This window comes from Colius striatus, chromosome 3, assembly GCF_028858725.1.
Source record: "Colius striatus isolate bColStr4 chromosome 3, bColStr4.1.hap1, whole genome shotgun sequence".
Lineage (NCBI taxonomy): Eukaryota > Metazoa > Chordata > Aves > Coliiformes > Coliidae > Colius > Colius striatus.
In genome coordinates, this window is record NC_084761.1 from 70,088,443 (window position 1) to 70,160,531 (window position 72,089).

Here is a 72,089-nt window from a genome sequence, read left to right on the forward strand (position 1 = left end):
GGTAATGGGATGAAGCTGGAACACAACAAGTTCCATTTCAACATAAGAAAAAACTATTTTACTGTGAAGGTGAGGGAGCCCTGGCACAGGCTGCCCAGAGGGGTTGTGGAGTCTCCTCCCTTGGAGGTCTTCAAGACCCACCTGAACACATTCCTGTCTGACCTGATCTAGGTTGACCTGCTTCTGCATGGCGGTTGGACTAGATGATTGCTAAAGGTCCCTTCCAACCCCTACCATACTATGATTCTACGATTCTATGATCATCTCCCAGAGTAAATCTCTTCCAGTTTAAGACTGTCTCCAAATTATCAAATCCAAAATGTGAGACAACGATTTTTTTGTATCAGAAACGCACCTGTCTATCACTGGGTGTTGATATTCACTTGGAAGAAAATGGTATCCTACTGCATAAAAAGCTCTACTATGCTTACAGTGGGGGATTAAACCTTTCTCTCCTCCAACCAATAAACGTAATGAATACAAGTAGGCATTTGATGAAAGCCAGCCATTAAGAATTAAATAAAACCTGTTCATATTTAGGAAATCTAGATTAACTCTGTGGGTGGAAATAAATTTATCATACATTCAAACCAGTTGTAGCCAATTTCCAAACATGTGTTTCTGCCTTGAGAACATAACTTTTTAAAACTGTTTTGATTTTAAATAAATTTTAAATGGTTTTCCTTTTAGAAAAACAACTGATTTCTATAGGCTGTGCAAACACTTCATGACAGATAAAAGTCAGCGTCTTTCTTCACAGAGGTACTTTCTCACATGTAACACTGGCCATTGTTTTTATGAAAATAAATCTGACATCAGCTCAAAGGTGAAATTCTTTTTACTGGTTGGTGGAAGCATCCATGTGAGGACCCTATACTCTGCAATCAGAAGATCATATTTCAGATAAAGAATGACTTAGCATTTCTTCTTTCATCACTCTGAGCCAAATTCATGGTCATCTTCAGAGAAATTAAGGGTTACTGAATTTGGGTTACTCTCAAAAGGAGTATACGACTGAATAAGTCTATCAGAAATGTTGGGGCTTTTTGATGTGTCTTTTGGCACTCTCAGAAGGAGTTAGTTCTAAGTGGCATTTTAGACATGATAACATTAACCAGTGAAGGTTGTTCGTGCTGAGTTTTCCAGTCTGCATCAGTGCAAAGGAGGTCAGAACCAGACTAACAGAAACATAGTTCCTTCAGAAGCAACATGGTCTCTTTTTGGAAGGCATTGGCCTATGTTGTACAAGAAGTAAACCCAAGATGCTTTGGCATTTGGCATCTGAAGTAGATCTGAAAATAGTAACACATTAACAGATCAAGTTTTTGAGCATCTCAGTAGTCTCTGCAACTTGACCTGTACTCCCAAGCCTATTTCTATGCCCACTGGGATGGAGCTGTACCTATGCTACAGACAATCAGAAGCTAGGAACAAGTCGACTGGCAGGCTGATATGTGTATGCCCTTTAGCTGTCTGGCTGCTGCCAAAGTGATTACCTGTTCCCTAGAGGGATAGTGAACTGAGTTTTTCTTCTTGGTCTATCTGCCAGTTTCCACAAACATGATTATCTGTGCTATTTCTAGCCCTTCTGGTGGGATTGAAATTGGCCAATGAATTAAAAAGATCATAAGGACTGTGGGACTTACAGATGGACAAACAATGGGATGGCACAGTTTGTTTCCTTAGGACAACAGGCTAAAGGTACATAAGTGTGGAAATCTCTCCCAAGAGGTTGAGTTATTTTGTTTATTTCCTGGTTTGAATTGAGCATGGAAGAAACAGCAAGTCAGCACATATTAGACCACTTCCAGTCCTGCCTCACAGTGAGATCAAGCTGTGAGCAGTAGGATTTCTCAGACCAATTAGGTTTTGGTTAGAAGTTCCCCATTCTCAGTTGGCACAAAAGAGACATGGAATTATTTTGGATTTGAAAATATTGTTGATGCTCGATTTGGATTCCTTCTGAATCCAGTTGCTTCATTTATGAAACTTATTTTGTCCATGTGTAGACACAAGTACAGAGAAGATTATCTCAGAATTGAGAGAGATGCAGTCCTAGTGCCTTGGTGACAGGGCTGGAGGGACTGAATTTAGTAACTATAAAGGAGTATTTTGTACTGAAGCCCTCACTCATATGTTCTGGTCTCCAGTGGTTTTCCAATGTTGCCATGCAGCCAGAGAGTGTTGTGCTACTCCTTGGCCTGCCTTGTCCTCCTGGGGAACACAGCACTGGGGACTCATCTGGGAGGACCCATGTCCACTGCTCAGTCACTGTCCTTCAATGGTGCAGCCCAAACAATGGCAAAGGGGCAGTAATTTCCTTTGCTGTAGCACCAAGCTAGCAGCCATACTGTGAGCTGGATCAATAAAGGTAAGAAAAAGATAATGTTGAACTCTGATGGGACTGAAGAGACATTTTTTTTTCTTCTTCCAAGCCTGAACATTTGGGAACAGAGACGTTTCTCCTCCTGGCTCTGTCTTTTTAGGCTGGTTTGTTTCTCTGTTAAACGACCTCCTTGACGATGTGTCTTGTTCACCCTCCAGCTGAGGCTATTCTCTTCTGTTTTTTTCAGAAGAACCATCTCATAAGGAGAGATGCTTTTCCTGGAAAAATACTAGGAAAAAAAGAATGGAGGGAAAAATGGGTTTGGAAATATCTGAGAAAGTGAAAATGACTTTTTTTTTTTTTCCCTGGGACTCCCAGCATTGTCTCCCTTGGAAGAAGAGGGCAGAAGCATTTGGAAAAATGGATCTGCTTTGTCACATGTACTGTCATCTCTGTGTGCCATTTTGTAAAGGCCAAAGTCCCTGTCCCCATGAAGCATTCTTCATTCTACCCAAAGAGGCAGCAAGTGCGATGCTACGTGCATGTTGGTTCCTTTTTCACTGTTCAGATATCCCTGTTGCATATTGCAGTGGAAACACTACTTTGTTTTCCAGTCACAAGGATGATTTGAACTCAAACACATTCCTAATGCACCGCTATCACATGGGCCAATGAAAATAACGAACGTTGGACATGAGGAAGGTACAGGATGTGGTTGCGCTAACAGAGCTGGTGTGCAGGTGGCAAGCCCTCTCAGCAGAGGAGCCAAGGGTCAGGAAACATGTGGAGCTAAAGGGACGGAAGAGAAAGTAGTGAGCCTGGACTCAGTTTTCCTGATGACATGCCTATCCAAGAGGAAGGCTAGAGGCTACAGAAAATGACTTTCACTGACTGCACCAGGCGAGTGTAGTTAAACCTGCCCACTTATCCGTGCTCTCCTGGCTGGCCGGGGTCACACTTTGTAGGTTAAATGGATTAAGGAAGGGAAGAAGAATGCAAAGTCCTTTTAACAGCTTTTAATGGGGACCTGTCATTTTTTTTTCCTTACTAGCTAGAAACCATAGGCTTATATTTTCTCACCTACTTCCTTTAATAACTGGATAATATCATATATCAGTAGGTGTGTTATTCTCCTAGCATATTTTGACATCCATACCTTGGATTTGCCTGAAATATTTTTGCACCAGTTCAATCAAAATATTTTCACAGGTTCACATGAAAAAAAATGTCTAGTGACAGAAATGATGACAAGAAGGTAGCAAATCTGCAGTTAAACTGTGTGAATAAAGTGAATGGCTTTGTGGATGAGTCAGAAGGAAAGGAATGAGGAGACAGAGAAGATTATTCAACACAGTGACTGTTCATAAATCTGTGGATGTCAGAAAGATTCGTTCTTCACTGGCTCCAGCTGCTACATTTTCTGGGTTAAAAAAAAAAGAGTTATTTTTAAGAATTTAGATATGGCAATTCTATGCATAAATTCTCACCCTTTATAAAACAAATATTCCTGTATTTCTAAGTAATCTAAAATGAAATGAGTCTTGTTGGCGGGTATCAGTGACCCTGAGCTCAATGTCTTCCTTCCTTGAACTGCTCACTTACCTTTTTCTTGGCACACGACTGTCAGCAGATGTCAAAGAATAAGGAGGTGCATGGTGCTAAAATTTCTGTGACGGCATAGTATTTCCTACAATAAAGGGTCTAATTTCAGGAGAATATGGAGAATTCCTGCTGACTCTCATCCTGTGGCATTTTATGGTCACTAGTCCAAAACCAAATAATCTGAGGTCCACAACATTCCTATAAGATTTTCACCCTAAATTGTTACTTACATCACTTGTTTCTAAGAGCAACAGTTCTGGCCTCAGATGAAAGTCCTTCCTACCAATTTAGTCCTGGAGACTTGCCATCCCTGCCTACTTTTGCACCTGTGGAGCTTGCACCATGTCATTCTTGGACTCTCAATTGCTGTCTCGTCTCTTCTCCATTGTCCAGCATTACTCTGCTAGTCTCAGCTGGAAATGCTACCACCGAATTATAACCTCTGCAGAGAAAGCAACGCCCCAGAGGACAACCTGGCAGCACTCCACCACATGGCCTCCTGTGGACTGGTTTTCCTCTTCTGTGATGTTTCATATCCAGAGCTCGCCTGGAAAATGTGATCTCAATGATGGGAAAGAATGGAGCTGGGCACTCTACCAAGCTGCTCCCTCAGCTGCAGGATGGGTCTGTAGTAAATCCTCCCGTCTCTCACAAGGGCCTGGGCTTTCCTTAGAGCTTCCTTTGCCTTGTTAGCCTTAATCAGCTCCCTCTGATTCGGAGGAGTTCTCATTGCTTGCTATGAGTGTTACGAGGAAGAGAATGGTTACCTTGTTTGCTCCCACAGCTGAAATGATGGGAATGGTAATTACTTTCTTACAAGCACTGAATCAGCAATTCAGTGAAATGAAATTATTTCAAAATGTTTATCAGCCATGTTTACCGTGTAGTAAATAAATGCTATGCTAGTAGATTTCTTGCTAGCTTCTTGACCTCCCACAAAGTACAGATATGTATGCACATACATGTATATGTGTACGTTATAGCCCCCATATATATGACTGTGCAGTTACTGTTTGTCTTTTTTTCAATAACCTCAACACAGTCCTCAGGTTGCTACTATATATAAAATCCTAAAATCCTCCTGGAAAATGTGCAGGCTCTGATTCTTTCACCAGCTATTCACCATCTCAGTCTAACTTCAGCCAGGATCAAGCTGATAGTAAATATTTCTCTTCTAGTGGAATTTGCACTTAAATAATGAAAAATGGTGTCCCAGTGGGCTCTCTGTGTTGCCTGAAGTTTTCAAAGGTCGGACTACATGTCCTAATATTTCCTTTTGTCATTAACGATGATTCTATGAATTTTGGGCATGGCTTCTTCTGGTGTCCCCCTCCAGAAAACAAAATGGAATGTATTTTTTAACCTTTGGTTGCTGACAGTCTTTGGTGAGATAAACCCAATGGGGAACACAGCCAGTGTCTGGTCACTTCCTTTCCCTTCCTGTTGATGCTTTTCTTTTGTGAGCCACACTGCTGCACTAAGTGTTCAGAAGATCCATTTAGGCACAGCAGAAAACAAGGACAAGGCAGTATGATATTTTCTATATCATTTCTACTTGGATGAGAGGTGTAAAAAAAGTAATCAGGTGATTTAAAAAAAATCAGTCAGCTTGTTCACCAAGGCAAGATATGTAAAAAACAGAGGTTTGGGCTAGGGTTTCTGTTTTTGAGGTGGAAATTCTGGTTGCAAGAATTAAGATAGTCTGCATCCCTAGATTGCTGAAAGGTGATTTACTCCTCTGTTGTAGAAGAATTTGATAAGCAAATAAGCTGAGACATTCTCCCTAATCCTTTTCAAACCTGATTAGTTTATGTCCTGGAAGAGGAATCTGAACAGAGTATGAACTAGCTGAACTAGTAGAACAGTAAACCAAAAAGAGAGTTGTTTAACATCATTATGAATATGTGGGATCTGAATAAAACTGAGAAGACTATCTAATATCTACTTCTATCGTAAACCAGAATTAAATTTCATCCCTGACAGAGATCTGTTAGACCTGATCTTAAATACCTCAATTGATGCCAGTCCCTGGACAACCTTATCCAGTGTTTAACTGCCCTGGAAGTCAGAAAATGTTCCACATTATCTGAGATAACTCTCCCATCCAGCAAATTAGACTCGCTGTTTCCTCTCTTACCCTTGGTGACTATGAGGATAAATGATCAAGGACCTCCAACCTTTCCCCAGTGGAAGGCTGTTATCACACCTGTCTGTCTGATCTCTTCTTCTACATTGAACAGTCTCAAATCTTTCAGCTTTTCCGTGTAGGTTGGGTTTTCACAGTTTCTGACAGCCTTTTCCTCTCTTTTGAACTGCCCCTAGTTTTAATTTCTAATCATGTCCTATGAAGTGCTTGTAGTTTTTTTCCAGTTGGTGTGAGCTGTAAATTTTAAGCTGGTTTCCTAGGAAAATGAGACTTAATCACATTTTATGTCTCTATGTTTATTTTTTCTACCTTCTTGACTCATAATCTTTTAACCCTTCTGCCAGTTTCAAGCAAACTGAACAGTGGTCAAATATCTCTAAGATATTAAGTCCATAAATATTTCATTTGAAAAGTGGTAAGCTGTAGGAGAGATGTCTCATTAGAGCCCTCACCAGTGAAAAGTTACAACACGAGAAAATCCTGAGCAGACACCAAGGCACCTCCATGGCATAAAGGTGCTACAAACAACCCAAATCCCTTCAGTTTCAGATTGTTCCTTACGTGATATGGGAGATACAAACCTCCTGGGAGCTGGAGTGTATTGCTTTTACTCGTAGCACAATGACTTGTAAGATTACATTGGATAGCCTGGCTCTGTCAGATACATTCATAACTTTTCCCTATTTTATAACAAACCAGCAACATACATTGTTGTCAGACTGTTTCAAAGCAGTTAGACTTCTGCCACTGGGGAAATTCACCAGTATAAGGCCTGGCATCAGGCTAGCAGCAAGCCTTAGGCACCATACTATAGCAGATGGCCATTTCAGGTTTCCCTGGCAGCACTGTTCTACATCAAACAAAATCCTTCAGTATTTGCAGGTGTGAGTGCCAGAATCTAGGTGCCTCCAACAGGACCCTCTTTGTGAACAATGTGATGTTTACTTCTTTGTTCTCCTTCTCCATTACTGAATATTAAGAGAATCATGATAAAAACACTGTGATGTGAATGAAGTGACTGAGGATGCTGCTTTCTATTACTGCAGCATGAAGGTGAGCGTACTCTTGGGAGACATAAATCTCTTCAAGGGAGAGGAGAGAGCCACACAACCTCAATAATCTGTTCAAAAAAAAGATTTTGTCCTCCAGTAGCTTTTTCAACCTAGTCTTTGAGACTTTTTTCACAGACTATCAACTTTGATTCCCCTCTAAAAAAAAAAAAAAAGGAAAAAGGGAAGACAAAAAAACCCATTGCAAGTCACTTAATTCTGTGTAAAAACCTGTAGCTTGTCCCTGTCAGCAGCTGCCCATCCATTAGCCTGACTGACCACACATCCAGGGGCTTAGATGCTGAATTACCCTCTGCTTCCTGCTCAGAAAGTGATGCTTCAGAGCTGCTTCCTGCTGCAAGTGGGACAGAAATTTCCAGACTTCAGCTACATAGACAAGGTAAAGGCATTTATCTTTTCCCACCAAAGCCCTTGCACCACAAAGGGTTTGGTGGAGAAAATCAGCTTAGTGGGGAAAAAATGAAGAGCTCCTTGAATGGAGGGTGCATAGGACCCTGTTGTCCACGAGCAGTTATACAGAGTTTTAGGATGTGACAGAGGCAAGGAAACAGTGCAAGAAGGTGTGTCCATAAAATTCCTCATGCCTCCAACCATACTCAGGTGCCTAGGAGTGGAGAGACATAGCCAAGGCACATTGGACTAGTCTAGGCCTTGACAGCAATGAACCTGCTCCTCCAGTTTTATTATCAGATTCCAGCCAAGCTAGAAAAAAAATGCTTTGGGAGTGTCACACAGGCCCAACTCATGCCTCCTCTTTATAGCTGGACATAAACAAATACAAATGACATATTGACAGACTTCCACAAAATCTCAATATTTGTAGCGTACTCTGAAAAGAGTCATTCAGACCCCTACCGTTAGGCAGCTTTGTCTGAAAATGAGTGGTTTTATGCTTTCTCGTTCCTACTTCCATGCCTGTTCTCACCTGGGACGGATATTCATTTTTAGCTGGAAGGACAGACTTTGTCCTTTGCAATGCTACCAGCAGATTCACTGATGTCCACACGGACCATGCTAAATTTATTTCTGGTTTTGAAGGCGGTTGATGTAAAAAGGGGCATAATTCAATGTTAAATTAATTCCTTCTCATTTTATTTTTGCAGTGGCATCTTGAATGTCCTTCCACATCTGCCTTAGCAAGGTTTATTTGTCTACTAAGGAAGCACGCCTGATGAGGACCACACTAAGGCCATACTGCCTGGCTTCAGTGGTTGTTACAAGGATGCAGGCTGTTGGAACTGTGCAATCTGCAGTGTAGACAGAGGTGAGGGTGGCTCTCACCCTTGCATTAGACACTGAGGTGCTTACAGGCCCAGCTTTGGCACAGACGTGTGACTACAAACTGGCCCCACTGCAGACTGTCCTGTCCCTGATGTATTCTGCATGGGACATTGACCAGTTAGTTGCAAACTCCTTGAGCTACTTGAGCACAGAAGCACATACTCACTCGGTGTTCCCGGTGCCAGCCCTTATCTCCCTCAGGTTGTTATTTGAATAATTAAGCAAACAAAAGGCAGCCTGACTGCTGCAGTTGCTCTGGCTGGGCTGGGCCTGGCTGCCCAGGAGGTGCTGACAGAGCCGGGGAGCCCAGGAGAGTCGTGACCGTTCCAGGAGGAGAGGGGAGGGTAGGGGGTTGTTCACTTCCTCTGCTGCTTCTTTGTGTCTTGTATTTAATGAGCTTTTGGGAACCAGAGAAGCAGATGCATAAACAAAAGCTTGCTGGCCCTGTTTGGCCAAGGCGAATCTTCATGCCCCCTCCTGTCACACAAACCATTTCCAGGGACCATCCATGGACAGAGTTTCCACTGCAGCTGAAAGAGGCTGCAGAGAAGGAGGAAAATAACCCCAGGGGCTGGGAACACACTGATTTCAGGATGGGAGCTGCCCTCCAAAGGGCTCTGGGGATGCTGCGTGAGCGGGGAATCCATCTAACGAAACACTGAGTGATGGCAGAGGCCTGATTGCACCCTGTCTGTGAGATATCAGTTCTGCAAATCTCCAGGTGTGGTTCCACAGTGAGCCAAGATCCCACTGTGTGGCAGGAAGGCTTAAAGTTCCTGGAGCTTCTTCCAGCCACTGTTTCTTTGCTGGCATTATCTGGCCAAAGCAGGGGCAGACTTTTCTGAACTAAGCCAGTTTTGAAATGACAGTGTTGCCTGTTATTTAAGACAAGTGATGCTGCTGAAAAAGAGGATGGGGTAGCTTTAGAAGTTCATTGTATGTTGTTTTGGGAATTCCAGGAAGTTTCTCACTTTGAAACTGTCTCTGAGGAGGAAGGAAATCCCATCCCATACTCACTCAGTAGCATGAGTGTATTTGTCTTCTCTCACTAGCATCCCATGGATCAGCACTGATAGTCTCTGGTGCAAGCTGGGCTATGCTAGACACTCTAAAAGTCTAAAGGATGATACAAAGGCTGTGCATAGATTGCAGCCTAAAAGGCTGGATAAGGAAGCTGCCATCACCTGAATCACTGGGGTTTTGGTTTTGTAACCAGATATCTACCACAGTAGCAATGTACTTAGTCTTTCACCTGGACTTTAGTTGATTGTCTTCTGTGCTTAGATCAATTTTTCTCTCCAAGATTTCCTATGGCATCATCCAGTGATAATACACTTGATAAGCCCCATCAAATCTCAAAAGAGAAAGAGTAGCAAAGCACATATGATACCATGCATCTTGTGACAGTAAAGTCATCTCACATCTTTTCTAGCTCTCACTTTTCCCAGACACCTACCATTTCCAGTGATTCTTGGGTATAGTTTTTCTTGCTCTTACTAGAAGATTAGTCACACCAACATTGTGTATATAAGTAATTCAGATGAAAAGTTCTTTATCTGTAGAATGACTCCCCAGAGTAAAGTTATTCTGTGCTTAAATGTTTACGGGGTTGGGACCCCATTCAAGTATCTAGAGTGTAAAAAAGCTATCTTCTAGTTTGCTCATTGATATCACAAATGCCCCTTGTACTATAGGAATGGCAATTCATACAGTCAAACAGTAGTTCCTGCAGCATTATTCTAGTTAACAAGATTATATTGACAATGAGGCAAAGTACTGAAGGATTGTGTCCCATTTAGGAAGCGTAAACTGTAAAGACTGAGATTTCACTGAGATCACTCAGGAGATAAAAACTTTGTGCTTTTGAAATGAGCACTTACCTAAGGATGCCAAATGTTCACAATGTGCAAGTTCCTCACCACTGGCTGCCCAATTTGATGTGTGTACTGGGTTCTTGTGTTTCAGCCCCCACTTCCCTTCCCAAAGACACTCTGGGTGAGAAGGAGGCAGGAGAGAGTCTATGATGGCAAATGCCAAAGGGCCTGAGAAGGTCTAACATTCATCTATGTTTGCTCAGATATGCTTAGAGCTAACTATGGGTATTTGTTCCCATAAAGCTCAGGCACCAAAATAATTTTCAACAATGCAACCAACCATACCACTCCACATCGCTCACTTCACAGCAATGACTGCATGAAAACAGAGTCTAAGTGGTATTGCTGTAGTAGCAGTAGTTGCACATTATCTGACTAAACTCCAGAAAAATCGCTTCTTAAAATCAACATAGTGATATATTTTCTGCAAATTGTATTTTTTGGAAGCTCATGTAGGAGTGCACTGAAGGGAGCTACCAGTGACTTTGCCATGTTCTACGGATCTTGTAATAATTTAATGTAAATATTTTTTACTTACCCCTATAATTTCATTTGTTTTGTTGACTAGTTAAACTGCTGTAAAGGCAAACAGTTCTTGCAAGCCATCCATGTGCTATAAAAATTTGGTAGTCAAACCCAGCATCACCACAGAAAAAGTTATCAAAACTGGCTCTTTAGCAGTAACTACCCTTGGTTCTCACTAGGTAATTATCACTGCCACATAACCTCTATGTGCCATCTAGTCTTGGCAAAAGTCAGTTTTTTAGTAATCACTGCAAGAGTTCCCAAAATCACTTAGAAATACTGATGACCTGACCTGCAGTATGATGGAGATGGGGGTATAATAAGAACTACCAATTTTCTGGTTTAAGAGCTCATAAGAATGGCAAGAACACCTTTTATTTGCATGCTGCTAACTTACTGCCTCTTGAACCACATGCATCTTCTTTGATTTTTCATGGATTTTATTGGATCTCTGGGAAAAATCAGTACAGAAATTTGGCTTCTCCCACTCCCTGCATCTTTCTGTAAGTAACTGGGGTGTAATTTCAAAGGAAATTACATTAATCCCACAGTACAGTAAAACAGCTGGAATTGCATAGTATGCAAAATAAAATCACTGCTTCATTAACTTAGTCATTTGTGGACAAGCAGACAAGCAGATTTCCAGGGAAAAATAACAATGTAGCATGTAGAGGTCCATATATGTATGTGCATGCATAGTTATATACATAGCTGTGTGTTTCTCTCTACCTGATTATTTACCTGTTTACCTACTTATCTATCTGTGCAGATGTATTTATTTCCCCCAGAGGCCTTGTGGTTATGTGTACCGATAAAACAAGACAACCTTGTGTTTGTTTTCCCCAAAGGCCTACTTCATGAACTGCTCTTTCAACAGTCACTGGTTAATAATTTTTATTAAAAGGTATAGCTCCAGTTAGGGGGGTCATTTTTGGCAAAAATGTGAGGGGAATGATTACTGCCATTGCACAGCATCCCCCAGAGAGAGGGATGGGGCTGTTAGGGGATGGCAAGATGCAGTGGTTTTGTCTGAGCCAGGTTTTGGTAGTGGGGGTCTACAGAGGTGGCTTCTTTAAACAAAAAGCTGCCAGAAGCTTCCACTGTAGCTGATAGGGCTAATGCCAGTCAATTCTAAGATGGACCCCGCTGCTGACCCAGGCCTGGCCAATTAATGACTGAGGTAATGCCTCTGTGAATAAAGTATTTGAGAAGGGGAAGAAGTTGCTGCGTTGGTGCTAAACTGCAGCAACAGCAGAAAGGAGTGAGAATGTGAGAACATCTCTGACACAAAAGTCAGTGGAGAAGGAAGGGGAGGAGGTGCCCAGGCACTGGAAGGTAGATGCCGCTGTGACCTGTGGTGAAGGCAGCTGTGCCCCTGCAGCCCATGGAGGACCATGGGGGAGTAGAGATCCACTCACAGCCCATGGAGGACCCCACACTGAAGCAGGTGGATGCCTGAAGGAGGCTGTGACTCTGTGGGAAGCTCACCCTGGAACGAGTTCCTGGCAGGACGTGGGAACCTGTAGGGAGAGAGGAGCCCACTCCAGAGCAGGTTTGCTGTCAGGACTTGTGATCCTCTGAGGGACCCACACTGGAGCAGTCAGTACCTGAAGAACTGTTCTCCAGGTGGGTGATCCATGTTGGGGCAGGGTGTGAGGAGCTGCTCCCATGGGAATGACCCATGCTGGAGCAGTACATGGAGGACTGTCTTTCATGGGAGGGGCCCCACAGTGTAGCAGTGGGGAATGTGAGGAGGTCCCCCCTGAGAAGAAGTAGCAGCAAATTCCATCTGTAATAAACTGACTGTAACCCCCATCCCCCGCACAGCTGGGGGGAAAGGAGGGAGAGTACTGGGAAGGGTAGAGGGAGGTGTTTTAATATTCAGTTTTACTTCTCATTTTCCCTACTCTGTTTTAATTGTTTATTAATAAAATCAAACCTTTTCTCCCTGAGTCTTTTTTGCTGGTGACAGTAATTGCTGAGTAATCCCCCTGTCCTTATCTTGACTTGCAAACCTCTTGCTATGTTTCTCTCACCCCTGTCCAGTTTAAGAGGAGGAGTGACAGAATGATTTGGTGGGCATCTGGCACACAGCTTGGGCTAAACCACCACACAAGGGTAATTCTCGCAGATGTCTGTCAGATCTGTGATGTAGCCAGACGGGCTGGTAGGTGTATGCGATGTGGCTTGCGGGGTTCCCAAGTTGTGAACTCAGCATTGATACCAGCTGACACTTCAAATCGCTTCGGACGAAGTCGCTGATAGTAGGAAGACTGCTGCGTCTCACTGCACGTGCTCCACAGGGTTGATCTCTGGGGTCATTTCTGTTGAGCTCACGCCGAAGCACTAGGCGAGGTGGAATTTCAGCGCTGGCAGCCGCTGTGCCTCAGTCCTCCCCCTCCGCAGCCGGACAGGGACGAGTGCTCCCTGAGCCCCCCAAACCACAGCATCCCGCAGAGCCCTGCGGCGGCGGCGGGGCTGCTGCGGGGGGCGGAGCCTCAGCGACCAGCCCCTCCCCCAGGCACAAGAGGGGCGGTGCTGCTCGCCGGGGTCCCGCATCCTCGCCGTGCGGTGCAGCGCTGTACGGATCGCCTCGGCTCAGCTCCGCTCGGCTCCGCTCAGCTCGGCTCTGCGCAGCTCGACTCGGCTCGGCTCGGCTGCCGGCCCGACGGCGCCGTCGGACAGAGGGTTCGCTTCACGCCCCGCAGCGCCCGGCGGCCGCGGGATGGAGCACGGTGTGGCGCGGCTGCTGGCGGTCCTGCTGTGCCTGGCTCCCGGTAAGCCCTGGGTTCGGTCTGTCACGGAGCCACCGGCGTCCGGCATCCCCACGGGGCCTCGAGAAGAGGGGGCGCGGACACGATCGGGTGCCGGGAACTCCACGGGTGCGTGTTTCCCGTGGGGTCGTCAGGGTTGGCAGAGAGGGTGAGGCAGTGCGAGTTCCCGGGTTGGACGGGGTACCTAGTGCTACAGGCTTCCATTCCTCTCCCTCTCCCTCTCCCTCTCCCTTTCCTCTCCTCTCCTCCTGCCCCCTCCTATCAGACTGGCTAGTGCTGGCCCCTTAGAGAGGGTTGCGTGCTACGGCATGGTGTCCTGCTCGCTTGGCTCCAGTATCAGCTGTCGCTTCCGAGAGCAGAACGTCCCTGGAGCCAAATGCGGGAAACCCGTCATCAATGAATAACCCACTCTTGATGCCAGTGATTAAAGTGCAGGGAAATACTAGGGAAATAGGGAAGGTCCCAGCCTGGCCACACTTTCTGGTTGCCCACTGTAGCTGGCCAAGATGGCCCAGTTGGGGCTGCTGGCTTGCCCCAGTAAGGCAGGATTCCTGACGATGATCAGAGCAGCCAAGGTGGACTGAAAATCTCTCCCTGTGACACTCACAAATGTTGCACAAGTTGGGCTGTTGCCTCAGAGCAAGCACTGGCACCCCAATTCCAGGCTGCACAAGCACAAGTGCAAGCTCTTACAAAAATAAAGTCTGGTAGAAATAGATTTTTGCTTAACTGCTTAGAGGGAAAGAAGTAACCTCAGAAAATCACAGGATAAAATAAATTTACGGGATCTTGAATTAGTGCAATCTGTAGAATAGTTTTTCCACATAATTCATTGATCAGCAGTCTCAAAGTACATACGTATATTAGATATATTATAAGAAAAGTTGGTAATCCCTTTCCCCTGGGAATGAGATCATCAGATGAAGGTTCACTTCGTTTCAATGTCCCACATCCTCTTATTAGACCTTGAAGTTGGCAACGCAAGAAAACAGGAACTCCACCCTGGCTAGCTGAATTGTAGTGCTCTGCAGCTAGCTCCTGACCATCTGCCTTTGCTTCCTGTTATGACAGAGTTTTTGAACTTTCTGGGATGTGTGAAAAGTCATTATTTACCCTTCACTGTTAAGTAGGTGATGTGAAAGCGTCCACTTAAAACATGCTGCATATTCCTGTATGTAATGCTTTTCCGATTGAGTAGCATTTACTTTCGTGATTGGGTTGATTTGAGGGTTTTTGTACATGTTTTCACAGGTTTATTTATTTCTCTGGATCAGCCAACCCTTAGCATCCAAAAAGATGTCCTCACAATAACTGCCAATGACACCCTGAATATTACTTGCAGGTAAGGGAAAATCTGTCTGGCATGATTTTGATGGGGTAATTTGTGAGTGAGTTTTGTACAGAATCACAGGTGTTTTGGTCACTCTCCCATCATTGGACCTCCTTCCTTTAGCACCTCTCACCTAGCTTTTCCCTGACAGACTTTGAAATGATCTTAGAGGGGTGCAGCAATGGAGAGCTGGGGAGAGCAGGGCGGCCAGGAGGAGGAAGCAGCAGACAGCTCCTGGTGGAGCCCACTGGTGAGCCATGCTCTTCATGCTCCCTTTTGAGTACTGTGTCGCTTAGATTCAACAGGATGTAAATCTCTAGTGTCTTCCTAGTGGATATTAACAATAGGTGGATTTTTGTGAATTTATCCTATGTGGCTTGATGCTTCATGTGATGGAGTGAAGCCCACTCCTCTCCGTAGCCAGAGACTAGCTGTGCTGGGGTTCACCACCTTCACATCGGTGCTGGTGCTTGCACGTGCTCACACTCCTCTAATGTTTATTTCCCAGTGGTCAGAGACCCCTGGAGTGGTCCTGGCCAAGCAACCAGAGCACTGCTGAGAAGCGTATCTCTGTGACAGACTGCAGTGATGGCCCCTATTGCAAGACACTCACTCTCCTCAAAGTCATTGGCAATGACACAGGAGACTACAGGTGCCTCTACAGGGACAGCCAGGCAGCTACAACCATTTACATCTACGTTCAAGGTGAGTGCTTATATAGCTCTTAGGTGGCTCTTGCCCTAGCCTCAAGAAAGAAAAGGATATGAAGTATATCAAAACAGTTTGGACATTAAAATGTGTCAATCTTAGAATTTTTAACCCTATGAAGCTGTTAATTTTCATGTTGAGTAGTTACATGTCAGTATGCTAGTTGTCATCAATGTAGAAGTTGTTTTTCCTGTGATTTTGAACTGACCTGGCATATGCAGTACTTGGTCTGCTACTCTCCTCCACCCAAAACTTAGCACATATACTTCCTCGGCTGCCCTCTGAGCCTGTCCTCATGAATGCAGAGCTGTTCCTGACCTCAGAAGGAGCTTCATATTAGGGAGGATTACAAAGATCATGTATTTGTTAAAAACGACAGATCCAATGCCTTTTACATTTTGTACTGATACCATTAAAAAAAAAACCAACAAACCACCAAAAAGCCCACCAACCCCAAAACTTAAACTTATATACGTTTGCTGACTGTGATGGTAGAAATGATTTAATCTGTAAGAGTCAAGCTTTCAAACTGAGGCTGTCAGTTGTACTGGGAGCAACACAGCTGAGCATCACAGACGCTGTAAAGTTATACCTTCAGCTTAAGTAGGCATATTCATTGAGGCATCTGCCTTTTTGCACTTATGACTTTGTACTTGTTTTCTTATGAGCCCCATTTCCTTTTTATTGTTAATTTACAGTTACCATTTTGAAAAGTAAGATGTTATTGTGTACATGCATTAGCTTGTTTTAGAAAACCATGTCCTTACCTTTTCCTTTTCTTTTTTTTTTGTCCGACCAAAAAGGGTGCTGCCATTGGGGGAGCCAGTGTAGCTTGTCACTACTTTTAACTGATATTTCCTGTAATACTTATGCAAGGAAAATCACACTAGGATAAATCAGATTTTTGTTGGCAGAAAGACTGCAGTGGCAGGAAGCTATTCTCCAAAGTGTGCACTACTCCTGATAACTGTTTTGAGAATAATGATATTGTAAACTTGGAGAAGGGGAGAGGGGGAATGGTGATGTCTCTCAAAATATATACCCCCTATTTAGTCTCATTTTTTAAGTGTTTTACCACATAGAGAAGAGAAAACTGATTTGAGAAGAAATAGGGAAATAACTCAGTTAGAAAGGTTTTCTCTGCCATCACGTGACAAATAATATCCATTTACAATATTTTCCTAGATTACAGATCTCCATTTGTGACTTCAGTTAGTGATCAGCTGGGCATTGTATACATCACTAAGAATAAAACTGTGGTAGTGCCATGCCTTGGAACTGTATCAAATCTCAACGTATCTCTACATGCGGTAAGGAAAAAGACCATTAGTATTTTAAGAGTTAATTGATACCATTGGGATGTAAATATGTTGTTTGAAGTATAAATGCATTTCTTTAAAACTTCTTTCCATCCTTGGGAAATTTGCAGGCTGTGATGACAAGGTGGGTGCTGTAACTGTACTTGTCCATGATCCTGGGCTCTCGAGGTGCAGAGTGATTGCCTGTGACAGGGAGATTGCCTGAGTTAGGATGTGAAAACTGGGACCCTGTGCTTATGCTAAATGTTGGACTTGAAAATTCAGGGTTATCTGATTTTTGAAATCTGACTATGTATTTTATCCCTATTTCAAACAGAAATATCCAGAAAAGATATTTGTTCCTGATGGCAAATCAATTTCATGGAATAATAAAATAGGCTTCACTATACCCAGTCATCTAATCAACTATGCTGGCATGGTCTTCTGCGAAGCTAAAATAGATGATGAAAGCTACCAGTCTGTGATATACATAGTGGCAGTTGTAGGTAAGCCAAAGTTGTTGTGGTTTTTTTCTCTACAGACAATGTTACTTTGCTCGCTATAACATACTGAACCAATTACATTTGGTTGTACTCTAGGTTATTCAATACTGACAGTGCAGCTAATGCAAAGTGGATGTTGTGATATATATTACTTTTAAATTAAATGTATTGTGTTCTTTCTGGTTCATCACTGGGATAAGTGCTTCTATTTTTAGTGTTTTACATAGATGCCAGGGTTTGTTTTGTTTTGGTTTTTTTTCTGACAATGGAAGCCTTTTTCCTAAAATCACTCTATTCTATGTATATATCTATTCTATGATTCTGTACTTTATCCGTTTATCCAGGATCTAAGTCATAGCTGAAGGGAACTAGAGGCAGGCATCTATCGGCAGCAGATGAAAGGGAATTGCTCAGAGAGGTACCAAGGGACTTGGGGATTTGAGGGTTGCACTAGGAGCCAAGTTGTCTTGTCTCCTCCGGACTTATGTCCCGACTCTCACAGGGGTTTATGATCTGGTATATTTTATCCGTTGTTCATCAAAACCTAGAAATAACATCATGATTTTGTAGAGGCTTGAGCCTGAGCTGAAACTGCTGCTGTTTCTCCTTTTGGTGAGGACATAGTGACCACTTCAAGTGACCAGATGGCACCAAGGCCGTCTCACTTTGCTTGCCGGGAAGGCATAGCAGCCTCCACCCTTCACTCTGTGAAGCAAACTCTTGCTTCTCCACCAGATTCATGAGTTCTCACTCTGATTCGGAGCAGATCCTGATTTCTTGCAGAATCTCTGCATTCAGAATATTCTGTTTTGGAATATTTTAAATGTTTTATTGCACAAAATAAACTGTGGATAATTTTGCCAATGCCAGACTGTTATTTTTTAAAAGTTCCTACTTACTGCTGGGAAGGGGGATATACCTCCTTTAGTTTGAGGTCTTACAAGGGTGAGAAAGTGTGTAAGGCAGAGGAACTGTGTGGGTCACGGTGCCTTGCCTGCTGCCACCACAGGAGTGGCTCTGGTCAAGTGCATACATCCTGTTGCATGGCTGTCCAATGCAGCTCTCAGATGGGAAATGCTCAGGGCAGACATATCTCTTCCCTCCAGGCTCCTTTGTATGCCCATCCTCATGCTGCACTGCAACCTCTTTGTAACTGGAGTTTTGGTGGGAGTTTCAGTGGATCTTCCTGGGAAATTTGGTGCTGAGTGCTGTAAATAAATATCTTCTTATCCCCCTGTTTTGTGTGTGCCTCTTTCTTCCTCTAGGCTACCGAATTTATGACCTGACAATGAACCCGCACTACCAAGTAGAGCTGGCAGTGGGAGAAAAACTTGTTCTCAATTGCACTGTAAGGACGGAGCTGAATGTAGGAATTGATTTTAAATGGGACTACCCTTCCATCAAGGTAAATATGTAAGAGCTCAAAGGTGACAACATCACAAGAAAATTTGATTTAAGTGTAATGTCACTCCCCCCATTTATAATGTTGACAAAGGAGATGGTAATAGACAAAGAAATTCATAGTATATACAAGTGTGCAAAGGGTGACAGGAGGAATCACAATAAAATTCTCAAACACTTCTGTCTTTTGCCTGTTATAGGAGAAACGTGCCATCATAAGGGATTTAAAAACTACTGTGGGAGAAGTGAAGAAATTTGTAAGCACCCTTACCATTGACAGTGTGTCCTTAAGTGACAAAGGTCGATACACTTGCGCAGCGTCCAGCGGTCGTATGAACATGAAGAACAGCAGTTACTTCATTATCCATGGTATGACATCTTCCACTTCAGTATTGTTGGTTCTGTGAGATTTGGGATTGATTACAGGGATGCAGAAGGAATCTCGGTGGTGAATCAGGTGACAGAAATGAAATCGTTATAAGTTTTTAACTTATAATAAGTATATGTAAATGTAAATCATTTAAAAGTATTCTGAGACTGCATTGGTTCAAATACATATTTGAGAAGAGGCTGAGAGTATCTAACTTTATCACTTTGTAGTTTTTAATACTATTTGAATACTAATATTTCCTGGAATTAGCAGATTGAGACAGTTTTATATGCATATATACAATATGCAGATCTGACACTAGGTCTTACAGTTGGCCTGCTGTCCCAAGTCTTGTCTCTGCTTTAGAGAACTCCTTGGTGGGAGAACTAGTCCATTCCTCTGTGTAGGGGATTGAACAGGGTTTTTATGGTGGATCTGTCTCTCTAGACTCCAGTTTAGAGCCAATTGTGTTTTATAAGCACTGGACCCCTGTTTGTCATCTGGTAAGTGCTAATCCAAATGGAGAGCACTTACACTTTTGTCCATTAGTTCATTTTATTTTGTTTTTTTTTCAGAAAGTCCTTTTATTCATCTGGAAAGGATGGAGAATGTGATTGAGACCAGGTTAGGTGATACAGTCAAAATTCCTGTCAAGTTTAAAGGATATCCTCCACCAGAGGCTAAGTGGTAAGAATTAGGACATAATGTGTTTGAAAAACGGAGCAGTTCTTAGTCAAGGTAAACCTCTAAAATATTCAAAGTGCTCTATATTTTCTTTAGGTATAAAAATGGAAAAGCCATCAATGCAAATCACACAGTTAAACTTGGCTACACGCTAGTGATCACTGAAGCAACTGAGAAGGACGCAGGGAATTACACTGTTGTCCTTACAAACCCTACCAACAAGATGCAGAAGAGACATACATTTACCCTGCTTGTGAATGGTAAGTGGTGTACAAAAAGGATACCTTTCTTTCATGGGTGAATGTGGTGTATTACAATTCTTAGGATTAAATCCATCCATTCATTTACATATGGAGAGTTAAGTGGGGAAGGTGGCCAGGCGGAGAGAACTTCAACCTCAGCCCTGAGATTTCAGAGGTGGCCTGTATCTCCTGGCTCCAGGATGTGCTGATTGAGAGACTGCAGACTCTGAGTGGTGGTGTTGTGATGCTTTGTGTGGTTTTGCATGTTGGGTTTTTTTCCTGTGTATTATTTCTTTGCCTCTGTGTCCTGCTCTTTTCCTGCCCTCTTGCTGGCCCTGCTGCCAGAGTCCTCCCCCACCCCACTCCATCCTGACCCTGTCCCGCCTCGCCCATCCTTCCTGTCTCACGCAGGCTGTCCCTCCTCTTCTGCCCTAGCCATGCAACTCTCCTTCTGCTCCTCCTCTCTGCTCACCAGGAAACAGCCTAGCCACTATGCTTTGAAGACAGCAGGTCTTGGAAAGGGCAGAAAGGCTACAATGAAGTGGGATCAGGACTAGGGATTAATATGCATTTAATGGTTGGGCATGGTGGTGGGAGCCCAAGGACTGCATTTTAAACAAAGGGGTAATAAAGTGTCATCAACAGTTATAATTACCTAACAAGCGGATGTCAGGAGGATGGGGTAGCACTTTTTTTCTGTAGTATCCAGTGACAGGACAAGGGATGATGGACAGAAGCTGGAACACAAAAAGTTCCACTGAAACATATGGAAAAACTTCTTTACTGTAAAGGTGAGGAAACACTGGAACAGGCTGCCCAGGGTGGTTGTGGGGTCTCCTTCTCTGGATGTTTTCAGAACCCTTCTGGATGTGTTCCTGTGTGATCTGATCAAGGTGGACTTGCTTTAGCAGAGAGGTTGGACTAGCTGATCTCTAGAGGTCCCTTCCAACCCCTACCATCCTGTGATTCTGAGATTCTAAGGCAGTTTTATAGGAGATCCTAAGCATTGCATCTTAAGGGCCTGATCCTCAAGGTGTGGGATGAGTTCGCCTCTTCCCAATGTGTCCTCAGAGATGCTCTGTGTTGCTCTCAGACTAGGGCATGGTGTGAATCAGTTGCCCTAGGTCTCGTGTGCATACAGCACCACTGGGGAGCTGCCAGGGAGGTGTAACCTTCTTTTTTCTCCTCCAGTGCCCCCACAGATTGGTGAGAATGCGCTGCTGGCACCTGTCGACTCCTACAAGTATGGCTCAACTCAGGCACTCACCTGCACCATCTATGCCGTCCCACCACCTGCCACTGTCCTCTGGCACTGGCAGCTGGAGGAGGAGTGCACCTTCAGCCCCCAGTGAGTGCTGAGCTTATGTAGCTCCTCAGGGATGTTTGGGTTGGGTGTGGGCTTTTTGGGTGCATCCCTAGTACAGGGTCATTAACTTGTGCAAAACTTATGGCCAACGAAGAAAATATTATTGTGTTTAATAGGCAGATGGCTCTTCATCAGGCTGGGTCATCGTGGTTGGCAGAGGCAAGGGCCACCCAGAGTGAGGAGCCGGTAGCGCCTGCGTCGTGTTGCCGCTGTGCTTCCTTGAAGGGCATCTCGCACGGGGTTTCAAACACAGTTGTTTGTGTGCCCTCCCCTCAGATCTCCCTGTGGGCTGCAGGCCTTAAACTCCATCCCAAACAGAGGAAATTTGTTGTTTATGCTAATTACGGATCCTTGCGGATTTTTTCTTACACTCAAGTGCTGAATGTGACGGTGCTCTTTATCTATGTGAAAGTGCATCTTGGAGGAAGTGCACTGATTGATGTTGGGGAATGATAGAGAGTGCCTGACTGAGATTCACGCAGCTTCCCTTATCTGGGTCTGCCATAAGCCCAGATTTCCTTTAAAAAAAAGAAAAAAAAAGCCAGGAAAAAAAAAGCGTGCATTCTTCTTTCCTGTTGTTGTTTTTAAAATGATTTCCACTAGTTTCTTCCTTTGGTGCCTGGTTGCTTCCTACACAATGGCTACTGTCCTCAAGAAATTCATGTAGGGAGTTCAGCGATTTCTATGTTTCTCTGTCTTTCTTTGAACTAAATTAACTTGAATCATCCATTTATGAATGGAGGTTTGTTCCCAGAATAGTTGCATCCCTCCAAGCATCCTGATTGAGCTGACACAGGATGATTAATTAGGAAATTCACCTTTAGGCTTGGGGATTCTTTATTTTACAGAGCACAAAGGTCTCAGAAGGTTATGAGGGTGCAATTTACTAGAAACATTTCCAAAAATACAGGTCGTGGCCAGTGATACATCTGGTTTATAGATAAATATATCGTATTATAAAGAGAACACAAAACCACTCTCTTGAAGGGTGAATGTTGGTCATATCTAATGACTGTGTCTCTACTTACATCTCAGGAAAGTTCGCTCAGGAGCCAATCCATACTCATGCAGGAAATGGAAAGTGATCTCAGAGAGAAAGGGTGGGAATCTGGTTGAAATTAAGAACCGAGTTGTTACCATTGCCGGGAAAACAAAGGTGAGCAAATTCTCTTTTCTGTTCCTTGCGGTTGATTACCCCTGCTCAGCAGTCCACATATCTGGAAATATATTGCTAGACATGAGGCTCTTTTCATCTATCATTAAACTTGGGGATCTATTTTCAGCCAGTTGTGCCAGCTCCTGCTGAAGCCAATAGGAAGAGATACACAATTTCAAGTCTTTTAGACACTAACCTAAAGTGAGCCTTCACTGAGGAATATGACTAACTTAGATTTCAGCACTTACCTTTTAGTGTTCTGAAGTTAGGTGAGTTAACCTTGCCGATTAACTGTAATAGGGAAAAGCTGGAGAGAATGAAGAGTAGGAAATGTTGTGGGTGCGGTATTTATCAACACGTATACCAAAGTCTGCCTTCTGGCAGGCCGCTTCTTCTTGTTTTGTTTTGCCTCATTGTTACACACTTAAGAGCAAAAATTTGAATGTCAGGAGAGGACTGTGATCCTGCCATGCCATGGATTTGTGCTTTGGAGGGCTTTCTGGTTATGCAGATCCCTGCAGAGCACTTTGTGGAGCTGTTGGGGTGGTCAGGGTCACCTACATACTTTAGCACTGATGTGATATGAAATGACTTGATTGTTCTTTTGTAGACTGTGAGCACCCTCCTGATTCAAGCAGCAAATGTATCTGCCTTGTATAGATGTGTGGCTACAAACAGAGCTGGGTCAAGTGAGAGAGTTATTTCCTTTCATGTGACCAGTGAGTATACCCTGTTAAGGACAACCAGGTTAACCAATGTTCTTTTGTCTGTTTTACTAATGATAGGTGCTTCAATGCCACTGTTGTTTGATTCCTGGCCTTTATAAAATCCTTGGATCCTATAGGATGTTTTGTTTTCCTAAGCTTTTCCTAAGGTAGCCTTCAAAGTCACCACTTAACTTCAGTAAAGTGATTAGTTCTGCTGGCATCAGGGGAGTGGTAGTCCCATATAAATGGTTGCAAATGGACTTAAAAGTGCCTTAAAAGTGGTTGCTCTTGGGCTTTTGCAGTCACTTAAAAGAGCTACAGAGAAGTTATGGTAGTGCCACAAAATGAGTAAAGATGTCTTATAAAAGCAAAGACTAACATTTTCAAAACCAGTAGCAAGGAGCTTCTGCCTTCCTGAAAAACAGTCCCCATATTCACATGCTAAAATATTATTTTAATCCAAGTCAGAAAAAGAACTTTAAGATAATACTAGAACCACCTTAGACTGCTGTAAGTTTTTACAGGAAAAGGAACTGTATTCATTACACAGGCTTTCCTTTGATCCATTTTAAATGTTTTGCTTTTAACAAGATTGCTTTTAATGATTGCTTTTAATACTCTTTAGATGATTGATTGATTAATTGATTTTGTCCGTGTTTTGTTTTCCTATTTACAATTGGATAGGCCTAAATTTGAAAAATGACTTGATTTCAAGTTAATGTTATGTGCAACCCGATAGACATTTCCTTTTTTTTTTTTTTTTAACTTGTAGGAGGTCTTGAAATTAATCTCCAGCCTCGGAATCAACTCACAGAGAAGGATAACATATCCTTGCAGTGCACGGCAGACAAATTCACCTTTGAGAAGCTCTCATGGTACAAACTGACTGCTCACACTTCTCAGGCTCCTTTTGGAGGGCTGCCCATGCCTGTTTGCAAGAACCTCAATGCTCTCCGGAAGCTGAATGCGACGGTTTCAAATACTAATGGTGAAAATGTCACCTTAGAGCTTATCCTCCGTAACATCTCCCTCCAGGATGGAGGGGACTATGTTTGCATTGCTCAGGACAAAAAAGCTAAAACACAGCACTGTCTGGTGAAGCACCTCACTGTTCAAGGTACACATCTCTTAAATGTGAACCAAAGCAGGTGGCTGCATATGAAAATAACTGGAGTGGTCTCAGTTTTGGATATCTTCAGGCCTTGCATGTACTGGCTTAATAGTACACTCAGTTTGTTAAATAGATTTAGACCATATGTTGAAACATACAGGTCTGAGGCTTGTCTGGGCTGCAGGGACTTAGCATTTCATAAATACCAGGGAGAAAACAGTGACTGAGCCATTGTGCTGTGAAAGAATAGGAGACTGGCTTTTGCACAAATAATGGCATATATTTAGCTCAGTAATTTCTCAGTTTTACTTTTCAAAACAGATTGGTTTTCTTTTCCCTCTAGCTGTATGTGCATGTGTCTATTTGTAGCATTAATGTTACTGCCTTGTGTCACTGAGTCCTGAGTTTGAAGTGATGTCTATAATTGAAAACTATCATGAAGTGATGCTGGTATTCAGCATTGCAAGCTGATAACCAGTCAGCTTTGCTTTGGGACCTAGATGCCTAGGCTGGTTAGGGAATGGCTACACATGTTCATGGGGTGTCCTGAATGGATGTTTGATGGACCAGAGATATCAGACTTCTCGTAATGACCCTGGAAAGAGAAATGTAATGGCAGCAATTTCTCACCGATTCCCTCTTCCCTCAGCAGCCTGAGCAGTTGCAAGTTAAACCATCTAAATCAGGTTATATCAATGCTGTTCAAATTTTCTTGACTATTACCATTTTTTTTTTTCCATAAACATTGTGGCTATGGGTGTTATAAAAAGATTTGAGACTGTTACTGGGCCATCAAATGCTGCTACTGCAAAAATGGATGTTTTCTTTAATGGTCAGTAATTTTGCCTTATTTTCTAATCAACAGAGCCCATGGCACCCACACTCATAGGAAATCTAGAAAACCAAACAACAAACATTGGTGAAACCATAGAAGTGTCGTGCACAGCAAATGGCATTCCTCCTCCAAACATCATGTGGTTTAAAAATAACGAAACCCTTGTTGAAGATTCAGGTGAGGATCGCTCCTTTGCTGTGAATTTTCTGTCACTTAAGGACTTTCTTTCATCAGACTCTGCTGATTTTCACTATTAAGAGTTTCATTTTTTTGATTTTTAACACAAAATGGCATAAGAATAGCAGAACTAAGAATAATGATTTTTTCCAGGTATTGTTTTGAAAGATGGAAACAAAACACTAACCATACGTCGAGTGAGGAAAGAAGATGGAGGGCTATACAGCTGCCTTGCCTGCAATGTCCTCGGATGCAGAAAAGCAGTGGCTTTTTTTTCAGTGGAAGGTTAGTGTTAGCTTCTTTCCAGATTGTGCATGAAAATGCTAAAAGGAAAATCTACTGTTTATCCTGATCAGAGATCTGACAATATACCAAGCGATCTGCAAAAAGTCCTGACTGTTCCTATCCAGCTCAAATGAGGTGCTGTCATAGCCACTATAATCCCAACTGTTGAGGTTAATGCCTTCTTCTCTATAGTGTTTAGTGCTTTTCAACCAAAGCTGAATCTATCTTGCTTGTGGTTGCAAAGAAGGCTCCGCCAGTCTATACTACGTGCAAACAACAGAGCCTACCTACACCTGCATATATCCTGGGCCATCTCTATTGTCTTGTTAACCTAATTTTCATACTATTTTTTTTAACAGTTGTAGCTTTTTAAACTATGTCATTGCTGTCACAGGATCTAAGATAAACAGCGTGCAGCCTTTATGCAGTCTGTTGTGACTGCTGTCCCATTTCAGTGATAGGAACAGGCAGTATTTTTGTGTTTAGGGTACTCCAGCCTTAGTCCACTAAGCTCTGAAAGTAGGACTTATGATACTCATCTCTCACTTGTTCTGGTCCTATTGGTGTCACACCAAAATACAGTTTGCAGTGATAAACAGTAAATCCTAGCAGGTTAGTGTGCAGTCTGAGTAGCTAGAACCACGATGGATTTTCCACCAAGAGTTGCAAAGAAACGCCTCCAACTAAAAGCTCCTTGCCCTTGATATTATTAGCACATTTGCAAAATTTAGTCACTGAATTGTTCACAAACATCTGTCTTACAAGTCAGGGTGGTTGTCAGATGTGTTGCATTACAGTAATTAAAGCAATATCCTCTTATTCCTATATAGATCCCATTAGGATGTTAAGATGTTGGACAATGTGTTTACATGGGGTGGAAATTATCTGCAGCTGACATCAATGTAGATTTCAACTGATGTGGTGGTAAATATGGGTGGGGAACGTCTGTAAAAGTTGGAAATCTGTGTAAGACATACTGTTTCACTCCAAGAAATTGATAGTGCATCTCACTGGGGTCATGCAATGGAGAGTGCTGTCGTGTAGGAAAATCTGTGTTGTGCAGAGGATGAAATACAGGAGCATGATGTGGCAAATACGAGCTGAAGAAGAGAGCTGGTCCTGCACTGCAGTTAATGTTCAAGTGGTATCTGCTGGAGACTATTTTACTGGAAAAAGGATGTTGTAACTAAGACCTTATTTCGATGTTGTCATGTAGAACTGCATTTTTCCGTGCCCTAGATGAAGCATGTGAAGAGACAAGAGAGGAATTGTTCTCTGGGTCATTCTCACAGCACTTTGTTTACTGTATGATGGTGTTGTTTCAGTTTCTGAAGAAAGAGACATTAATTTTGAGTATTCTAAAACAATGATTTCTTTTTAACATGTGAGGTTTTACTTTCTGCTATTAGCTGAAGGTCCAGATACTGTCCTTGGAACAAAGCTGAGGCTAAGAAATTGGGCAATGGGTAAACCAGCAAGAAACTAAGCACAATATTCCAACATAAAACCCCAAGCTCTTTGTTTTGTTTTGCTTTAGTTTCCTTGCTCCATGTTGCACTTTTAAAATGAACCTTCAGAACAAGGACCTCCATTCTCTACTTTAATGAATGAACAAAACCAATGCGCTTCCAACTATCACTCAGATATTCATTTATTTCTTCTCAGGCGCTGAAGAGAAAACAAATCTGGAGCTCATTATCCTCGTTGGCACTGCAGTGATTGCCATGTTCTTCTGGTTGCTTCTTGTAATCATCCTCCGGACCGTTAAGCGGGTAATGAAAAAATTCTCATACTGTCCTATCAGTGCTGGTCTTGCATGAAAAATGAGAGCTGACTTGAGGCCCTTCGTGTTGTTTCTTTCCATTGTTCTTAAATCAACAGACACATTTTTTCTCTCCATGCCCTAACGTTCTTGCCTGGAACCAGGGGCACAGAAATTTGTTTATAATTGAATGGGCACTTGCGAGAAAGAAAATGTTTCAGCTGCTTTTGTTTGTAAAAAACCAAAAAGGTGCAAGCAATTAAGGATGATGACACTCACGATGACATGGTGTAGGGAAATGGTCGGCTAGCATTTCTGGGAACTATTTGAAACACTGCAAAGTGAGAAAATGGCAGTTCGGTTGCACACCGCTGATGCATCTACAACTAATACCATTTTCCAGGCCAATGGAGGGGACATGAAGACTGGCTACTTGTCAATCATCATGGATCCTGATGAAGTCCCCATAGACGAGCACTGCGAACGGCTCCCATATGATGCCAGCAAGTGGGAGTTTCCCAGAGACCGGCTAAAGCTAGGTGTGTCTGCACTGCATGAGCCACTTAGTGATACTGCAGCCAGCCCTGTGCTGGGCGTGTTTTAGGTCCTGGTTTGCCACGGGACTACCTTCATGCCATCCCTGGGTGGGCTCTGTGGTTCTATAGAATATAATGCATTCTCTTCTTATTGTCAGCCCTCTGTTAGTTTCTGATACGTAAACTCAGTTTGGAGTCATTGTTTATTCTGCATCTTTTGCCCACAGTGCCAGGCAAATAAATCAAAGCATGTTTGTTTTCTCACTTCAAGGTAAACCTCTCGGGCGTGGAGCTTTTGGCCAGGTCATAGAAGCAGATGCGTTTGGGATTGACAAAACTGCTACCTGCAAAACAGTGGCAGTCAAAATGCTTAAAGGTAAAAATGATGACTAAAACTTCACCTTGAATACACAATATAGGGATCATTGCCAATACTATAACCATTAGACAGAAAAAAAATTCAAAGTATTTGTACCAAAGGTGTATACAAATTTAGCCTATAGTTAGCGCCATGAAGAAATGATTAGGGAAAATACATGTCTTTCTCATGTTGATAATCGGAGCAATGTGACTGTGATTTCTTACCCATTGCTTTATAGATCTGCTCAGATTCAGAATATAAATTTGCTCCTTCAAGCAGTTTGCATATGTCCATTTTTCATAGAGTCATAGAATTGTTATGTTTGGAAAAGACCTTTAAGAGCATCAAGTCCAGCCACTAACCCAACATTTCCAGGCCATTGACTAAACAAAACCACATCCCTCAGCACCTCATCTATGCATCTTTTGAATATCTCTAGGGATGGTGACTCCACCACCTCCCTGGGCAGCCTGTTCCAGTGCTTAACAACCCTCTTGGTGAACAAGTTCTTCCTAATGTCCAATCTAAACCTCCCCTGGTGCAACTTGAGCCCGTTTCTTCATGTTCTGTCATTTGTTACTGGAGAGAAGAGATTGATCCCCACCTCAGACAGTGGCTTAGGCACTCTCCAAAATGAGTTGTAGTTTTGAATAGCTCTTTACTCACTTTAAATCATTTTATAGTGTCTTTCATTCACCACAGAAAAGCTGCAGCTCCCAGATACATTGCTCCTGAAGAAAATGTATCTCGGGCGGCAGCATAATGAGTTTGTTAGCAGCTGGGGGCTGCATCCCACCCTGTGCTGTGCTGGAGGAAGGGTGGGAAGGCTAGAGGGGTTTCTCACAGTGAGCACTTGCAAGCGCAGGCAAGACCTGTTGTGGACTTGTTGCAATGGGATGAGCCTGCAGTGATGACAATAAAAATTGGTAAAGCTCTGTCTCTCCAGCTTCCTAGTACTCAGGCAGCCTGCAGAGAGCTGTCTCCTCTGCCCCTCTCTCCCCATTGCTTCAGCTTTTTCCTCTTCCCCTTCTGCCCCTGTGGGATGGGGATGCCAGTCACGGCACCAGGCTTTTCTTGATGCTTCAGGGTCAGGCATGTTTGGCCCTGGACCTGTCTCCCTTTGGACTCTTAGCGTGGACCCCAGCGATGACCATGGGTCAATGTTTCTAGCTCTTTCTGGCTGGGAGAGTCACATGGCAGAGTACAAACTGTTCAAAAGGTCTGTAGGGAAAAAAAGATGTTTGCTAATCTGGATTGTTTATGTCCCTGATCTGATGTTCTGCCCTTGGCAAACTTTGGAACACATTTAAAAGCAGAGGAAAACTAGCCCTGTCATGCGTGTACCTAGCTTTCAGCAGTGTCCTGCAGCATAGCTGACCCAGGCTCCCAATCAACAAGACTTCCCACTAGATGGGCTGGAAAAACAATGGAAGAAAATGTAGAGGAGGGAAAAAGCTTTCTGTCTATGATGCTCCTGATCTCTGTTGTTTTACCTCTGCAGAGGGTGCAACCCATAGTGAGCACAGAGCACTTATGTCAGAGCTGAAGATACTCATTCATATTGGCCATCATCTAAATGTGGTCAATTTACTTGGAGCCTGCACAAAGCCAGGAGGTGAGTAACTGCTCAGTGGGTGGGAAGTTGCTCATGAAAACACTATTTCTGTCATTTCTGCTGCATAGAAAATGAAGTTGTAAAATTAATGGGTTGGAAAAAGTAGTCATCATCTTCTTCTAAAAAAAAAATCTGCTAGGAGTGAACAGGTCCAGAGGTGGAATAAGGGCTCAGAAGCCCTTTGTTCTACATCCAGCTCCATCTCTTGGTTTTCTATCACTTTGCTTTTCTGTGCCTCAGATCCACTTCTATAGTGTACACCCCAACTGTAACAGATGTTGGGAATGAGTTTAGTACCAAGTTTAACAAGTTTGTCTTATTCTTCTCACCGGCTATATTGCAACTGCAAGTTGTTGCTTGTCTCACTGGCTTTGGATGGGCTGTGGGGGCCTCTATGTGTGTGTGTAGGAGGGGAGATTGCAGCTCGGAGTCCAGATCTGGGTGGATAAACCTTTTACTTTATAATCAGAGACAGATGGGTGGGTTTTTTTTGTTTTTTACAAATCCAGCAGCACACGCTAATTTGGAAGAAATTCAGTGTGAAGTAACTCAATAATAGTTTTTCAGGGAAGCAGACTTGCTGGCTTACTGTGGGATCAGAATTTAATTTTTAAAGTTCCATGAGAGAAGTGCAGTAGTTGAGAGAAACATAACCATAGATATTTCCATCTTTGTTTATTCCATAACGAAGTAGAAATGGCCAGTATCTGGAATGTAGGATGGAAATTATTGTTGTAGCGCATGCCTATATGAAACCATTTGGGCATGAAATACCACATTTGGACTGTACATTAAGGTGTCTATGTCTGAAACCTCTTTTAAGGCTTTAGGACTTAAAATACCTGCACAAAAATGCACAGATAATCATGTGTGCAGTTTATTGCAGATGAATGGTTAACTGTACTGAAGTTCATTCAAATATGTATATCTCATCCTTACAATGTCAATTACCATAGGCAGTTATTGACACTTAAAGTATAAGCGCACCACGATACATTTTCACGTGTGAGATCAGGCGTGCAATTTTTCAAAAGCATGTGCAATTTTTCCTTCTTTATATAGCAGAAAAAGAATTGTTTCCCTGCTTTGATTAGATTTTTGTTTTTACTGGCATTTTTAAAAACCTCTGGGTAGGAGAATGCCTTTTGACGTGGATGTATTTCTAGCCACAAATTATGCTGTGAGATAAAGTGAGATATAAATGGTCTTTCTAAGGAATTGCTTCATGTGTTGTACAGGCCCACTCATGGTGATTGTGGAATATTGTAAGTTTGGAAACCTGTCAGCTTACCTACGGACCAAGAGGAGTGAGTTTGTGCCATACAAGGTAAGGAGTCAAGGTTAACGGCACAACGTTTGGTTTGGTGGTTTTTTTCCACACTCAGTGTTTCTGTTTCTAGTGCAGACTGAAGTGGCAGTCCTTGGGGACACTGAATATCTAATACTTCTCATGGGAATGAGAGATGGCAAAGACATCAGAGGTCATCTAGTCTTTCCCCTGGCCCCCGCCATGTGGCTGTTCTGTTATTGTTAGCTTAAAATGTGCAAAGGAACTGGCCTTCCACTATTTCCCTTGGCAGATTATTCTACACTTGGCCATATCTGTCAGGAAGTTTTTTCTGATTATCAGCCTGAATTTTTTCCTTTCTTAGTTGAGCTCCAAGACCACCTTAAATAACTGCTCTCCCTGCTTAGTGTATATATCCACTATATATATCTGTAGATATCTTGTATCACATGATTATCTTTTCCACTGTCTCCTTGGCTTATTGCTAAACCAGGTTGTACTTTTATTTTGCTGTTAATCATCTTATATAATTAGTGTATCTCACGACTTTATGTTCAGCTTTTCACCTCCCAAGTCCTTGGCAAAGGGGAGCTCCATCAACACTCCCTCTTTGCACTGTGGTCTGAAAGGATGGAGAGGATGGAAAATGGCATTTTCAAGCTCATTTTTGGATACCTCTGAGAGGAGCTCTGATTTCTGGAGAGGATTAGGAGGATCTCTTGCCTCCAAGGAGCAGATTGCTGGTTGAAGGGCATGGCCACTGAGCATCATGCTCAGGACCCTGCATTTTTTCACCCACAGCTGAAGGAGCTGAGGCTTCTGGGCTGTCCTCTGTCACATTGGTAGACCTGAGTTTTCCTGCAGCTGCCAAGTTTACATCCGAATTTCTTCAAACTGCCTTTTGTTTCTCCAGGGGGTTTATTTTTCTTTATCCTTGGAGTCATTGTTTACTATTTTATATTGGCAAAGGCAACTCACAGCATCCTCTTGTGGGATAAAAGGGATAAACAAATATCCAAGAGGCTTTGAAGGCAGAGGCAGAGTTTCACGAGGGTTCTGACCCGTGTCTAAACAAGTGGCATGGATGGGAATCAGCAGTGGAAAAAACCAGCCCTACTGGGGAAAAAAAAGTCCCTAAACCGAAGCAGGAGAAAATAAAAATGTAATAGAGGGAGTCTTTGGTGATGGCATCCTCCCTAGAGGCATTCAGTGCCTGAGGGGAAGAAGGAAATAAATCAGATTTTGAAGTCTGGTAGGGTTTTGGCCAAAGTAGAGGTTTAACAGAAGAGCCTTTGCAGCAGCGGGAGGTAAAGCCGTAGCAGGATGGAGAAGGTTGAGTGCCTGGAGAGGGGGTTCAGCAGCATCCACCTGTGCTTCAAAAGTGGTAGGCAGCAGGATTGAGCAGGCCAGCACCTCAGTGTGCATTTATTCCCCAGCATGTGGAGATGTTTCAGGGAAGTGACTGGGAGGACACAGGAGCATGCTAATGCCATGCTGTGGAACATGAGGTTTGCCGGTGCCGTCACCACTCCAGCCTGGTGGCCCAGCAGAGCCTGGAGCGGAGCGGCTGGTTATGCCACTGCTGGGCTGTCTTACCTGATTTCAGTGGTGCATGTGGCACAGACTGTAGGGAGTGTCACTGCCTCTCCCCAGGAAGCTTCTGTCATGCTTTCTTATTCTGATTTCTCCCACTCTCCCTTTACATTTCCAGACAAAAAGCACCAGATTTCGTCAGGGGAAGGAGAACTACATTGGTGAAGTCTCCGCAGACTTGAAGCGACGGTTGGACAGCATCACGAGCAGCCAGAGCTCAGCAAGCTCTGGCTTTGTAGAGGAGCGGTCCCTGAGCGATGTGGAAGAGGAGGATGGTAGGATATGTCCTCTCTTGGTGTTGATGGGGGCTGAGGGATATTGGGGACCTTGTGATTCCCAAAGCTCCCTCAAAGCTGTGTGTGGGGTATTTCCTAAATGACCAAAGTTCCCAAGCTATGGATTATTTCATTCAGCATCCCAAACCTCTTAGCTCAATCCCAGGTAATGTCCTGTCTGAAAAAGGTGCATTTTTAGTGCACTGCCTTTGGAGATCTGTCTATTTAATGTCCCAGTATCTTCAGAGAAAATCACAGAGCATAAACTTGAAGAGAGGGATGTACCAGGATGCTAACTGAATTTCCTCAATGTTTGCTCAGAAGTTAAACATTGTGAAATGTCATCTGCTTCATTGCTTATTAGCAGAGAGGTTGATTTGCCTTCCCACTGTACAAGTGTTCTGTCAGGAACAGAAAACCTGAATTATCCACTCATTCAAAGCCACCCTTGGATACACATACCCTCTGCAGTGGCGTCGCTACACCTTAAATCACTACTACCTTAAGTTAGAAAGGCTTCTTGCCGAACTTAAGTCATTCTCACCATGGCATATTCTTGCCCTGTTAGGACTAGGTAGGGCCTCCCTCTCATTGGTTTCCAACTTCATCTACTGACATCACATCAAGCCTTTCCTGTCTTAGAAACTTGTGAGCTGAGCTTTGGTTGTTTTTCTTTTTGAATTGTTTTGCAAATCTTTCCACTGGTGGGAACTCTGGAAATAAGCAAGGAGGCTTGGGGTATAACCCACCATCTCAAAGTTTATTTTACTCAGTATTAGTTTGGTGTAAAGCGGGTTGTTAGTGATAACCAGTGACAAAAAAGGGCTCAGTTTGCTCTTCCAGTTCAATGTGGCATAAGGTTAAGATGGACTTTTACCTGTGAAGTGGTTATGGGTGGAATCTCTGACAAAGGGCGTGTTTGATTGTGGTCTGATTCTTTGCAGCTGGTCCTGAAGACCTTTGCAAGAACCCTTTGACCATGGAGGACCTCATCTGTTACAGTTTCCAGGTGGCGAGGGGAATGGAGTTCTTGGCTTCACGCAAAGTAAGGAACTTCTCAGGAAGAGTGGCATGTTATTTATTTGACTGTAGGAAATAGTGCTGTAGGTCTATAGAAGGAAACAGCATGTTCATCTGTGGACTAGCAGTCATCTGCAATATATATATATTTTTTTTTCCCTAAGATATGCCCTAATCATTAATACTACAGAGTGAAACAGCCCATGCATTTATTGACATAAATGTTACTGATCTGTGTGAGGTTGATGGGTCACTGATTCATAGAAGGATGATTAAGTAGTTGTAGGAGGGGAGGTGACTTATGAGGACTATTAAAGGAAATAGAGACAAATCCATGCTAACAGGACCTAAACTGGAGTAAGGGAGTTTGGGGAGACTGCCTGAAACTTATGCAAGTGGGATTGGAAGGGCAGTGTGAGGAGATGTGATGCTCAACTATGAAACTCCATGGAAATATCCTTGGAGAGTCTCTTGCCAAAAACTCCCTGGCAGTCACTAGGGCCTCACCTGCATTTTTGCCTTCTGTGATTTTCTGTGATTTGATCCTAGATACATACAGCACATGTTTCAAAGGATGCAAATTCCAGCAAAGCAAAGAATTTGCAGTTGTATGGAAACAAAAAGTAATTAGAAATGGCAAAGGAAGTAGAAGTGGGGAATACAACACTGCTATAGAGTGCAAGCAAGTGTTTAAGAGCAGACTTCAGTCTTCTCTAAAACCACACATTTGTTTATGTTTCATAAGTCCTGGTTGGTGTGTATATGCAAAAACATGTCTTTCCAGGATCTGCAGTTGTAGTCCATGTTAGATACAAATCTGCAGCCACTTTCAGAGCCTGGCTTTTGCACTCAAGCTAATGAGGCTTGCGTTTGGAAGCCTTTGGCCTGTTAGCTAAACGGTTGTTCTGCATAGGTAAAGACACGGACTTTTTTCTCTGTAGTCGAGATTAGTTTGTGTTGGAATTGAATCAACATTTTAGTGTGGTATGTTTTTCAGAGAGAGAGTGGAGAACACAAATTTGAGTGAACCTAAGTAAATCTAAAGGCAATCAGATCTGAACCTGTTTTGTGTCAGCTTCTTAGGATAATTAATTAGCTGACTTCAAAGGCCCTCTCTGCGTAGTGGATAAACAGATGTATGTTTGGACTTGGGAACACAAGTCTCCCTGAACCAAATCAGTTGTGACCATCAAAAAGCACTTAAAATCAGTAACTGTTGATTCTGAGGTTTCTTTTTCTCGAAAGGTTTTAAGAATTATCTGGCCTTTGAGGGCAGGAGAGCACATATGTGAAATAGATCAGCCCCATGGACAGAGCCATGACGACAGGCAGCATATAAAGTTGTTTACTTCTCTTTGCAGTGCATCCACAGGGACCTGGCTGCTCGTAATATCCTCTTGTCAGACAATAACGTGGTCAAAATCTGTGATTTTGGCTTGGCTCGAGACATCTACAAAGACCCAGATTACGTCAGGAAAGGAGATGTAAGTTTCAGATTCTCTGTTTGAGAGAGAATTAAGAAGAAGTCGGGATTCCTGGGTTTGTGGAAACTTAATGTTTTGCTAAACTGCAATATCTTTTTGTTTATGGAAATGCTTTCAGGCCAGACTACCCCTAAAATGGATGGCACCAGAAACCATTTTTGATAGAGTATATACTATTCAGAGTGATGTATGGTCCTTTGGAGTTCTACTATGGGAAATATTTTCACTAGGTGAGTCACTTTACTGAGCCATCTTAAATTTTGAACAATAGAGTCTTAAGAAAACAGTCAAAGTGTTCTTGGATCCTCTTTAGCAATTTTTTAATTTTTACTTCTTGAAAATTTCCTGTTTATTTTCTCCATCAAAATCAAATACTCAAATTTCCTTAAAAATGCAAATGTCAGAACATGGGCTTGAAATGCTTCTTCATACAGTTTTGGTATGTGATGATATGCCTCATTTACTCAATCATTTTCCATCACAAACATAAGTTGTTTGCACATACAAACATTCTCAATTACCTTATTAACTCAGGCCATATGGAATTATCTGTTTGAAGATTAATCCCAGAATTTAAGAGTCTAATGCATTAAATTACTGTTGTGCTCATTTTAGGCGCGTCACCATACCCTGGAGTGAAAATTGATGAGGAGTTTTGCAGAAGGCTGAAAGAAGGAACAAGAATGAGAGCACCAGACTATACAACACCAGAAGTGTGAGAGAAACTGTTATTCTGGCACTCCACGTTTACCCCACAATAATAACAGGTGCTGGAGCAAGCAGTAGGTGCTGGTATTTTAATGGGCTTTGTCTTTCTAGGTACCAAACAATGCTGGATTGCTGGCACGGAGATCCTAAGCAGAGACCAACCTTTTCCGAGCTGGTGGAGCACCTAGGGAATTTACTACAAGCCAACGTCCGTCAGGTACGTAAAATGTGTTCTCTGGTTTGCTAAAACCACCAGCTGAACGCCTGCTCTCTTGCCAGCCACTGCAAAGCCCTGTAGTTGCATAGTGTCCGCTGAAGCTGTTGGCTTCTTCCACCACTCTTGCTACTGACTGGCAGTTGGGGCACCTTGCAGAGAAAAATTACTTGGGAAAGCGGGGAAAGAACACAGAGGTCTATTGTGGTAACCAAAAACTGCCTTGTCCTGCTGGTAAGGGCTCCCCATGACACCACCACTGTGATTATTTAGCTGTCTTGCTGGAGAGTAGTTGGCACAAGCTCGGTTCCCTGTTCTATTGATGATTTCTCTGCATACTGCAATAGCATTTTGGCAGGTAGCTCCTGTTGGTCTCACTATGCCAAAGTGAGTATCTTAGTGTGTGTGACAATGAGAGGTGCAATGCTTTTAATGTAAAATGAGGATACAGGCATTTTGCTGTCTGTCAGCAGCTCCATGCAGATAAGTAACTTGTCCTATGTGCAGGCATCATGGTAAGAGAGCCCACTGTGTCCAGGAGAGGTACCTGGGCCTCTCTCCCAGGTTGTCCAGCTTGGGGCTCCCTCACGTACTACAGAAGGGCACAAAGCCGGGACAATAGATGTGAACACACCGGATGAAGGAGAATGGATTTGGCCACATGCTCTCCTATTACACAAGTTCTCACTTTCTGATCTATTGTTAAGGATGAGAATTACCTGCCCTCCCAAACTGTCCAGTCTTCTGTGCATATCAAAATTCAGAAAGGATAGTGTTTCTTCACCACTCTAAAAAACAGCATGAATCTTAGGTATCACAGAGTCACAGACTAGCTGAAGTTAGAAGGGGCCTCTGGAAGTCATTTGGTTTAAACCCCTTGCACAATCAGGGCCACCTAGGGCCACCCATGTCCCAGAGCCATGTCCAGGTGATTTGAGTGTCTCCAAGGATGGAGATTCCACAACCTTCCTGAGCAACCAGTGCCAGTGCTGAGACACCCTCACAGTCAAAAAGGATCTCCTTGTAAATTCACAGAATCACAGAATCTTAAGGATTGGAAGGGACTTCAAAAGATCATCCAGCCCAATGCCCCTGCCAGAGCAGGACCATTCAGAACATACCTTGAGAATATTTGCCCATAAACTAATATGATTGGATTGCTAATGATTTAGACCCTCTTGACATGTAACTATAGTGTACCGTGACTATAAAAGACAAACATGATTTACTGTCTGATCCTTAATAACTAATTATGCATGTGTCATATTGTAATCCAGAAGGGACAAATGCAAAAAAAAAAAAGGGAGAAAAAGTGCAATCTACTAAAGGATTTCTTGGGGGTCTATAAGTGGATGTGCCTTACCAAAGGATGCATAATCCATTAATTCTCTTCGTACTTTACAGCAGAAATTCAAACTAGTGGAAGGGAAAAAAAGTTATCCTTGTTTTCTGTCCTTGTTGTTTACATCAAATTAGATGCCAAAGTATTAAAAGAAAAATCCTTTTTTTGCTATCTCTATTTCATTCTTTTTTTCATTTACTATATTTTACTTATAGTCTGATTAATATGCTGTAGTCTAATTCAGTCTCTATTTCAGTGTAAGGTATTTTTTTCCTCAGGTTCATGTTCTTTGTGTCATTGGGATTCAAACATTACTGAAAACTACGTTTTTTATTTCAAAGACATTAAAAAAAGTTCATTTTATACATTCTATTGCTTTTTGTCATATAAAGCTCTCATTTTTTTAAATCTAAAACTACTTGGCGGTGGCTCGTATTAAAATAAGTTTTCCTTTTTTTTAACATTACTGCTTCTGCAAAGGTGTTATAATGTTCCACCAGGGTAGCACTATTGGACTGATGAGTTCTCACGTACATGTGTGTGTAGCTGTTTATGTCTATGTGTCTCTGCAGCCTATTTAATTTTTGTATTTTTTCACTGCATTCTACAGGATGGTAAAGACTACGTTGTCCTTCCTTTGTCAGTGTCGCTGAATATGGAAGAGGATTCAGGTCTCTCTCTCCCAACTTCACCTGCTTCCTGTAGGGAGGAAGAGGAAGTCTGTGATCCTAAATTCCATTATGACAACACAGCAGGAATTAGGTATTTTATATGATGGACATCCTACTGGGGCCTCTGGGCAGGTTTTGTTCATGTTGGGGGCAGGGAAAATGAAAGGAAGAGATTTCAGCTGCCTGGTCCATATTTAACCTCCTCCGTAGGGATACAAAGGAACTGCAGAGTATTTTGAGGGCAAAATCTAGTTTCTTAGCTCCACAAAGGCTAGTAATTTGTTTTTTTCTTACCCTTTCAAGACTTTGTATTCTCATTTAAAAAACCTGCAAGTGTATTTGTTATTTAATTTTTAATAACCAGAACAAATGCAAAGTTTTACCAATTCAATTCAGTTGTGTTCACACTCTTATATTGCAGTTCCTTAAAATATTAATGGTAATAGAGCTGTCATTAATAAGCCCTCTAGCATTTCCTTTCCTAAAGTGAAATGTTGATAAATAGGACATGAATTGATAGCCAAGGAGAATGCAACTAAATAGCGTTGTCACTGGTTTTTGCCCACTACTTGCTTCTGGTGGGCTGCTCGAGCATCCATGATAGACAAATAGTGATAGAGGCTGTTTGGTATCGTGGCAGAGGTAACTTCTCCAGTAAGGAGGTTGTACTAATACACTTAGGCAGGGCTTATATTGGCCTTTGTGAGGACCTCAGACACAGGATGTAAGGGACGAAAGGTATTTTCTCATCCAGTTCTGCAAAAGGCTGGGAGCCCTGGGTTGTTTGCTGCAAAGTCAGAAGAAAGAGAAGGATTCTAGAAGGAAAGAGAAGGAAAGAGGAGACTGATACAACCATCAGGACAGAGATGAACTCTATGGGCAGATTTCATGTGGTTTCCACACAGTGGAGTCCTCCCCCTCACTGCTGATATTACACCCACCAAAGAAAGTTCCTAATGATTTTGGGTACTGCAGGATGACATTTTTGTGTGGTGTTGAGAAGCACTAGGTAGGCACAGTGCATTTCACACTTCACTTGAATTTATGGTCCTAGAGCTGAACTCTCAACTTCATGTTTTAGTAGTGGGGCAGTACAAAATACAAATATTTGAAACATAGAAAAGCATGATTTAACACTGAAAACATCACATTTATTTTCCACTTCTAATCCTTCCTATATGGCTTTTCCCAGTCCCTTCTTCCTGTTATGAATAGAAGTAAAATCTGTCAACCTTTTAAAGAGATTTTGAACCTCTTTTCTGTTACAGTATGACAGTTGTAAAAGCCTTTGTGGAAACCATGCTAGGAGAGGCAGTTTGGGGAGCTTAAAACATACTTAGAGGCTTTATTCTTCTGTTCTGGTAGCTGAAATGATTTTGTAGGCATGAATCTCACTATACAGTGGGAAAGACTGATCTGTTCAGTAGTGTCTGTTTCAGTCTTCACAAAAGTAATCTTCACACTACTGTAAGAAGAGGCTGACAATCTCTAAATCAAAGATGGAGGAGAAAGAGCGCAGGGAGAACACAGAGAATATTAAATACTATTTAGATTGCTGAGGTGAATTAAAATCAGCAGGATCTCCTAACACCTGTCATATTTGACTTAGGAAGTAAATATGCAATTTCTGAATCTTGAAAGACTGTCATTAAGAGCAGTCAGGTGAGGTAAAGATTTAAGGAAGTGTAAAGATAATGCCTGTTTTTAGAAAGAACAGAAAAGGAGTAACCCTTAAATCATGTTATCTTGAATCCTAGCAATGATCCCAGAATAAACAACCAGATAAGTAACGGTAAATGCCTGCAGGAGGATGAAGTAACTAAAAATGGCCAGCATGAATTTGTCAAAAACAAACCAAATCAAACCAAGTTTCATTTTTTGGGAAGAATAATTGGTCTGTTGGATAGCATGGAAGATGGATTTTGATTTTCTGTGGGGCATTTTTGGCCCTTTTTTAACCATACTGTGTGTTACAAAATGGAAACATATGTCAGGATGTCAGCTGAGCCCTTGCCACCACGAAACAGGAGTCGGATTCCATCTGTGACATCTATCTGCACACTGTTTCTGGGCCTGTTTGTACAGTATTTTGGCTTAAGCAGGATGATCTCATCCTTTGTAGCCCACGTAGGCTGACTCTTGTCTGGGCTGAACAGATGCAGGACTCCTACAGCTGGGAGGTTACTCAGATCAAGAGGCTGGGATTCCCAGACCTCACCAGCCTGATGACTGTACCTGTGGCCGTGCAATTCTGTGCTTGTGTGGACAATTAAATGTAAAGACATGGAGAGCTTTCAGACTAAGAAGGCAAGTTATGGAATGAACTTTTCATCATTCAAGGTCAGGTTGTTCAGGAGGATAAGTGGACTAGATTTTTCATTAGATGTTTTCAGTCCTGGCAGGATAAGGTGAGAAGCAGATTAGATGTCATTGCAGAGTGAAAGGAGCAGAAGACATGGTCAATGCAGGGATCATGAAAGAACTGGGTTTTGTTAAGTTTAAGAAGAGAAAATGGAGAAAGCTCAAAGCTGGGAAATGAGATGAATGATGCTATTAATTGCCTCCAGCTTTGCACGTCAAATGGATGCAGATTTCTCTTATAACTCCATGGATTCTTCTTCATTAGCTGTTAAGAACATAAATTTGGCCTGTTTCACTGGGACAACACCCATTTTATTCCATATCCACTCCGACAGAAAGCTGAGGGTAGCTGTTTTGTTTGCTGTATTATTATCTCCATGAAAAGCAATTTTATTTTTTTGTCCAATATTTTTTATGGATATCATCCTTACCAGAGGGCTTCTTTTGGAGAAGAGCCTTCAAGAAAGATGTAGCACTCCCTGTCCTGATCCCCACGGTTTCAGGGCGGCAGTCTGCTGAGTCTGCTGTTGTTGTCCTGGGTCCAGCCAGGGGTCTTAGAAGTGCTGTCCAAAGGAAGAGACACACGTCTGTGCTCCAGGCTCCTCTGTTTATTATACTTCTAAGCAAAACTTGCAGGAAGTGAAGCCCTCCAGTGTAACTGAGGAAAGGAGCTGTTTTCTCAAAGCCATTTCTTAGAATTTGCTCAGAGATCAAGGTTGTTAGGAGCAGAAGGTCAGAAACATGCCATGTTCTAGGCTGTTTGTCCTTTTCAATAAATAGATATTTTGAGGTTTGCATAATATGTTTTGACAAAAGGATTAACTTCTCTGTACAGAGATAAAAGGATTCTGATATCATTGTACTGTTTGCAGCCAAGCTGTGGATAGTGGACACAAAACTTGTTTTGTTTTGTTTTCAGTCAGTACCGACAAGGTAGCAAAAGAAAAAGCCGCCCTGTGAGTGTGAAAACATTTGAAGATGTCCCATTGGTAACCACTGTAAAAGTTGTTCAGGAGGTGAGTTTATTTGTTGCTTGTGTGTCTTTTTCTTCTTTTGATGTCTTTTTTTAATGGATTGGGGTTATTTATCTTGTTTTATTTAATGCATTTCTAACACCCTTGCAGGAAAACCAAACAGATAGTGGGATGGTTCTTGCATCTGAAGAGCTGAAGACATTGGAAGAGAGCGATAAACAAGTGAAAATACCCTTTAGGTAAGGCTCAGGTGGCATGTAGGATTACCTTTTGCTTGAAGTATGTCAGAAGATTGTTTGGTTTGTAATTTCTTTTTAGAAGATAAAACCTTTTATTGCTATATTTTTAAGAACACAAAGAAAAATTGTACAGTGGATGCTTGGTCATCCCCATCTGGCACCAGGACAAAAGAGGTAATGCAGCTGTTGGGAGCATCAGCCTGCACCACAGAAGGGACCTGTATTTATCAGCTGCAAAAGCATCAACCACATCTCAAAGGAATTGAGCCAGTGCACCCAATTAAATGTATTTGTGAGAGTCTGTCTCCAATGACAAAGGGCTCTTTCTCTTTTCCCCCATTGTCTTTCTTCTTTTCCTTTTTATTTCCTTTTTTTTTTTCCTTTTTCTTTCTTTTCTTTTTTTCCCCTTTTCTTTCTTTTTTTTTCTAAAGCTGACTCTTGAGTTTTCAGGATGTACCTGGGTGTATTTTCAGAGCATTGTACAGGGGTTTCATTGTGCAGTTCACAGGAAGCACAGTGGTGCTCAAGGAACTGAAACCTCACATATGCTCTCTGAGAGCTTCTTAGGATTTCATTTTTTTTCCCAAGACAACTTCAGTGCAAACAAAGGTATACTTCAGTTAGATTGCACCACAGCTGAAATGTGTAAAGCCTCTCAAAGTTTCCTCTCCATTTCATCTGTGGTTGCAAACTACCACTTTGCATTGGCATAAAATTAAATATCTGTTTCATGCATTAATGAAGTCAGGGCATATAAAAAGTTCTCTCTTTATAATCAAATGCATGTTTAAAAAGGCTTGAAGCCAGTTTTGCTAAGTACACCATTTTGGTTTGTTTATGGCCGTGACGGAAAGCTTGCAGGGTTGGTCCACCTGCCCTCCAAAACAGTCTCCACAGCTCTCAGTCCTGTCTATGCTTGTTTTTGGCAGTGCGCTGGCACCAAGCAAGAGTAATGAGTCCGTCATGTCCGAAGCCTCTAACCAGACGAGCGGGTACCAGTCGGGGTACCACTCGGATGACATGGACACCACTGTCTACTCCAGCGAGGAGACTGACCTCCTGTGTGCCCGGGAGGCTTCGCTGCCACTGCGCCACGTACACGGGCTCTCCTACGAGGCCTCCCAACCGCTCTAGGCCAAAGCCAGCGGCCTCAGCTCCCTCCGCCGTGTGCCTTCCTTGCCCCGGCTGCTGGTATTCAGGTTTAATGTACAGAAAGACAGCGTCCGTGAGATTGAAAAAAGACATTTATTTTTCCCGAAGAGGACGCATAAGCAGCTGGAAGCCAAAGTGCACCGTGCCAGCCTGCAGGGTCCTTCCTTGGGAGATGCTGGTGGCTGTGGAGACAAGGCCCCAGCTGCAATGTAGGGGCTGTGCCAGCCCAATGTCGCCTTGGGGATCCCAGTGACATGCTGAGTCCAATGGTAGAGGCAGCATGGTGGCCTCAGGGACCCCGGTGACATGCCGAGCCTCTTTCTGCCTGATGCAGGCGGTGGCACGACGTTCAACTTAACTGTTTCTAGTTGTACGAAGTAATAACACAGCCTGCTCTTTTTTTTTTGTGGTTTTTTAAATTTGTTTTTGTTTTTCCCATTGTGGCTGGACTCCAGGAAGGAAACAGCAAGACACTGGCTTCTTGTTTCTCAGAGTTATCCCTTACTTGCACCTCCACAAACAAAAAAAGGAACCTCCAGCTCAAGGCTCTGGCACTCACCGATAGCCTGAGACTAAACATAGGCTGGGCTAAATATAGGTGGGGACGATGGTCTCTGTCCTTGGCAGAGGAAAAAAGTTGCTGTACCAGACCTCATGATCTCCATTTCCTTGCAAGATTTGTGTCGTGAGGTTGGTTAGTAGGGAGAAGGCAGAGCACTGAGCCAAGTGATGGGACAAGGGTGCCGGGGGCAAGCCTCACCTCTCAGGATGGCTCTGACCTCTGTCCTCCCTGGCACACTTGACCCATGCCAGATGCCTATCTGCTTCTGAGCTAGCCTAAAATGGCTGCAGAAAATACCACCAGGATGGCCTTTACAACAGGTAGAAAATTCAATGTAGTCTAATTTAGGATGACAGGGAGCCCTCTGCCCTGGTGGGCATTCTAAGGTCCCTCTACCTTCTCATCTCATTCCCTCCCCTCCCTCATATGTAGGTCTGACTCTTTTACTTGGCAAACTCATAGTCTGTTTGCAATGGCAGAGATGTTGGTTCTTGGAAATCCGTGACTGGTTTCATGGCAGCTCCAATCTTCTCTGAGTGGTGAGATTGGGTCTAACTGTTGGATAACTTCTTACCTGTGCTCTTGTAGTCCCAGAGCTCTATTAATAGACACGATCCAGGCTACAAGATTTTAAAATGTAAAGCTATTTCTACTGAGTTCTTTTTTGTATTTTTATAATTATTTTTTTGTTGTTTATATTTACTATAATGTCAAATGATGGGAACCATGGATATAAGGCATATGCAGTATTTATAGCCTCTTTATGTAGAAATAAATGTAATATATTAAAATATAAATATATATTATATAATGGATATTGTACTATTCACATTTTGTAACTGTGTTCCATAGTGTTGCAAGGGTCACAACCTTTTTAATAGGTAAAACATTTCACATTATTTAAAGGAACTGGAAATTTAGAGGTGGAGACTATGAGTAGATCTGATTGGTTTTCTTGCATGTATTTTATTACATATTGACAGGGAAATGTATTGAGTGCGTCTTACTTCAAGCGCCATTTAATGGATCTAGTTAGTTACGCCGTTGTACAGGTCTATGAACATTTCTGTGGGTACCTATAGTAAAGAAACTTCAGTGATTTTAACAGTTGGCAGCAAGTGCCTTTGGAGAAGTGGTCAGAGGAATAGATGGCTTATACAGACTGAATCTCCTCTGAAAGAGTTTATTATGTTCCATCAGGAAATTCTTGATCCAATTGTATTGTAGCTTTTGCCTGGGGAGTAGCACTTTCCTTTAAAGCCTTATTCATCTTTTCCCACTTGTGTTTGTTCCATCTCACTTTTTGTAGCTGAAGTGTTGTCCCTGGTTTTCTGTAGCAATGTCTTCCTTTATTTGAAATCTGCACTTAAAGCCTGAAGTCCGCTTTTTTACTTCCTCTTTTACCCTGCGTAGGCCTTCATTTTCAGTGCAAGACTGGCCACTGGTGAGGTATCAGGACCCAAAGAATCATAACAGCTTATGCTAAACACAGTGAAGGGGGAGTTAAAGCACAAACTGCACACTTTAATTTAACTTCTGTTTATTGTGGTTTGAAGCAAGACCTTCGTAGGCTGCTGCGTAGTGAGAACACTCGTCTAGGAAGTGGGAGATCTCACTGCTAAACTCTTTTCAGGCTGCATTTAGGACTAATACCTTCTACATACTGCATGCATGCCCCAGCTACAAAACTGTGGGATGTCAAACTTCAAGTGTTTCTTCATTCCTCATCCTGAATCTAAAGCATTTTACAGCCAGAAAAGCCAGAACTCGGAGGTCAGGCAGAAAAAAGGGAAAGGCTTCCTAGGTCTGCTGTGAGGGTTTCTAAATAGTATTTTCATATATATATTTGACACTTACCTTGCTTCCCAGGCATGAGTCTAGCCAGTAGAGTATGCCCAACAGACAATGCCACATTCTTTAGTATCTCCACTGCCAAGTATTCTTCAATACCTTTAATGAAAGTGTTCTTATATGTGCTATTATACAATGGACATAAAATACTGATACTGGCAGAAATGGTACCCTATTGAGCCACAGGTTGGAGAGTGCTGACAGAGAGGTGAAGGTGTCATTTATGTCCATCTGACCTAGATCTGAGCTCCCCAGGGTCTGAACTGTTCAGTTAAGACATTTAATTTTTGTTTTCTCTCCACCTTGTTGTAACACAAAATACGTACCACATATACATAGTCAGATGCTTCTCTGTGTGTTTGTAGTAACTCTAAAACAGTTGTCCACCATAATGCAGGCTGATGAAGTTGCTATATAGCTATCCCAGCTAGTGAGTTCTCACTTGTAATCCTTGTCAGCTAATGAAACTCTCTTGTGGATCCAAATAATTGTAAATATACCTGGAAAATGTGGCAACTGGCACACACCTGCTTGAGGAAAGGAAATTAGCTTCTTTAATAAAACCCCCAAAAGCAACAGCAAAAAAAATATACTCAGTTTCAAGAGCAAGCAAAGCTTCTATAAATGTGTTCACATATTTGGCACCCAGTAACACAATTCTTTTCTTAGACTATGGCCATTACATCCTTTAAAACACCTGGACTCTCGTGCATTCTAAATACAGCATGTTCAACTAAAACTTAGTCAGGCCACATCTGTCTGGCTAAATGCTTTAAGGATATTTTAAATGAAACAACAGACATGTAGTACACAGATTTGCAAAACCTCACAAACCAGTCCTGGCTTTATCTCCATTCTTCAGCCATGCAGCAAAATGTCAGCTTTTGGATCAACATCCTTATCCACGAAATGCATGGGAGATTCCAGCCTGGATCTGAGCCCAACGAGCTGCAAATAGAAAGGACACTCATAAGATTAGCGATCCAAACATATCTCTGTGAGCAGCTGGGCAGGAGTGGGGAGAAGCAGTGATGAGGTTGACTCCTTTTGTTCAGAACTGCCAGAAAACTGTAACTGCTGGTGGGTTTAGACAGAGGGAATCAAGCAGAGCCATACATGAAATACAGAGTTTCAGAGCTTGAAGATGGCTCATGTCAGCTCTTATCAATGTAAACACAGCCTGCCTGAAAAATGCTGGGGCATTAAAGCATGGCAGCTAGGTCTTTCTCTCTGCAAAAGATACTGTAAAACGTATCTCATTCATTGCATGGAAATGTCTTGGCAAATTCAGCCCTTGCCTAAGTTTTTCTTATTAATGGATCTCAATCATAAGCAACTGTATTTCACACAAGCATAAAAAGTGTTATGATGATCCTCCATGTCTTCTTCTGAAATATTTATCCCCAAGCACCATGCCTGGGGACTTTGAGGACAGAGTGCTTGTTAGTTGTAAAAGCAGCGTGTGACTAAAACAGGCTACAACCACTGAGCTGTTGAAACCAGGAACAAAAATTTCCTGCTAATTGCTTCTCTTTTTGATGGTTCTAAGTCTGGAAAACATGGTTGGGTAGCATGATAGCCTCCAGATAAAAAGCTGGAATCTGCTGTTTTTAATGTGAAACATTCCCAAACTGTGAATCATCTGAGGCTTCCCCTCATCACTGATACTTGAGTACACACCCTGTTGTTACCTCGCAGTATGAGACCTCACAAAGCAAAGGCGAGGGCAAGCAAAACAAAGTTAACGTTTGTTCTTGCTAATTGACAAATTTATTAGGGATAGAAGTTAACCAACACAGACCTTTTCTTTGGACTGCAGCCTGGATTTTGGATTTTTATTCTGCCTGTCTGAGCGTTGCATTCTATGTCATAATATATGTCCTCAGCTCCTCAACCCCTGACATTTGGGCTGATTAAATCCCAGAAGGTCATTGGGAAGCATAGCAGGAGCCCGTAACATATGGTGCCGATAAACATCTCGGCATCAGAGATAAGGAGCTGGTCAATGTAATCTTAGGAAGCTCAGGTTTTGTTACCATAAAACTATACAATGTAAAGCGTAATCCCTACACAGATTTAATTAGCTGTTAAATGTATCAGGTTCATGATGAAGGGTGTTCTGGTTACCTAGATGTTATTCACTGACTGCCACCAGTTGTTTCAAACGCAAACTATCTCTGCCTTGCAGCTTGTTAAGACAGCATGTTATGGTGAATGATGGCTGCTTTGCAGGTTTTGGGGGGGAGGAATAAACTAATTCCATTGTCAGGTCCAGTTCTAGCATCATACACAGACTTTGGTGCCAGGAAAAATGGCAGCACAATGTGGTTTCCCAAGCCTTGGTCACAAAAAGGCTTTCTTAAAAGGTGGAATATATGAACTAAGGTTTAATTCTGTTTTCCAGGGGGAGATGAAACTGTTCAGTATCCCACAGAACTGTTTCCTTGGGCTCCATGATGCTTTTGGTATAATCATGCTAAGTGGTGTGATTACTCTAGCAATGGTTTCACAAAAGCTAGTGGATGTATAGCTACTTATTTTATTTCTCTTGGTTTGTTTTCACACTGCAATCAGAAGCAAGATCTCACCACACTATAGACAGACATATGACAGTTCTCATCCTGGCAGGCTAAGCAGCAGTACCAGCAAGGGCTTGGCAGCCTTGGCATGCAGCAAAGCCCATGCTGCTGGCAGCGAGCTCACAAGCTGAAAGCCAACCACAGGACACACCTCTGTATGTGACAAGAGTCACACCTTCCACTGTGGTGCATTCACCTTCAGGAATTACTGCAGGGATGCAAGTCATACCTGGTTACCAGAGTTTCCTGCACTTCTGGGTGTGTGGTGCTCACCTGTGATCATGCACCGAAGTAGTAAACATTATCTGTGGTGTTTCACCTCTTTAATTTTAGAATATCACTCCCATAATCTCTTTGCAGACTTGGCTGAGGCTACAGAATGTTGTTCCTGGTGTACTGGACCCTTGTTTAACTCTCCAGCTGATGTGGACCAGCAGGCAGCAGCCTTGAGTTTTGGACAAACACTCTGCCTGGACTTATCAATGTTGTGTTGGCATGGGGCAGGAGAGAGATAAAGTTTAGTGTATATATACTTTTCAGGTGCGCATACTTCATTATACTGGAAAGTTGTACTCTAGCACCAGACACCCAGGAAGAGGAATGGAGTGTCCCTCATTAGAGACCATCAGGTTGCACCACAGGACTGGAGGAACCGCATCAATTACTGCTAGTCATCCAGAGGCTGCTCTGCAGTGCCTATTTTGTGCAGGAACACTAGAAACCCCCTAAAATATGCTAGTGATTCACTTTCAGAGTTCACTGGTTACTACTCTGTTTACCATCTACAGTTTGAGAGCTGAGGGCAAGGCATTTGAACCAGTCATGGGCTCTTACGGTTTCTCCACGTTATTTAGGATTTTATGGACCAGCTATCCCCTCCATTATTCCCTTTCAAGGGAGACTACCCCTAGCCCATAGTAAAATCTGTTTGCATCTCCTCAAACCTGTAAATACAGCCCCTTGGTGAGGAGGTGACATCTGCTCAGCATAGTTCCCAAGTAGGTGTCCACAAGATGCCCAGCTTCCGTTGGCAGGAAGGAGGGTGTGGGACAGAGCAAGGCACAGAGCTCCATCAGCCAATTCATGTGACGGATGTACAGCAGTATCGGCAAACATCAGTCCATGTCAGGATCCGACTTTGCTGGCATCTTCTTGGTGTTGCTATTTTTGGCTAGTGAAATATTTGCAAGGCTTGGACTGGACTTGTCTTCAGCGTGTGCAGTGTCGCCCCGTTCCCAGGCCGTTTGTGCTGGCTCCTGCCTGGCTGCCGAGAGGGATAAGATGCAGAAAGCAGAGGCTGAGTGGCTGCACAAACAGGGGCACCATTTACCACCACAAACTAGCAGAACAGAGTGAGAGCAGGGCCTATCTTATCAGTTACTTACCAAGCTAAGACTTGGGGATATAAAAAACTCTCTTTAAACTCTGGGTAATACCCATAAACGGAGCCCTTAGGAGATAACTTCACAAGTGGAACTTTTTAGGTGCATTTATGTGTAGTTTTAAATTACAATCACAAAGACATCTTTATATTGTCTGATAAACTTCTTAAACAGGCAACAACTATTTAACATTACAGTTTAGTTAAGCACTAAAACAGCAGGGAGTGTGCAGCTAAAGCGATACAATTATTAACGTATGGTTTGGTAATGCTATCAAACAATGGCTTTAGGCATTCCAAGCCTGTTCTCAGGCTAACGTTGCTATTTTTTCAAGAGGATTATTAAGTTTTATTAGCAATTTGCATCTCAGTATAATTATATGGATATTAAAGAAATCAATACTGTATAATGTAGAGTGTCTTAATGGCTCTACAGTTTGTTGAGTGTTATGGGACGAGTTTTGAAGTCAATTTAAGGAGGAATCTTTAAACTTCTACTGGAATTGGTCTTTATGTGATGAGATAGATGCCTTAGACATTGAAGGGATGGTTGCAAAATCTGTTCTTAGTCCTGAATCTTTGCATTCAAGTGACGGTTCTACAAGTAGACTACAGAAAATCATTGTTGAATGTTTAAACATCTTCTCCCCATTCTGACTTCATTAAAAGTCCTGAACACTACATAGCTGTCAAGCAATGTAATATAGTCATATAAATATGTATATTCAAATCACTATGTTTTGCAAATATTCACTGATTTAAGGTGATCTAAGGTGGATAACTGTCTGCCACAGAAGTGTCTGTGACATTTTTTATCTGAACTGATGAAGTGCGTTTAATTTTTCATTATATAGTGTTTTTTCTTTTTTTTCAGAGGACTTCCTTAGATATGGGCATATGACAGGTAACCAGAGCTTAAATATCGGGACTTCTTTTGTGTGAAAAACTCAAGGCACATCTCAGGCAACATTTGTTTCCCGATCTATATATTCAATGTATATACGTATATATAAAAATATATACTGGATCAGTATATATAGATATACTTTTCAGTATTTATATACTTTCAGTATAGCTCAGCCCAGTGTTTCTCTGACTTTTGCTGTGACATAAGTCACCAGAAGAAATTGCCCTGCCTTTCCTGAGGATCCTTAAGCTTAACCCTTACCCATGCTGCACCTTTTTTTTTGTGCCAGCAAAGCAGCTTCCTGACCACACAGTGAATCCAGTCAATGGACAGAACTGACTGAAAATGAACTGGGATTTTTTTTGGTTGGTTGGTTGTTTTTTTCAAGTTACTTCGAACTCAAGTAAGTCCCAGGATGCAGGTTTCTAAGCACCACAGCTACAAAGGGACGTGGCAGCCACAGAAGGGAAAGTGTTGGGTGCTGGCAGTGGTGGAAAGGTACAACTTTGTTCCTTCCTCCAGTAAACACTGCTTGTGAAATTAAATCTGTTGTGGCCTTTTCCAGAGGCAGCATGGTGTGTCTGCGCAGCTGTAAGTAGACACCAAGACAGCTGCAAAGGGGAAGATGCTCCTTCTGGGTAGTTTTCAAAATGATAAGAAAAGCATCTTTCCCTCTCCACTATGTACCAGTTTCTTCTCTATTGTGTAAAAGGTTTTCAAGTAAACTTGGAGATGTTCCTGCAGATATTTAAAGTCCTCAGCAAAAGAGTTCTCTGCATTTCTTTTGTATTACAGAGAACAACAATAGTAGTTTGCTAGCTTCTCACATAAGTTGTGTCTCACAGAAGGAGAAGACGTGTAGGGAAAGGCTGTCTTCTGTCTCCACCAGCAGAAGAATTAGAGAGTTGAGAGTAATGGGACAAGTTCAAAACAAATACAGGAATACAGTTCTCACATTGCTAATATTTACATCAGTTCAGAAAACTATGGAGCAAATTAATGGAAGAAGAAAGCATTCAAACATCCTAAATATAAAGATGCCAGGACAAGTTTGAGGAACCCCTGAGCTACAAATCATGGGAAATTGAGAGGGGATATTTGTGAGAACTTTTCTATGTGTTTACTCTTTTACTCTTCCTTAGGCTTCTACTATTGATTGCTAAAGCTCCTAGGAAGTGCTTCATTATACCATAGTGTGACTACCTTGAAGTTTTTGTAAGTTAACTTGGAATCTCTTATAGTTATCTAAAATATTGGCTTTACACATGAATTCTCTGTGAAAGTTCTAGATTTCAGGCTACACATAAAAGACATCAAGTGTTTTCAACATACCCTTAAAACGCTCTGCACTGAGCACCGTGTAGTGTACTAAAGAGAATTATGCTAAAACTACTAAAAGGGGTTCTGAGCCCCTGGAAAGTGAGTGTGTCTCCAAATAGAGAAAAACGGGGTAGTGGATCAGGCATGGTACCTTCCATGAGTTACTGCAGTCTGTTTGCAGTGATGCTTCAGCCCCATCGTGTACCAGCTGCACAGTTCATACCTCAATGCCAGCAGCTTGTCAGAGAGTCATGCAACCTCTGGGTGAGAGACTTTCGGCCCTGATTTTCAGCCTTTTGGCTGTGAATAAACAGTGCATTCCTGACATTTCAAGTACACAGAATATCCTCAGCTCCAGCAGGCTGGCAAGTTGTACAGAGGAAATCTACTACAGCATCAGGAACTGATGGGTTTCCTACTCATTCTCAACAAACTGACTAGTACTAAATATATATATCCTGTATTTCCACACAATCTTGGCAAAGAAGTCAACCTGTTTACCCTTTTTTTTTTTGAAGACAGAGAAAAATATAAGGTATATGTGAGGTGGTAATTAATGAAGAAAACAATAAACCACATTTTTTTCCTACTGCTCCATGTTTCTAGCCCAAAGTTTGCTGAATACTAAAACAGACCATGCTCAGCAATGCACAGAGAAGGAAAACGCATTGACATGATTGGAAAATGGGTTGTCAGTAATTTTACAAGGAAAAAACTCCTGGAGACTATAGCATGGAAGTCTAAACAACTGTTTAAAGTCCATGAGATATAAACACTCTCTACTTCAGGATCTTTGTGCATTGCCTTGCCACATTAAACTTTAAGGGATACTTTAAGGTATTCTGGCCTTGGGAAAATCTCCAACAACAAAAAGTAACTAGATACAGTCAGCTTAATGCTGAAGCTGGTGGAACTTGCACATCCACAGCTTCCCTCCAGACAAATAACTGCCTTCAGTATAAGTCTTGACAGAAAAGTCCTGTCAGATTTGAAGCTTGGTGTTTGTTGCAGTCGAGCACCAATGGAGCAGCACACCTGGCAGTATTACTACAGCTCTGTCAGACTGTGCACAGCATGTAGGGGAGAGATCTGTATCCAGGATTTGTACAAGGCATATGTGATGCATACAAGTAAGAGACCTTCACAGGTCTGTAGCACAGCAGTTGACTCATTTAATTTCTTCCAAGCCTTTCCCATAAGGCTGAAGAAACTGACCAGACAGCCTGATAAAGCTGCTCTCTGGGAAATCTGTCTCCTTATTTCAGCTTACACCTCTCTATCCGTGTGCTTTTCCAGCAGGCCATTGTCTTACTTTGTCTGTTCCCATGTGAGAGCTATGATATAAGCTTGTAAACAAGCAGGAAATATCAGAAACTATTCTTATGTGGCTCCCCCTTTAAAAGACTCTACCTTAAAAGTTCAAGATTAGCCATTAGGTGTTAAATATTCAAATAGTTCTTTCGTGTTTGCCCCCTTGATTTGAAGACACACTGACACATTAACACTTCAGTCAACCCGTCTTTAGAGCAAGGCTGTATAAAAGTGGGCTAGCTTTACTTAGTTATTGCTGGGGAAAGACAGAGTAGCAAGTACAGCTATGATCTGCATTGTCAAAGCAGGAGCTAATCAGCCCCTGGGAACACATTTACCGTTCTGCTAGGAAAGCAGTAGGGAAACTCAGGTTACGTCTGGATTTCTCTAAACTCAGCTCTCCCCAGATAAGGGCCATTTAAAGTAAAACTTGTTAGCAGAAGAATATGTTAACATTACTTGGGACTGGAAGAAAAGGAAAACCAGGCAGGTCTGCCCTCTGAGCCTGGAACCAGCAAAGCTGAATTTGCTGTGGCTCCCACTCTCGTAGCAAACTTCTTAGTGCCTAATAAGCCCATTTAAAGTCCTTCCCCAACGCTACAGTATGTATAAAATAATGAAATGGAAAACTTATGGATTAAAATGGTCACTGGATTAAAAAGTTACTGCAGGGGGCAGGAAGTGAGGACAAGCAGACAGTGTGATTACCTTAAAGTGATTTCCTGCCCAGGGTCTGCAAGAACTGTCAGAGTGATATGCAAAAAGTTAAATGCCATACATAACATGCCATAATCACGAATACTTTTTTTAGAGAGTCCATGGAAAACTTTAGAGTTTTTGTAAAATTCATTGGATTCTCGTCCTCATGCAAAGTTCCTCCCTGGGAGGAAGACCATCATGCAAAAGGAACTGAGTGAAACTGTCCTCAGCGAAATCCAGGAGTGTTTCACCTTTGATTTTAATCCAGCCAAGATTTTACTTGTTGCAGACCTTTCACTGGTCTCACAGTTTCTGAAGCCCATGGGACAGTATCTGTGGAAAAAAACAAGGCAAATTAGACAACAATAACCCAGGCTTCTCCCTACAAAACAGCAGTCCCCTCCCTGTGCAGCTAAAGGAAGCAACAAGCCAGATGAGGAAGGCAAACTTGGGATCTGAAAGGAAAGAGACCCTGGTATTTATAAAAGTCAGAGGTTCACACGGAAACTTAGTTAGAGCCCTGATCCTCTCCAGTCTATTTCAGGACACACAGTCCTTTTTCAGCCATAGTATTTGACTCACAAGTATTGGAATAGTTCTCTTCTTTTTAACTCTTTCAGCAGAAAACCTTGTACTGTTTTGAAACCACATTGACAGCTAGAATATATGAAATGAGAGCAGAGCACAAAAATTCATTGCCTGAGTAAGAACAGAGGAAAAAGTAAATCACAGATTCAATATGTGGTCTGTAAATAATGGAGACACTTGACCCATCATAGTCTTCTGTGATTAACAAACCCATGTCATGGAAAAATATAAAGGAAAGTGTCTGCAGCAAGCGCTGTGATGCAGTGCAAAAGAATGTTGATGCATACTGCATTTCAAATATTAATAACCTTGGAAGGAACATGATGGGGTCCATATAATGCCTTCTCACAGGCTCATAGGGCAACTCAGGTTGGAAAGAATTGCAGAAGGTCCCTAGTCCAGCCTTCTGTTGAAGCAGGGCCAGCTCTGAGATAAAAGTTCATTCCATCACTCCCTTCAGGTCAATAACAAGATGTTAAACACCAGAGGTTCCAAAACAGACCCCTGTTGTACCTGACTTGTTACCAGCCGCTAGCTGGAGGATGATCCATTAATCCTCTAAGCCAATCAACTTTTTAGCTATCTAAAAAGTTTTACCCACCCATTACAGAGACTATAATATCTGAACTTGGGATAAGAGTCTCAAAAGCTTCGCTAAAGTCAAGGTAAATGACATTAACTGCTCTTCCTTCACCCACAAAGCCAATTATTTTGCCACATAAGACAATCAAGTTGATCAGGCATGACTTATCATTGCTAAATCCACGCTAAGTGCTCTCAGCCACTTTCAATCCCTTATATGCCCAGAAACCTCTTTGAAGGGGACTTACTTCAAGATTTTCCCAGGAATCAAAGTGAGACTCAGTAATCTGTAGTTCCCTGGATTGTCCTTTTGACCTTTTTTGAAGATGCCTGTATCATTTGCTCTTTTCCAGTCATTAGAGAGAGACCTCTCCCAGTTCCCACGAATTTTCAAATATGATAGAGAGGGACTTTGCAATGACAACAACCATTTCTCTCAGCACCTTCATGTAAAGCCCATCTTGTCTCTTACTGTGACTATCTTATTCCACAAACATCTAGGTTCTCTGCAGTAACAGTGCTAAATAGGATGATAAAACTGAAAAAACATGCATAAAAGGATTTTCATTGTGACATTAGGTGAATGAAGATAGGTCTCTATCATTAGAGAGTCAAACTAAAGTAAAGGTTAATCTCATTATCTGTTCCTTCAAATTAAGAATTAATCCACTGTCAAGGCTTCACAGTGGTATGAAAATGTAGTGGCTCCCCATTTTAAATAAAACCTTTTTCTCATGTTTTCACCTCATTTAGTGGTAGAAATAAGACTGAAATACTCGTCTCTATTAAACATAGTTGAAGTCATGAAAGTCTCTCTCAATACTTCATAAAATCCATGTTCCTGACGTTGGCTGAGGACATCATCTATGCAGAGTCTTTTCAGATAAGTCATCTACTCTTGACATTCATTTCAATGGGAGGTGGCTACCACTTCTGGAGGGACCAGAATCACTTTAACCCTTTAACTGCAGAAAGCCAAGAAAGTATTTAGAGGGGCTCTTGGGGCTACCACAGGGGTCTAATCTTTTACATTTTCCGTGCAATATGTCTATATAATACTAGATGGGAAAATAAAGGTGGTGATACATAGCTGTCAAACTGCAAGGTTAAAGGATTGAACTATAGATGATGCCTGTCTCTTAAGTTTCTGTTCCTGTCCAGGTGATAAATTAACTTAAAGGAGTCAAAACTTTTTTTTAGAAAGGATTCAATGCTAAAATCTAGACAAGAGATAAAAGAGGAAATATGCCTTGGTCTGCAACAGGGATAACTGGGAGGCAAGTGAGATACCTTAATGAAAGCATATGACTGTTTATTATTCAAGTATAAAATATCGCTAGTTTCTAAATGATTTGGGCAGCAGCTCAGGACAAAACTGTTCTTTCCATCCATAGATGACTGTAACAATTGATTCTGGATTGTTCATTACTCATTTGTACTAACGATGACTCATGCTTGGATTTGCTGCCACAAAAGGTTGGACACTGTACTGCTCTCACCCCATCTCCTGTCAGTTAGTGTAGAAAGCAGCAGCTGGCCAAGTTAGATGCCACCATTGCATCTTTCACATACATTACCACATTACATAGACCCTACTGCCTTTCAGGTACTGGGAAGAGACTGGTTTGTGAAATTTCATATTTAGATCTTTGGAAAGCTCAGAACAACTGTCTGGATCCTCAGAAACACCAAGGCTCTCACATCCAGTGAGATCCATAGAAGAGATGTGTCTAGTTCTGCTTTGGCCTATTTCTGGGAGTCTTTTCCAGTCATGTGAGATATCATTCTGGGAAGGACAGGCAGTCTAGCTGAAACTCCACTGTATGGAGGACACCTTCCTATGCAAGTCCTAGCTTACTTGTAAAAACGACATGGGGTCAAATCTGACCTGTTGGAAGGTGGGCAAGTCTTTCACCCTGGAGAATATTTCTTGGGATTTTTTGCCATTGTAGCTGGACAATTTCATGTGAATAAGTACTCTTGGTTTTGTTGACCAACAGAAATTGTCTGTGTCGACACAGCTATATCAGCTGGTGCCAAGGACTCAGTGACCACATTGTATGTGGAGAGAGGAGGTTGCTTTGACTTGTTTATAGTCTGGTCTCATAGCCAGAATGCCTGTTAGTGGCTTAGACATGTCATTTGTGTTTCTAGAGTTCATCTTTCCATCCAGTGTCATCTGAAGGGACTCTAGTTTGTACATTTGGCAAATGTTCACCCATGGAGAAAGTGGAAGATTTCATTTCATATATCCCTTCAAAAAGGAACAAAAATGTAAATGTCAGCAAAGGCTGAGTTACTCACCATTAATACTGTTCTCAACTGTGGGAGTTTCCATACCACTGTTAGTTCAGGTCCCTCTTCTTACCCAAATCCTTCCTGAGACTTGTTAATATAAGCCTTTAGCTTTTCTCAACAAATTGGTTTGAACTTTCTAACCTCAAAGGTTAAGCCTGCTACTCAGTGAGTATCTTATATTATCTATCTTTATAAACTGGAAGAGAGCCTGTGTCATCACAGCTGCAGATGTTTGCTCCACTCCTGGCAGGATTTTAAAATTGCAGGTTACACCTGTTTATCATCTGGAATGAGAAAAGCAATGTGATTCTCCCTGTAGCAGCACTGTGTTTATCTGAGAGCTCAAGCTCAGGATCGCAAGATCCTCAGGAGACCACGTTTCAACTTGGTATCCTGATTTGTGGCCTCTAATTGTTTGTTTTGAAAACAGAACTGTCACCAGCCTCCCTTGAAAACAGAGCTCTGGGCTTTAACTATGTTGTAGCAGTCACTTGATATTACTGCTAAAATCAGAGTGCATGTGGGTGTTAATTGAGGTCAGCATCAGATGTGTTTTATTGGCTTCTGATTGCTACCATTACAGCTGTTATTACTACTGCTTACCTTTCTATAACCTCCTTGCCCATCCGTTAGGAAGTATGTCAGTTAAGCAGGTTTCTTCCCATCGTAATAAGTGGTGAGAGACAACAAGAAAGTCAGCTTCTCCTCCTTGAGATTAATGGAAGTAGGGTCATTTCAACAGCATAATATCAACCTAATAATGATGAAAGAGATACTCTAGCATTTCCCTCAGGTTTGTTTCATTATTTTTTAAGGAATTAAGAAAAAAAAAGAAGAAAATAAAAAAGATAGGATTATTCACTTAAATCTGTCCTAAAACTTAAAGCCAGAATTTCAAAAAGGAAGAAGGGGAGTGGGAGACACCTGTCAGCACCACCACCTTGAGCAGTCCTGAGTTCTGGTCTAGAGATAGCATTCTTTTCTGCTTTGACTTTGAGCAGACATCCTAGTTTCTTGATGCCTGAAGATAGTCACAGGGCACATACTTTCACAAGTACGTTGAGGTATGGTTGTGTCATTGGTAATTTGATATATAAGTAGTGTGATGCGTTGGACAGAAATGGTAGGCACTGTCATACCATTTTAGGTTATTTCAGGCAAAATCCTGAGATGCTGAAGGAAGGTGCTAGCACGAGGTAACAGGAACCTCAAAGAATTCAACAAAGATCTGCAAAGAATGGAGTTATCCTGTGTCCCGGTGCAGCAAACACACAGCAGCACTGGCTTGGACTGGTTTTATGGAAAAGGGGAACCTGCTGAACACATGCCAGCAGTGACAAGATACTCAGGGAGCTGGTTTTATTTATCCTGTGGAAGCAAAAGCTCAGGGGGACCAAATTGCTGTCTTCAGCTACCTGTTGTGGCATAGAGAGAAATTGGAGCCAAGTTCTTCTTGAAGTGAAAGCACAGTGTGAAAGGACAAGAGGCAATGGTCACAGTTAAGAGCAAGGGAAATTTCAGATGGATATAAAGAAAAGCTCTTCACCATGAGTACTGGACCAGGTTGCCTGGAGAAGCAACCTTGCTTGTTTTACAAACTGAATAGAGACTAGGCTCTGAATAATCTGATCCAACTTTGAGGTTAGTCCTGGTTTGGGCAGAAAGATGAAGTAGATGGCCTACAAAGCTGCTCCAATCCTAAATTATTCTGTGACTCAAAGTGCCAGGTTGTACTGGGAAAATATTTCAATAGGATCATGTGTATTTTGACATGAAACTTCTCAAAAATCTGGAAAACACTTTTGAACAAGTCCAAACTGAAATAGGACATATTATTTCAGTTGTTATATGATTTGTATACATTTTTACAAAGTCATACTACAAATATGTATGCATATTTTCTATTGTAACACTAAACTATTGCGAAAAGGAGTAAATTCTACATTATTAAATGGCTGTGATAAGATCTGACTGATGTTTCCAAATTCACACCATTTGGAACACTTTCTACAAGAATCAACATGCTTATGTTCTTAGAAAAAAAAATCAGACTTACCTGAGAAGGAGCAGGCATATATAAATATAATCTATAAACCACACACTACTCACAGAAGTGATAAAATATATCATATGAAATGCATCCTACTTGTATGTTGCCTCATACAGAAGCCACCCATCGTTTGGCTCCAGAGCGAAAGCCAGCTATGTTATGACCGGATGCTTTCAATTCTGATCTCTGTATCATCTGAGTGATAAAAGGGATGTGCCACCAGACTGAGGCAGGAAGTCTTTTGCTGCTTCATGAGTCAGAAACTACGCCACATCCCCTTTTTGAAGCCTTTGGTGAATTTCTCCAAAGAATTAGGACCATCTCTCACGTCGGCTGTTGAAGTCTCAGGAATCTCTCTTTAAAGGGAATGATGAACTCAGCCCTTTGTAAACAGGGCAGACTCTAGATTATGTGCATGGCCTTGGCACTCTAGCAGTTGAAAGTGATTCCCAACGTTGCATTCTTCATTTGGTAAAACATGTTTTGTTCCCTCTTTCCACCTGCTAGCTTGCTTGTATCTGATTATCTGGTTTTGCTTGCATTTTTTTAAGTGAAGCTCCTGTCGGGTTTTTACTCTTAGTGGTAATTTTTTATTTAGTTTGATATAGTTTTCAAGATTTTATAAAGGACTATAAGAGGATACAAGTTTTGTAATGAACTTATTCACATTTACAGAGACATAGCAGAGTTTAAAATAGTGCTTGAACATTCCCTTCTCAGTCCCTGGTAAGTAAGGCTGAGAAGTCACCAACCTTGGACTCAGGGATGGAGATAACTGGTCTGAGAAAATGATGCCCTTCACCTCCTTGGTGAAGTGAGGACAGGTAAAGATGACCAGGCAGAGTAGTTGGTTCTGCTACCCAGAGTAGCAGAGTGCAGTGAAGGAGTGCAGTGAAGGAGTGCAGTGGAAAGGAGACAAAATAACTGTCACATGAAGGCTGTCTCATTGTGTTGACCAAGCTGAATATTATAGTTAGGGAAATTTCTTCTTAGGAAAAGATTAAAAAAAAGTGTAAGACAGCCATCTCTCTATCTTTCCTCCAGACAGTTTGAATAGTAGGAAATCTCATTTTCTTTTTTCTTTACTGTCTTTTCCCGCACATAATGAATTAACCAAGAAGCATGACTGGGATAGAGCTCACTCCGGCTGATGGAGACAACCAGCAGGGACAAGTCCCAGAGGCTGAGGGATGTGAAATGAAGGACCAAGACATGTCCAAGCACTTCAACGATAAGGGTTCACAGACTTGCACAGGTATAACCTGATTTTCCATCACCATTTGGATGTCATTAGCACTCATCTCATCTGTCCTGGAATTAAGCTGTATGCTTTTAAAGTAAACATTGTGTTTACCTTGCTAATAAAATGACTGGCACTGTCCTAATCTTGAGATGTAATATTTTCACAGAAAAAGAAGTCTGCCTAATAAAAAATTGTGATTAATGGCAAGAAACAAGTGATTAATTCATAGAACAACTGAGCATAACTGAAGAATGACACCTTAAACGTATCTGTTGAAGGACTTTCTAAAGAAGAAAATCATCATTCATCTTTGCATGTCTTTTGATTGAAGTTACTTCAGGGATCAACTTTCAGAAGGAAAACAACCTTAGCATATAAACCACTTTGGCCAATGTTTATCCAGGCAAAGCATGAGGACATAACTTAGGTGTACATAAACACTTAATTTCATGGAGAATTAGTCTGTATTTCAAGGATCAACAGGGCAGCAAGGTACAATGTGCTGCCATTGAAGCTCAGAAATGTCTATGGCAAGAGTTTTAGCAGAATATATATTATTCAGAATATTTATATTTGTAGACAATTTTTTACTGTGATCCAAATTTTCACTTGAAAAGACATTCAGCAACAGCTGAAGTAACAGCAAAGAAAACCCCAAAACCTGAAAGAAGGTGTACTTGTGCAGGCTCCTGTGAAGCGGCTTGCGTGAAGGTTTGAAAACTTCCTCTTCCTCTTTTACAAGTGGGAAATTGAAGTGCAGAGATTAGAAATAATAAGCTGAGTATACAGCTGTTCTGGCAGCTGAGCCCCACACTAGTGTCCGTGCCACTTCTGGAGCTAGATGTGTCTCAGTGACTGAAAAGACTCGCACACATCAAACTTCTCAAGATCTTTAGTGACGTTTACAGTCTTGGGTTTCATAGGCTAGAATATACTAGGAACCACCATTGTCTTCAGCAGTGAAAAAAATCTACACTGCAGAAAAGCCGTATGAGAAATGTCTTCCTGCTTCCTCATAAGTCTTCTACACAGATATCTCTTTGGGAGCAGGACAACCCACAGCTCCCCAGTGGCCAGAGGAAAACTCAGAAAACTCACTTTCCTTGCTTTGAAAAACCTTAGAGAAGGACTTGAGTAGAAATTGAAAGAGGAAAATCATTTAAATAATACTAGAATGACTTTTTAAAATTGAATTTTAAAGAAGCCTTATGCTTAAAGAAAATATATGTCTATTTTAGGGGGAAAAAAAAAAATCTCTCATTTTAATCCTACCCAAGCAGAAAACTTCCTCTCTGTCTTTTACAAGTGGGAAATTGAAGTGCAGAGATTAGAAATAATAAGCTGAGTATACAGAAAACTGTATCAGATTATTAACATTTAAACTATTTTTTTTTGCTTTGCTTTTTTTTTTTAAAAATAATATATTTAACATATAATCAATGGATAGGATTATGTCTGAAGGGACATAAGTATGAAATGTGTATTTTCTATCTCCACCTTTTCAGAGTAATAGAAGAAGTTGATGAGAATTAAAATCAAAAGCCGCCTCCAGGTTTTCCCTCTAGCTACTCATTTTTCACTTGTAAGTTTGAGAACTTGGGAAGGCAAAAATCAGAAGAAATAGTATGCTATGCCATTGGGAGCACGACTTCTCTCTGCCTGGTCTCTGTATTTAGGTGACTGTTACTCACTGGGCATTTACTTGTTAAAGTGTAAGTCCTCATATAACCCCGATTGCCCCATTTTATAACAAGTTGGCACTGTATTCATTTCTTGTGTCTTTGTAATAGCAATGGACTACTAATGGGCTACCAGGACGAAGAAGTAAATTTTCTACTTCAGCTGAGAGACAAGTTTCGCCTTCTCGAATCTGCAAGGGAGCTTCAAAGCTGTGCAGAAAGAGCTGCCTTCCTCATTTTGGAAGGTGGCCTTTTCCTTCAAGAAAACTCTGCCAACATCAAGGGGACTATTCCTTGCATTCGAGCTGCAGAACTGTGCTGTGATACTGCATGTGTAAACCAGGCTTTTACTGGCTGGGAAACCAATGCCAACAGTGGAACATGAGTTTGTTGTGGTCTCAGTAGCTTCTGTTACCTGGGGTGCCATGCTGTAAAATCGTAATGACAAGCGAGGAGGCTGTATGGATTTGGACAAATATCCCTGTTATGTATTTTAAATTGGAGTGTAGCCTGTAGGTATATTTAATGTTGGAGTTTTTTTCCTTTTTTGGAACTCTCTACCATTTCCAGAAATATTCCTTGTGGGAAATTCCCCCTGAAAGGCCTAGCTTTGCACAAGGACACTGATTTTTCTAGATATTAATTACCCAGTTGAATATTTATTTTGTTCCTACTTACTGATGACTTATAAGGCTAAAATACTTCTTGAGAGGCTCTGAAGTCAGTCTTTCCCATCATGGCCTATAGCAGTATGTTTTACATAAAAGTAAATATAAAAGAATCAAAACAAAGTATAAATTTTACCATATACATTTTGTGTTTCAGGCAAATTTCAAATAAAATCAGGAGCTGGCTGGATGTGCTTCAATATGATACAGAATTTAACACAAAAAATAACAAGTCAACAAGACCATCAGGGTTCTTACTTCCAGGAAGCAATCTATTTTTAATATTACAAATGCTTTCCTGTTTTCTTTGCTCCAAGATTTCTCCAGTGCATATAAAATCAAGGGTTTAAACTTTTTTCTTCCCCCCCCCCCCCCCCCTTGTCCACGATATGCAATCAGGGAGAGAGATAAAGATTTGTTATTTATTTTAAGAAAGTCCCTGCACTATATTAACTGAGTGGAATAACATTGATAGGCTTTGTGGTTCACAAATATCACCCTTGTCCTGGGTGAAAAGCTAATGCTACTAGAAAGCTCGTGCACTGTGTCTGCATCTAGTGTACGTGGGATACATGTTCTGAGAGTGGTCAGGATATCTTAAGATCTGTAATTAGATTATCCATGTTATTATTTTTAGTTCTTCTTGAGTTGGAAGTAAAGTGAGCTCAGAAAGAAACCATCAAATGGCTCCAACTGAGATCAGCGATAAACAATTTTGTTGGGTGTTTTTTCACACAGCAAAAAGCAGAGTAAACAGAGCTCAGATTTGCTCTAGTATCAATGCTTGTAATACTGCAAGAACATCCTTTTCCAACTCTTGTCCAGACTGCTGCAAGAGGCAGAGAGGAGGATGTATTTAGAGAGACTTCTCCAGGCTTTATGCAATCTGCACAGCAGCTGCAGCACAGCTGAGGGTGTCAGGGGATCAAAGAGAAGTATGGATATGCACGGCTGCAGGTACAGCAGATATTCTTCTCATATGGACAGCTGGCCAACGTATGGGATCCTGCAGTGATGGAGCTAACTGCCTTTGTTGGACAGTGAATACCTACAAAGAAAAATCACATTCCCTGTTTCAGCTCCACTTCAGCCAGCAAAACCAGCTGAGATGCTGTTGTCAGGATACACCTTGATCATTCCCTGCCTGTGCTTTGCAAGAGACCTTTCTCAGTGAGCAGATGTTATAACAGCTTCTGAAAGCAGGTTGACTGGTTTTGCTGAAAATTGCCCAATCATCTCACACATTACTTATTTTTAAAAGGGTCTTTGTGTTTGCATTTGCCAGTGTATTACACTACTCCTGGCCTTTATTGCAAATTCAGAACCTGTAAGGCTGTCCTAATGGATTTTTGAGTTCACTCTTCACTGCGTAACGAGATGCCTGATTTTCAGCCCCAGTTTGTGTTAGAATCCCTCAGTCTCCAGATTATTTTGTGTATCTTGTCTTATGACTATAGTGTTTGCTATTCTTATACATTGTATACACAGTAGTGAAAAGCCTACAATTATTCTTTACACATCCAGGCTTAACCACAAAGCTGATTTTTATATCCGCAGATGCTTCCCCTTCTGCTCAGTGTTCACTTCAGAGAGTGATCTGTCTTTATAACGTTTCATCCTCTTCTGCCTTGTGGTCATTTCTTTATTTTTTAAACTGAATGATGACCCATTAAAATCTGAATTTAACTGTTTTTTAGTTCTTCAGGCTTTGTCATGAGTCATACCAGAACTGCTGATTCTCAGAAAGACTCAGAGCTGGAGTTACTAGGCTCATGATGATTTGCACCCATCTTCCTTGCTCGCACCTGCTTCCTTTTCTGGTGCACTACTACAACAAAAAAATGTAAGTAATATGGCAAATTCCAGAGCCATTCCAAGTCACCTGGCATCAATCCACTGACCTTGATCCACAAGCTGAAGACCAGCTGAAAGCATGTGAGTTGGTTCATTGCCAGTTTATCCTGGAAATCCTTGGTAGCTTTCCTATCCACTATGTATACGTGACTTTGGTGGTCCTCCAGCAGCTCAGGTAGAATTATCCATTTCCCTCCTAACCCTAAGTCCCCATGCCTTTGTCTACATTCTCAGCTGTTTCCCTGGGTTGTTCATATTGCTGTGTGTCTCCAAGCCACACACTTGGTGATTGAGTCTGTCTTCCAGGCAACTGTTCTGTGACACTGTAAGAGAAGCACTGTTCACACAAGGGCATTGACAGGCACTCATATCTCTGTTAATCTTCCAAGGGATTACAATGAGCAGAGATTGGGAGATTTAACATCTAGGAATGACCTAGATGACGGGATAGAGATCACATTCTGGCAAGTTTGCAGGCAGTGCAAAATTAACGGGGGTGACTGACACATCAGATCGTCATGCTGTCATGCAGAGGGACCTGGACAGGCAAGAGAAATGGGCTGACAGGAAGATCAGGAAGTGCAACAAGGGGAAACGCAGAGTCCTGCACCTGGGTAAAGAATAACCTCAGGCATCAGTACAGGATGAGGACAAAAGGGCTGGAAAGTAGCTCTGCAGAGATGGCCTTGAGTATCCTGGTGGACATCAACTTGAGTATGAGCTATGAATGTGCCCTTGCAGCCAAGAGGTTCAACAGTTTTCTGTACTGCACTGGGAATAGTGTCTCCAGCAGGCTGAAGGGGAGATCTTCCCTCTCTACACGTCACTGATGAGACAAAGCTGAAGTGCTAGGTCCAGTTCTGGGCTGCTGGGTACAAGAAAGACAGGAACACTCTGGAGTGAGTCTGGCAAAGAGCCATGAAGGTAATTAAGAAAGTGGAGCATCTCTTCTATGAGGAAAGGCTAAGAGAGCTGGAACTCTGTTCAGCCTGGAGAAGTCTCGGGAGTCTTACCTATGTGTAGACATAACTTATGGGAAGGAGTAAAGAAGAGGGAGTCAGGCTTCTCTCAGTGGTGCCCAATGGCAGGACCAGAGGCAGAGGGCATGAACTTGAAACATAGGAGCTTCTCTCTGAACATCAGGAAATATTTTTTTTTACTGTGAGGGTGGCTGAGCACTGGCACAGGGTTCCCAGGGGGTTTGTGGAATCTCCAGCCTTGGAGACATTCAATACTGACTGAGCATGGCTGTGAGCAACCTACCTGAGCTGGGCAATCTCCAGGGATCTGTGTCAATCTCACCTACTTTGTGATTCTGTGATCTTTGCAGTATCTGAAGTGGGATGATTCAGTCTTTCCATTTTCCATGCTTAGAAACAGATTAGGAAATAGTCATAATTATCATAAAACTGATCTGATCCTCTGCTCTTGTAAGTAACTGCTACTGCTACAACAGTCTGTAAAACTTCTATTTCCTTTCAGGAAATATTTATGTTTGTTTCTTAAGTCCTTGTAGGAGTTCATTTCTGCTGGCGAAAGCCAAGTTGGTCAGAGGTTTCTTAGTGCCTTCATATTTCTAGTTTATATCAGGTAGGCTGCTGACCTTGATTTTCCAAACTGGGAGTGTTGCAACTGGGCTTCCCGTTTCTCTAAGACTTTGTTGATTTTATTCATGCTTAAAAAAAAAAACAACAAAAAAAATCCCAGGAAAAAAAAAAAACAAACCCTCTTCTATGCTATTTTTGTGAAGTTTTCAGATTCTGTTTAAATGCTTCCTCTAACCAGATCCTTCTTTAAATTCATATATTGTGGACCAATTTTGAAGGTATGAGAAAAACTCTACTATTTGTTCACTCCTGGTTCCAGAGGACCACAAAGTCTTGTTATCTTTCCACAAGAAACTGGTCACAGTACATGACACTGGCTAATATTAGCTGAAGCTAAGGACTTTCCAAGAAGAAGAAAGCAGAGTATGGAGTCAGGTATCAGATATAATCTTGATTTCTCTCAAGAAACTCATTGCTGCTTTTTCCTGAATTCAAATGGGACTAGATCTTTCATGCAGAAGTCCTTCCTCAAACATAAAACTCCTCCAGTCAGCTTAACTGCTTCTGATGGCAGTGATATGAAACTTCAGTGTGTACTGCTCCTGTATGTGTAATATTAGTGCCTCTTGCCTTTCTGCTGCTTTTCTCCCAATATCATTTCAGTTTCACTTGTGGCTGCTTTGACCTGGCTGCCTGGAAGAATTTGATGGCTTCTTTATGTTTTTCTTCAGTAAAAACAGACAAAACTTAGGGAAGTTGTCTAACATATAATAGAGTATACTTTACTATCGTGGGCCAGAGTTTGACTGACACAGATGTCACAAGCAATGCTCTCTTCCCCAGACCTCACCTACTTGTCTAGCATCTGACAATCTCCAGAGAGAATGAACTTTCAAACAAGAAATTGGTAACAACTAGATGTACAAAGCATTAGTAATTAGCACAGATCGACATCAAACCAAAATACGCTGAAATATCAATTATTAAGCAATAATATGGACTTTTTTCACTGCTCAGGAACTTACACTGTATAAGTAATTCATGACTCTAGCTGATTATAAGTCACTGACCCCTAACTGCAAAGATGTAGACACTGACCACAGCTATTTAATGCAAAACTACTAGTCTATTCTGACATTTGCAAGCAAGTTTCTGTGACTGACTGTTGTATGCATTAATTTTTAATTCCTTCACTTTCATTATCTGCAAATAATGATTTCTCCATTATATTTGTAAAGGTGCAGCCAAAAAATAAAAAGCCATCCAACTATGAAACAACAAATGGCCATTGGGCAGGAAATGAATCACTCTGATTTTGAGCGTGCTAACTACAGATACTGCAAATATACAGAAACACTTTGAAAACTTTCCAAGGACAATGCTCTGTTAAAACTATAACAGGTATTCTGGGGACCTGGATGTATTATTACACAACTCTCTGAAAACAAAAAACAAAAGGAGCATGCAGTGAAAAAAAAAAAAAGAGGTATTTGGATGGCAAAATTTGTTTCAAATGGATTATCTACTTCTCTCAAACAGCATTTTATGGCCAAATCTCATTTTCCCTTCTAGGAAGGACTCAGCAGACTACTGAATGAGAGTCAAGTTGGCTCTTGCCAGAGAATTCTTTTTTCTGCATGTTAGTATCATCCCCAAAGGATGCTAAACTAGCATGTTGACATATTTTGTCAGAGAATATGTGACTAGTTTTTTTTTGTTTTTTCCAAAAGGGAAAGCAAGGGCTTTTTCCATTCCTTGCTGTGACACTTGGCATTTTTCAGTGTATGTCTCTGGTCATTTGCCATCACATTGACAGTTTACGTAACATTTCCAGTTTGATTTGCCTGATGGGATCCCACTTGCTCGAGAAGGCTGAAGATACATAGTTAAGATCAAATGTTGTCTCAGAAACTTTACAGTCTCCTCTACTCCTACATTTTAAGCAGAGCAGGACATTTAAAGAGAAGCTGTAAGCTATGGGCAAAATTCAATCCTAAGTCATCAATTAAATGATGAGAAACACAAGCAGTTTGGTAAGATCTATTACTTCCAAACATTTTACACCATGTCATCAGCAGAGATTATGTATATTTTATTATCTTTTTACATATATACAGAGGATAACCTAAAAATCAAATTATTGCCCTTCTTTTGGAGACTTCTTCATTGTGACTCCTTCTTAGCTGCCCAGATTTGATCTGGATAATAGATGACTCAGCCAGGGGATAAATAAATCCAACAAAGTAAAACATCTGTGGTTCATTTTGAAAACATCATAACAAACAAAATAAAGTGCGAAAGTTCACACAGCTTTATTTGAACAGCCTAACTCAGACCAAGCTTGCTGTGTTTCCTTTCTCTCAGGTCTCAGCACAGAATGAGGTTTGTCATAGCTGTTTGGCCTTCGGTTGGGGCTGCAGCTGGATCAGCTCTCAAATGCAGAGTTGCTGGAGAGTTTGTTATTCGAAAAAAGGCCAAGGGGGAGTAAAACTGATAAGTAATAGCTGTTACTTACTCCTAAGAAAAACTTAAACTAAGATACTTTGTCCATGTTTCAGACACGAGCATGGCAGCAAGAATAAGGAGTATGCAAGTTTGGTTGCTGGTCCAGGATAAGGGACAATGTCCCTTCCCCACTTAACTGCATGCTCGTCCATCTCAGAGAGTGAGGAGAGCTGTGTGCTACGTAACCTAGGTGGAGATGGCCAACCAGTTGTTACACAAACCAGCTCAGGATCTTGGACAGATATATCAGTATGACTGTAACCTCTGTCTAGCTAGCCCTCCTGGCTACTCTGCAGGAGGCAACAGCTGTGATGTCACAAGGACTTTGATAACTCCTTTGTACCCAGTCTGGCTCTACTAGTGAGTTAGAGAGGATCGTTACTTCATTATAATGTTTTGAAATGCTTAGGAACCTCATTTTTCACTGAATGATTTGCATGGAGTCTGACACTCAGTGTATGGCCCACACAAGGACTGATACACATCCATGCAGGTGGGATGTGGCATGCCATCTGCCTTTGGGCACTGCTGGGGCCCAGAGGATGTATACTCAAATATACATACTTATATAAAAGAAGGAACCTCCAGAGAAGTTGCAACAGTCTTGTACCATTGCAAGCAATGGTCTCTGGCCTAGCTTTTTGCACCTTCTGGTGCCCTTTGCCCTCCCAGAAAACACTTCTTCACTCAGATTGCACCCAGCTTTTTAGCATACATTGCTTCACTCTGATACATAGCATCAAAACTCTTTGTAATTAAGAGATCATGAACAGATTACTGCAGAATGCAACAGGTAATAGGCACACAATTCAGATAAACTCTACCTGGATATGGTAAAATCATAGAGATTTTAAACTTCAGAATCTGAAGAAATATTTCTCTCTCAACCAGATGTCTAAGGAGTACAATGAGAAAGCTTTGATCTGTAAATCACAATGTAAGTAACAAATTCAGATACCATGCAAGCATAACACTTGTGTTATTGGCAAATATTTGTGTTAGGAGCTTTAATGAGCTTCTAAAGATTAAGCCATTTATACAAGCCTGTGTAGTTCCTCTTCATAAAACACTGAACCTGGGATTGTAGTAGATAAGCCCCTGAAAATGAGAAAATAGATTTGATATGATGCACAAAGAGACAGGGAGACAGTGACATCTTTCCAAATGAGGTGAGAAAGGAAGAACAACAGAAAAGAAAGGTGACCTCCTCTAGCAGCAGTGGTTTGGTTAATTTGGTTAATTGATAAAAGTGTAGTTTTCTACTAGGAGAGCAATAAAAATACAGAAAAATAACTAGAAAGTAATAAAAATCTGACAAATTTTTTGGTGGCTTCATATAGCATAATATGATAAGAAGGGCAATCTCTGTGCTAAGTGGAAGCAAATTCTTCCAAAACCAAATTATCTTCATACTAACACTTTTTTCTGAGCACTGATGCTTTACAACATAAATTAGACAGCTCTGACCTCAGTGGGATCTTCTTCTGTCTCTCAGATACAAGTAAAGAACTTAGGAAAAAAAGCAGCATATTCATTTTTTGCAATGAACAAAGTTCATAGCATCACTCATTTAAAAATTTTGTGTCAAAACCAAGTCATTAAAGTATCCCAAACCTAAACCGTATTTGGTTCTCCTGATGTTCTTGTACCACATCAGCTCACTGCTTGCTCACTGTCCTTCTATAAAATCATTCATACTTGACATTACACTAACGATTCTTACTAAAATGCTGCAGTCTGTCAGTACTTTGTCTGTGCTGTAAGATCCAACACATTAGTGCACCTCAACTCTGTCAAAACTAAGCAGAAGCAGACCATATGTGAGGAAAAAAAAATACAAGAATTAATGTTCAGATTATCTATGGTACCTTAAGTCAGTCGTTAAAACTTATTTTCTCATGTATTTAACTAGTCTAAGTTCATATTGCATATATAGCAATGTGACATATGCTTTTATGCACTGCATCCAATAACCTTCAATAAAAGATTTTAAAGGCTCCTATGAAGTGTGAAGTATATGCAATCAAAATGCATTAGCATAATTAAACTCCTTAATCTAGAAGAGAAGATTTACAGTTGCAGTGTTGCTTCTTTTCATTAAAGCCAGACTGGAAGCATTCTCATCACCACTGTATTCCTTTGCTACTTCTATTTTGCCCTGAGCAAGGCCGGCTGTCCCCAAGCCAAGCTTTCCTCGGGACTGCAGAGCCATCTAGTGTCAGAAGGGCAGGATTCTCGCACACATCATTTCTTTCCACTTTTATTTCCCCAAACGTTTCCTCATTCCATACTTTGAAGACTTTATCACTGTTTCTCAGGCCCTTCTTTGTTCTCTGCACTGCCTTCTTTTCTCTTCCTTTTCAGTCTTTAGAAATTTTCAGTCATGAAAGGACCACCTGACCATACTGACTGCCCCATACCTAATGATGCCTAAATGATGCTAGGTCTGACCTTCCATCTTTGTTTCTCCCTCGGGATAGAAAATACAGGATGGAGGCGAGTAAAGATCTTTTTATTTATCCAACAATCTGCAGTACCTATGAGGTCAATTATACCTATGCTAGGTCTAGTAGATGTTGGTCTATCCTGTCCCTAAAAACATCCAGAACATCATTCCAAAAGTAGGAGCTTCATGTTCTCTCCCCTGTGATTACTTGTCTCCACTTGGGCAGTTTGCTCCCAAGTCTAGCTCCAGTCTATTGCTTCCAAATTTAGGTGGCTTGTTTTTGTTCTACCTTGATAAAAACAGAGATAATTGGCCAATGCTGTACCTGTGCCTTCTCTACTGCTTTTTCTCTGTACAAAGCAAGTGTAAATCTTACATTCCTTCCTGCTAGGTGTGGTTTGCAGGGCCTCTTTGTCATCCTTTCTGCTCTCCCCTGAGCTGTCTCCTTGTGTATCCCTTAATCCAAGAGACATGGCAGAGCTGGATGCTGCTTCAGCCAAGGCTTTGCTGGTGCAGCATCAGGGCAGCCTGAGGGCTGTCCATGACTTATAAATGACATGGCTGATGCTGAGCTTGGGTGTCTGCTCCAGGTGGGTTAGAAGCAGTCTGAAGGGTTGCAAGAAAACACAAGATAAATTAAAGAAAGATAGCTC

The 72,089-nt window shown here is 41.8% G+C and overlaps 1 protein-coding gene across 1 annotated transcript; it reads left to right on the plus strand.

The window, feature by feature from the left end:
• Positions 1-13,385: 13,385 nt before the first annotated feature.
• On the plus strand, positions 13,386-44,705 carry KDR (kinase insert domain receptor). Its single transcript, XM_061992657.1, has 30 exons — positions 13,386-13,601; positions 14,850-14,940; positions 15,437-15,633; positions 16,822-16,946; positions 17,272-17,440; positions 18,703-18,842; positions 19,039-19,207; positions 19,784-19,895; positions 19,989-20,152; positions 21,326-21,482; positions 22,536-22,656; positions 23,267-23,375; positions 24,136-24,480; positions 25,340-25,486; positions 25,640-25,771; positions 27,437-27,543; positions 27,937-28,072; positions 28,341-28,445; positions 29,932-30,045; positions 31,284-31,372; positions 33,045-33,201; positions 34,146-34,246; positions 35,583-35,705; positions 35,824-35,935; positions 36,321-36,420; positions 36,525-36,630; positions 38,580-38,731; positions 41,921-42,017; positions 42,126-42,214; positions 43,144-44,705. Exons 1-30 carry the CDS (start codon positions 13,550-13,552, stop codon positions 43,346-43,348), a joined length of 4,023 nt encoding a protein of 1,340 aa, XP_061848641.1. The 5' UTR covers positions 13,386-13,549; the 3' UTR covers positions 43,349-44,705.
• The last annotated feature ends 27,384 nt before the right edge of the window (positions 44,706-72,089 follow it).

Excerpts from the sequence above, each read along its gene's own strand:
- KDR (XM_061992657.1), top strand. The coding sequence starts at position 13,550 with ATGGAGCACGGTGTGGCGCGGCTGCTGGCGGTCCTGCTGTGCCTGGCT. Across the intron at positions 22,657-23,266 it reads CCATTGCCGGGAAAACAAAG|ACTGTGAGCACCCTCCTGAT; the intron begins GTGAGCAAATTC and ends GTTCTTTTGTAG. Across the intron at positions 36,631-38,579 it reads TACAAGCCAACGTCCGTCAG|GATGGTAAAGACTACGTTGT; the intron begins GTACGTAAAATG and ends TGCATTCTACAG.